Here is a 72,089-nt window from a genome sequence, read left to right on the forward strand (position 1 = left end):
CTCCACATTTAGTATAGTTTGTGACAATGCACCTAACTTGGATATGAAAGTATGATGTGACATCTCTCGTCAAAATCGATAAAAGACTTATATCATGCAATAAAGAACCAACAATCATGATCATGTGCCTTCTCAAAAATTAGTATCATTAGAGTTTTCTATTTACATTCCTGAATCAACATAATTCACAAACCTATTTGCACTTTGTTAGATTTTAAGAAGAATATCTTTCCCTACAATAAATCAATGATGCATAGGATGGTCTTTCTCTCTCTTTTTAGTTTGCACTATAAAGCGGATGAACACACAAAATATAACAAGCAATTCTTATTGAATACATGTGCAAAATAACGAGATTCTCCACACAATCCAAAGAGGAACAATTCAGTTCACCTATCATGAATTCTTAGAGAACAAGGACAAGTCATTGACCCTCCATTGATTTGATCTAATCAATGTCCTCTCTTGTTACAAAGCAATCAAAGTAGCCTATGACATAATAAATAGAAAAATGACTAGAGGTGGTGACTATTTACTTTAAACAAAACAATAATTTGAGATAATAATAAAAACGTTGAAAAAAGAAGATAATATATATGGCAAGATTGAAGAAGCATATGAGCATAGCACCTCTATAATATTTGACAAGTGCATTTGTAAGCACTTATGTCTTACTAGCTTGTCGAGAGTGGGTAAAGTGATAAATTCAAACTTTCCGATTTGATAATGAACAGAATCGTTTCAGTTGTCTAACAACATCTTCTTTATGAATATATTTAAAGAATCAATTATATGTATGACTAACTCGTTGGTGGCTATCAAAATTTGGAACAAACGAATTCAAGTTCAATATTTCGTTACAATTGTCCTAAGTTCACATGACAATTAGGACAAACATGGGATTCATTCTTGCGAAACCCTTTTTCTATGTGAATTCATTCTTTTATTTAGAAATACAAAACAAAACTATTGCTGCCCCTTACTCTCTTTTTCTCTCAAAAGTGATGGAGGAACCCCAATCCACGTAAAATTTTGATATGTCAACTAGAGCATCAAAAGAGGATATCTCTCTCTACATAAACTCATGTTAGCCAATGCAAACCTTCCATATCATGCTCCTCTCTTGTTGCCAAAACATCGGGACATCGGGACATCGAGGTTGACAATGAATAAAGAGTTCATGTTTTTTTCTCTAATACCACTACAATAGCATTTATGCCATAGTAAGGCTTATCCTAGACATGTTTACAATTCTTTGAAGAATCGTTGCAATTTTCACATATATGTTCTTGTAGGACAATTTTACTAAATCCAAGAACGTCTCATGCCCAATCATATTCGACCATGGTAAAAGATTAATCTGTTGTTACTGATAGTTTTGAGAACTGTATTAGAAAAGTTATTGTAAAGCCTATATTTCATGAGGAAAATGCTTTCGTTTTTTCTATTATTTATTAAAAATAACTAGGTGCTTCATAATAAACAAACAAAGTAAGCCTATTTTAATGCTTGTGCATCTTGGCAACCATGCAAAAATGATTTGCCTACAAAATCCTATCTTTTGTTCAATAGTTTACACATGAATTCATAATTCATTAGTACATAAACTCACGATGTACAACCTGCCACATCCATCACATCACTCTTAGTTGTAAACTACTCTTTCCTCCTTCAAAAGAAAGGTTAGGACACTAGTATACGTGGCCGCGACCACAACAAGAAGCTCAAGAGGAGAGGATTAGGACACAACTAGTGAGTGCGCGATGGAAAGTTCAACCTTCTACGACAATTACAAAGAGCGAGTGTTGAGTACAACTGGCACAAGCACGCACACACAGGTACACACACTATAGAGTGTGAGCTTTAGTGCATTGCAATACAACGACACAACATACATGCGAGCATGTTGGACCCACCCCCAACACACACACACACACACAAGCAACAACAATAGCTATTGTGAAGCACGACAAGACACAATCTTAGAGTGCAAGGGCCTAGGCAATACAATGTAAAAGAGAAAAAGACAAGAATGTGCACATAGGCACACACACACACACACAACATACGCAAGAACAATAGAAGTGAGCGAGTGTTCATGGCAACACGATGCAAAACACATGGGCAAGAACAAGAGAGAGAGAGAGAGAGTGTGTGTGTGTGTGTGTGTTAGTGCCAACACTCTGCAACACACAACATGAGCAATCACACACGCACACACACACGCACAATAACAACAATGGAGAGAGCGAGTGGTAGCGCTGACACGATGCAATGGAGAGTTCATGATAGAGACACCCAAGCAATGAGAGAGAGAGAGAGAGACCAATGGAGACTGGGAGGTCTTGGGTTCAACCCCTACTTTTCCAAAATGGCATTTATTGAAATTAAGAGTTATGTATGAAATAATTGAGAGTAATTGAGAGAGTGAGCCCAGTGGAGATTGAGAGGTCATTGGTTCAACCCCTGCATTTCCACAATGGCATCTATTGAATTTAAGAGATATTGTGGTGTGCATGTGTTCCTTTGTGCCCCTTTTAGCATACCCTTGTTAGGACGCATGTAGCTAAGTAAAGCCAACCCAAATGGGTACCTTTGTACGACTATAAATTGAATAGGAAGTAAGAAGCTAAGTAGACTGGTTTTGATCTCTTATGTGCATTTCACAATATGTATGAAATAATAGAGAGTAATTGAAAATTGGGTTTTGAATCTAAGATATAATGTTAGTGGTGTAACAACTTACCATTAGGGTAAGCTAATCACAATAAAAATAAAAGACCTAAGATTGTTTGATGGAGATCAGGAGGTCATGGGTTCAACCCCTACATTCCACAATGGCACCTGGTAGTAAATTAAGAGATATGTAATCCACGTTCCATTGGCTATTAATACATTGGTCACTACTGATTGGAGTGTGGGATCCTTAGCTCCCATAATTGTGTAGTGTGCCCAAATGTAACAGAGTCAAACCGACATGCTTCGTGGGACTGCTCAGAGATCCATCGAATACGGCAGGGGGTTGGTCGCCTATTGCAATTATGCCAAATGCATGACACAATCAAAGTGGGGGAAATCTATGTTGGTTATCATGGCAGGCCCTAGTTGACAAGTATGAACATCAGGTGGAGGGGATGACGATGTTAATAAAGGCACAAGGGATTTTGTTTTCCATCGTCGACATATATTCACTCAAATCCTATTAATGTGAAAGCAAGTTGTGCCGGAATTGGTCAGCCCAATAACTCTTTTGGATTCTCTGGAAACAACGATGTAGAAAGGTCTTTTCCAAATCAAACCGTGCATCGAGCAATGTTATTCGTGCAGGAGATACAGAGTGACATTTGTAGCCACTCTAAAGAGACAATACGATGGCCTCACGGGTGGATCCAATGGATTTGTATATAACATTCTCGTCTGTAAAATTTTAAAATTTTAAAACTAATCGAAGCGGAGTTTTTTTTTCTCGGAAAGAAAAACATGTGTAATAGACTAAAGACACCTGCCACCTCTCTCTCTCTCTCTCTCTCTCTCTCACTCATTCATCAATTCTCTCTCATTCATCAATTCTCTCATGGGCCAAATTTTGGCCTTAGAAGACGGTAATATATCTTTCTCTCTCTCTCTCTCTCATTCATCTAAAGTCTCCTGGAGGCCACCTGGTGAACCGGTCAACCTTGGCTTGGAGATGACCGCCTACAGTCGGTCATCCCCCCTGCCCCTGTTCCCAAAACAAACCATAGCCATGGATTATTAGCTTTAGAAGAAATCCCTGGAATTCCATACCCTCTTTTGCTTTGAATCAGAACTCTCTTCAATCAATCAATCAATCACACCAGCAGAGGCTTTAGATCTTCCATACACACACCACAGTCTTTTCTCTTTGTGTCCCCTCAATTCCCCTGCTTTGCCTTCCCTCTGTGTATTCCAATGTCTGATCCAAAGGATTAGGTTTGCATGATTTCACAGAGTTAGCTCTGGTTTTTAGGGTTTGAACGTAAGAACTAGGTTTTAAGGTTTACAGTTTCTGGATTGAGAGAATTAGGTTTCAAAATTTCATGCGGCATATATACCTTTGATTGAAGACTCGCCTGTGGATCTCTCTTGTACATACATACATACATACACACAGACACACATACACATACACATACACATGAACCCTTTGCAAGAGAGTTAAAAGAGAATGGGGAATTGCTGTGGAGCCTCTGTAAAACCGAAGAAAGTGAAGAAACCCAATCCTTACGCTTCAGATTCAAATGCTTATGTTTCAACACATAAGGTTACTGTTCTGAAAAATCTTCCAGGAGGTGTTTCAGTGAATGAAGGGCAGAACATCACAGAGAAATATGACATTGGTAAAGAGCTAGGAAGAGGAGAATTTGGCATAACCTACCTTTGCACTGACAAGGAAAGCAAGGAAAATTTAGCTTGCAAATCAATCTCAAAACGGAAGCTAAGAACTCCCATTGACATTGATGACGTGAGGAGAGAAGTGGTGATTATGCATCATTTGCCTCCTCATCCTAATGTTGTAGGACTCAAAAGTGTCTATGAAGATGAGTATGATGTGCATATAGTGATGGAGCTTTGTGAAGGAGGAGAGCTTTTCGACCGCATTGTTGCCCGGGGTCACTATAATGAACGAGCTGCTGCCAATGTTACCCGGACGATTGTTGAAGTTGTCCAGGTATGTGTGTGTATGTATGTATGTGTGTGTGTGTGTGTGTGTGTGTGTGTGCATGCATGTATGTATGTATGTATGTATGTATGTATTTCTGTATGTGTGTGTGTGTGTGTGTGTGAATTTACATTTTTGATCCAAATAGTTTCTTTGTTGCTGCTTGGTGGCTTGTCTTGTTCCCTTCTTGGAGCTAGCTCTCATGATTCATTCTCAGATGGAACAATCACTTGGACCCTGTCCAAAATACATCCAATGGGTTAGAATAAAAATCTTTTCTCCCAACAATTAGCACATAAATCAATAAAATCACCTGGTCATGATCCCCATGTGCATACTTGGGCATATTTGCAAGCCATTACAAGCAGTAGCTGTACCACTGCTAATGATTCAAGAAGATAACTCCAGAGAGGATAAGTCACAGAAGGTTAGCTAGCTCTTAATAGAACCATGACCGAATAGGTCTATGTTGGCCTAATAGGTTAGCTATCCAGACTGGTTTTAGACATGTGGCTGTCCGTGAATGGATGCAATAGTCATTGTCTTATTAGCTTCTTAAGGTTGTGTTATATAACCATGAAATCCTAGTTCTATGACAGGCATCCAAACCATAGCTTTCCAGACTATGTATGGTCTCTGTGCTATTCACTTTCTTAGGCTATGTGTATGCTCATAACACCATGTGGCTATGTGTCCTTAATACTTATAAGTACTGCATGACCTTCTTACGCAGGCATGCCACAAAAATGGAGTGATGCACAGGGATCTGAAACCCGAAAACTTTTTGTTTGCAAACAGCCGGGAAAATTCACCTTTGAAGGCCATCGATTTTGGCCTCTCTATCTTTTTCAAACCAGGTGCTTCACCATTTCAAAAAGAGGGTGCCACTAACCGTAATAACAAATTTGAAGAAAGTTCTTACTATTTCTGCAGGAGAGATGTTTTCGGAGATCGTAGGAAGTCCCTATTACATGGCTCCTGAGGTTCTCAAGCGAAATTATGGACCAGAGATAGATGTATGGAGTGCAGGTGTGATATTATATATCTTGCTATGTGGTGTTCCTCCATTTTGGGCAGGTGATGACTGCATATCCTTTATGATTCTCTACTTGAGCTTAATCGTTTCCATCTGGTTTGATAGTAAAATCCTAGCAGTTTCGTGAATGTGCACACTATACCATGATTTACAGAGTCAGAGCAAGGTGTTGCACAAGCTATTCTTCGTGGTGTTATTGATTTCAAGAGGGATCCATGGCCAAGAGTTTCTGATAAAGCGAAATCCCTTGTACGCCAAATGCTTGAACCGAACCCGAAACGTAGACTAACAGCCCAACAAGTTCTCGGTATGGTAAATTATTCATGAATGATTCAGTGCACTAGTGTTGTCAAATAATGAATTTGCTTGTGATATGACTCACTAAACATAACCTAAAGTTTAATAGAAGGGCTTGGGAGTCTTGTTTATCAGTTCAGACTCAGTAACTATAGGTTGGGAGTTCAATTCTTGCAAATAATAGTTTAATAGTAAAAATGGTAAGGTTAAAACAGAAGCTGAAGAAACTGAATTCTACTTTCCAAAATGATGTATAGATCATCCTTGGTTACAAAATGCAAAGCATGCTCCTGATGTTCCACTAGGTGATGCTGTCCGTGTAAGGTTGAAACAGTTTTCAGCGATGAACAAACTGAAGAAAAAGGCTTTGCATGTAATATTCTTTTTGGTCTTGTAAAATAAATACTATTGTCCTTCTTCCTTTATTGGATGTATTTTATTAAGAGGCTTGTTATTTATTTTTAGGTTATTGCAGAACTTCTTTCTGGTGAAGAAGTGGATGAGCTTAAGAACATGTTTAATATGATGGATACGAATGAGAATGGATTTATAAGCTTTGAAGAATTCAAGGTTGGTCTCCACAAGCTTGGATCTCAGCTGGGTGAAAATGAAATTCATCAATTGATGGATGCTGTAAGTGATTATTTTGTGCTCTTTTATATTCATCAATCTGAAACTTAACAAATATGTGTCATGATCGTATGTTCCCCTATTTATTTTCAATGAGCCTTTAATCAAATGCATACAATCATTTTCATTATACAACTTTCTAAGCTTGCAAATTTCCCTTATTCTCGATTCACACATTGATTGGTGTATACATGTTGATCTCTATTAGAAAAAATGGCCAAGAAAGAAAGAAATAAAGGTATAATGTCTCGTAAGTGATACAAAAGGGTTAATGAGGCTGAATAAGAGATTATTATCTCATCTTGGAGAACCACCACCAAAATAAAGATGGTAAATTAGTAAAGCTATTGAAGGTATCACATATTCTTCTTAGTGGACCCATTGCTGCCTTAGGAAGAACGTCCAACAAGGGGTGATCTAAGTCTCAATATCAAGAACAACTGGCAAAATAAATTACTAAAACTACCTTAGTAACCGAATAGTCTCATTAGTGGACAGAATATTGCTTTCAAAAGAACGTCGAACAAGGAACAAATATTGTAGACTATATATATATATCAAGGTACCAATATTCTCGTGAGTGAAGGGCACAATGCTGCCTCCAAAAGAACTTCCAATTAGACATGATCCAAGTCTCAAGCTCACCAAAGCTAAGAAAGCACCTTCATTGTCACGTGTTAATGGTCTTGTTTGTCAATGACAAGACTGGAAAGGTTGTGGCCCAATCTATTGTAATCCCCTTTGAATGGTACGATCGATATGGTTCTTGTGTAGCCATTGATTGACCTGACTTGTGTAGCCTTGGGGGGGAGGTGTGGTGATGCTTAAGATTATGAGGGTTCTTTGATGACATGGTTTCATTGGCACATTGTTGTCCTTCAACAGCTAGTCACTATCATAATATATATGTAAGATTCCCTCCTTGCAAAAAAGGGAAAAATGTGGGTGACGACCAGCCTATTGGTCACTTGCCAACAAAGGAAACCACTTTTGTAAGAGCAAGCCACTTTCTCAATGCAACCCTGAAATTCAGCCTAATGGTCACTATACAAGTGGACAAAGGTGAAGCAAAAACTGGAACCTGCTGTTTGAGATCTTGGTTAGAGCTCCTCCAAATCAAAGCTGGCATTCCAATGAGAACAATTCCAAGCATTGTTGGTCTTTGTATTTCACTACCTTATGGTGTGGGCCAAAGCATTGTGTAAATACGCTGTGTATGTCCTCATTTTCATAGAAAACAAGACAATGGGAAACAGTGTTCTCGATTCCAATACCCGTTAATAGCTACACATGTAGTATGTGTCTGTCTTGATCTCGAACTGATGTGAAGAGCTTCTGAGCTCTGCCCTATGACATTCTGGAGTGCATGAGAAAGAAAGAAAGAAAGATATATTAACGTCTTCTAAGGCCAAAATTGGCCCATGAGACAAATGGTTTACAACAAAAAATGGGATATTTGCCCATTCATCGAAAGTAAAAAATAAAAATAAAAATAGAGTTTTAAGCTAAATAGTTCTAGTAAAATAAAATAACAAACATGTTCTACAATGAAAATGATGTTATACTAGGCTTAATTTCATTTCCATCTAAGTCTCTCGAAGAGAAGCGGGAGGTCAAAGGGTTTCGATGTGGATGTGGCCCGTGGCCCCAATGTAAAAGGTACCCCAACCATAGCTTCTAGTCGATGTAGCTCACGTTCCCTTATCTTCTTAATCCTTTCTACTCCGTGTCGACTTGTTTTGAAGCCCAACATCCGAGGGCGTTTGGTTGTTCTTTGCATTTCGGCTTCCTCAAGAGAGAGGCCGAGCGGCGTAAGTGTATCCACATTCATCGTCTCCCCTTGTTCCTGAAAAATTACACTAGTTACAAGTTGATGAATAGTAAAAGGGTTATGGTTAACACTTTGTAATTTATTCTCCCTATGTTGTTTTAGCTCTAAGATATACCTACCTTGTCTCTTTACATCCAGGGTATCTAATAGTTTGGAGAGGGTGGGAGAAGGTCCTGATATGTCTTGGTATTCCACTCATATCTCGGCATAAGTTGGGCACTTGCATGTGAAGTGATACTCATCCTCTATCTCTATGTGGCACAACCTACATAGCCTTTCCTCCCTAGGGATTCTATTACCCCGACCATTCTCAATCTCAAGTTGGTGAGATGATATCCTAAGTTGTCCAATGGCAACCCTTAGTGCATTTGATAAGAATGTATCTAGATATATTGGTCGTGTAATAAAACCTAATTGAGAGAAGTGCAAGAAGTGCATTTTAGATGGGAATGGCTCTCGTGGGGTGATCCATTTATATCGACTGTAAATTTGCCATATTTCTTGGTGTATCACTTTATTACGGTCTTCATGAGATATTAGAGTTTGGTCAGTCCCATGGTTGTACTTAAGGGGGGGTAGGTTATTAATGTCTATGCCATTTGCAAGTAACCAACTCACCACAGTGCTATACCAAGAGCGAGTGTCTCTAGACGCATGTAGGGATCAAGATACCTCAAAGGCTCAACAGGATATCCTATCTTGTGGTTGGCTATGTATCCGATAAATAAAAACTACCACTTGAAACAGTGCTTTTACTAACATCGGGGGTAGACTGAACTCTGCTCTAATAATGTCATGTGGTACTGTCGATTTGCTTCGGAGTTGACGTGATAACATTGTCACCAAAGGTCTCTCTAATTGCGTCCACATGAAAGATGGTAGACCTGGAGCCCATACTACTGATGCATACATGAGGGAAGGGGTCACCAATGAGTCGAAGAGCCATCCCTTAGTCCGTGGCTCTTGAAAGTATGCTTGGTGGCATTGTCTCTCTAGGAGTGATAGGGATGCATACCCTCTCGTTAGTCTATCTTTGGATGTCTGGGTCATCGAGAATTTACCTGAGCGAGCACTAAAAGTGACTCCCAAGTATACATATGATCCAACTACCTCAACTAGTTTATGAGAGGGTTTAGGGTTTTTTTTTACCAAACAGCATTATGGGGTGATCCATGTTCTTTCATTATCCAATTTAATAACGAGTTAGGATCACTGGATCCTTTTTCTGCATTTATCATGTCCAAATGTGGACAACCCAAATTTAGAATGGATGAAGTACATTTAATGTCTATGCCATGTGATTGGGAACATTCACGCTTTTTAATCTCTGTATTCAGCCCTCTTTTTTCGACAACACAAGTGTCAATCTTGAGAGAACTGAAGCCCTATGAATGTTAACTCCCAAGTAGGATCATGTTGTGTCACCTTTTTTTTTCCATGATCTAGTGGTTTTAAACACCATCGCTTAGCATTATTGAGGTTGTACTACAAAATCTTTATCTTTACAAAATGTCTTTGTAGTTGTGTCTAGTGGTTTTAAACACCATCGCTTAGCCTTATTGAGGTTGTACCACAAAATCTTTATCTTTACAAAATGTCTTTGTAGTTGTGCCGAAGCTCCAGTGGTTTTAAACACCATCGCTTAGCCTTATTGAGGTTGTACCACAAAATCTTTATCTTTACAAAATGTCTTTGTAGTTGTGCCGAAGAGGAGCTGATTAGATAAATTTGTGTGCCCCTATGTATGTACGTTGAGCATGGAGAATGAAATGAATGGAGATTAAGTTCTGTTGATGACCATGTGACTGTGTATGTAAATTCTTGGTTGTTTATTTTCGCGTGTCTTCAGTTAATGCAAATTGAAGTGGCTGATTTCATGAATATATAATATTTCACTCAGGCTGGTGTTGGTAAAGATGGTACTCTTGACTACGGAAAATTTGCCTCCTTGACCATACACCTTCAGAGGATGGATAACGACGAACATTTACACAAGGCGTTTTCTCATTTTGATCTGGATGGGAATGGATTTATTGATTTTGATGAATTGAAAGAAGCCCTAAGGGATGAATTATCCATGGAGGACGCCGAACTCATAAATGACATCATGAATGAAGTGGATATCGATAAAGTAAGTACTTCAACGTCATTCATTTTTAAAGGGAAAACATCCCGGAGGAATACCCCTTTTAATTTGCTGGTACTTGACAGAATATTTGTACAGTTCCCAAAATAACCTTAGTACCCTTTAGGATATTTTATATTTTAAGGTACGTCTACTTTTCTATAGATTTATTGAAAGTGAAAACGTTTTTTGACCTTTTCAAGGATGGACAAATCAGTTATGAGGAGTTTGCAAGCATGATGCGTACAGGCACTGATTGGAGAAAAGCTTCTCGTCATTATTCGCGAGGAAGGTTCACTAGTTTGAGTATCAAGTTAATGAAGGATGGCTCTCTCCAAATGCAAGCTAATGATGATGAGAAGAAATGACATTGGTTTTATATTCTATACCAATGGGAAATATAGGTGAATGTCACGATGGTCAACTGTCTGCCATCAACGGAGCAAGTACGACACTACTTCATCCACCTTTCTTACAACTCTTCCAAAGGGGAGAATATTGGATTTCTTCTATTACATATTCATATTTAGAACCATTGAGAATCAAGATAAATATTTCCTGATAGACAATCCATGTACACATTGATAACTAAATCCCCCACACAAATCTTCATAAAAATCTAGCCAGTGTGGCCCTACATATTTGTCTTGAGAAATATTCAATGTCTTCCCCCATTAAAGTGGCGATTGGGCCAATCCAGCATTATTGTTGAGCAGTAACAAATACCATTATATTGGATCAAGTATTACCTTTTTCTAATTAATATATTCAAACGTAAATAAAGACTACACAGATCATTAACATCAAAATTCATGTAATTTTCCTGCATCAATAATAGGGAGATTGACTAGATAAAGAGTGAACGCCCAAGGTTCAAGTTTGCACCATGTCATTCTCATTCCTCATCCATGGTGAATTTATGATATGAATTACTATGCCTATACCTGATGGAACGATAACTACTTTTGCACTTTTTTCTAAGAGTAATTTTGTCTAAATATAGTGTTGTTTTTGGGTGCAAAGATCTTGATATTGTATGCCCTCTTCGGTAATGCTCAAATTCTATATACATTATCTCGAATGTATGTGAATATTGATTGCTTGACTAACATAGGAAGTTTTCAATATTGCAAGCGGTAGACGCTTGCTCTAATTTTATGTGGTTCTTTATTTGGAATATTGAACTAAAAGTAGTAAAACATCTCAACATAATTAGATTATTGCAATGAACTCCATATTCCTGAACTTTATATTTGTGGCCTTGGGCAAGTTCAATATATTTTTCCTAATTGTTGGACATCATGTTCACTATTGACCATCTGGTTTTGTAAGAATGTCATGATATATGATTATAATTTATATCATATATCATATAACAAGAGGGCTTTGACAATAAAAAGGAGATATTTTACTTCACATTAAAAAGTAGACTTAGACTAATAATATTATTATAATGGATGTAAAACTTTTAAAATTTTGTTTTATTTTTAATAAAATAACAAATAATAAATAATAAATAAAAGGTTCATTAATTCCCCACTTTTTACTCTCCCACAAAATTTGATATTTTATGTCTCATTAAAAATAGAACCTCGTCCCAATAATATATTTTTATAATAGATATACAACTTAAAAGGATTTGTTTTATTTTTCATAAAACTATAAATAAATAAAAATAAGTAAATAAATAAAAGGTTCATTGATTTCCCACTTTTTACACAAAATTTGATATTTTTATTTGACATTAAAAATGGGACCTCGCAGTAATAACATTTTTATAATTGATTTAAAACTTAAAAGTATTTGTTTTATTTTTAATAAAAAAATAAATAATAAATAAAAGGTTCATTAATTCCCCGACTGTTTACTCTCCTACAAAATTGATAAAAAATTTATCTGACATTAAAAAGGGAACCTCACACTAATAATACATATATATAAATATTTTTTTTTAAAATAATAAATAATAAATAAATAAACGAATGGTTCTGTAATATTCTTGGGGTCATTTTGTATTCTAGAGTATTACGAATATTAAGGAATGGAGAATAACACAAATATCATGCATTGGCCAATCTATGCTTTCATTTATATTTTAATTCATTTTGATCAATTGCTCAACAATTGCTTACATACTAATCAAGTCAGCATTTGCTTGACAATGACATCTTTCCCAAGTGATCACTGGCTTAACAATGATCATTCACTTGTAATAAACTAATCTTTCAAATTTTGATGAATTGCAGAAGACAACATTTCACAGTTTTAACAAAAAAATAGATTCACATGCTCCTCTCATCCTAAATCATGTTTTATTTTGGGGGGCATCCATGCTTAGTTCCATGCCAAAGATCAGAGATACCTGGTATGTCTACCTTAACTATGGATGATCACAATGTTAAATATTTTTAACCTACTCTTTGGGGCCCTTCATTCCAATCTTGGTTGATGAGGAGTCTTATTATTCGTCCAATACGTTCATGTATCCACTCAACAATGCATGAAGATCAATAATACCTTTCCACATGTTAGATGGGGTAGGATAAAACTTGAAATGCCTAAACATGTCTATTTCACTCTGCTATCAGTACGGTTGACTATGTTCCCGCCACTCTATAAAAAAACAGAAACCATGGTGGTAAACTTTTCTCAAGCAGCAAGAACGAAACCTTTAAATGTAGGGTGTCAAGCAAGCTTATGCTTAAGCTCCATTCTCAACATTGCTCAGGGTTAACCTCATTCCACGTCAAAGACAGACAAATATGTTTAATGGATGCTGAAATGAGCCTATTGACAGTCATTGTCCATAAGCAAAAGGTAATTTTATCACCAGTGTCCAAGAGAAAAATGTGGAAATAAATGTAGCGTTTTCATCACTCTATACTGGATTGTGAAGAATTCAGTATAGTATGAACAATCAATAAATAAAATCCCTCAAGAGCATATATGATGATATCATTACATGTGTGTGTGTGTGTGTGTTTCTGTTACAAACAAGACATCATATCATTTTACTACTTCCCAATGGTTTTCGGGTACCTAAATCCTCAAATAGTGCAGAAGCAGATGAAAAAGGAGCCGCAAAAAATTACACGTTTGGATGCATAAAAGAAGTGCTTTACCTGCTAGGAAGAAAATGCATTTTTCATACATACTACATAAAAACAGATTGATAGATATATATTTAAAAAGCCACCCTCCCAATGTATTTAGGTTGATTTTGTTTGTATTTGCCGATGAACGTAAACAAGATATTCCACATAAGACAAGCCCAAAGCATTCTTATCCTCCACAAGCAACGAAAGGAACAAGAACTCTGCAAAAAAAGGAACTTAGGTTCAGCACAAATATGGCTCAAAATATCAATCTAGGTTCAACACAAATATGGCTCTTCTGCATGTATACTTATTTCTTTTTCTATGTTATGATTTGAAAGAGAGAAAATTCTTTATATAGGTAATGCAGAAAGATGTGTATACCTAGCGGATCTCCTCTTCGGCACCACCAGAACCTGAACCAAAACACATGTTAAGCACAGAAACAAGAAATTTCCTAACATCTTTCTAAATTGCTTCAAAATCCAACTACCTTTTTTAAAATCTTTCTAAAAGCTTCAAAAACAGGTATGTTCCCCTTCTGAATGTTTCTATCAGAAAGTTTAGGGGGCTTACCTCAAGTAAGAACAGCGCTCTTTTCGTATCTCATTGACCAAAGCAATTAGCTTTCGGGAGGCATCATTGTCATATTCTTCCAATACAAACTGCAAAAGAAATAATATTCTTTACTACATGGAATACAATCAACACACGCTATTGTTAGCACAATGTTATTCTGATATATCACCAGCTACAAGTAAATATAAGAACAGAAAATGTTGCATCTGACATTACAGAATTCTCACTCACAACTTAATTTGTGTGCATATGAAGACAAGCGATACCATTTTTACAACCAAGTAGAAGTTGTATGCATATATGATAAAACTATTAAGTTAGTAGATTCAGTGCAGTCAATCGAGAAGATGTTTCTGGCATGTATTCATCTAACATCATGCACCATACAACTTCCAACAACTGACCTGTTTTCCTTGCATCTCATTGACTGAACGCACACCAAAGAGTTGGAAAAGTATGTCAGATGAAACTGCTCTTCCTGGAAAAATAAAGGCATCCTCGCCTGTTTCAAGAAGATAGATGCCCTCATGGCTCAGATTCTCACTTGACAGGTATAGAGCCTCAGGAATTGTTCCATCTCCAATAGTCTAACAATCAAACCAAAGGTATCAATGAGTCAGGATGATGATTTGAATAGTATATATCATTAGAAAAGAATGGGAAAGACCTTAGTTGAGAGATCATGTATGGAGAACATCCGTGGATATACTGTGGGTATAGAAAGTGACATTGAGATTGATAACACGTGTGATAACCAGTAGCATCGATCATCGGTTCTTGCATCAGGACGGAGCCCTATACTCTTTATTAATGCTACAAAAACAACATATATGAGTATTGACAACTACTTAGCAATTATTTTATGTGGCTTATATCATACCTAACGTGTAAAGTGGCAAAAGTTTGAGAGCTTCTGGAAGTATGAGTTGCCCAGATGATGAAGCTGTCGCACAAAACTTTCGATAAGTGTACAGTATATTTACGCATGAATTTGTCATCTTTTCCCTTAGCTGAACAAGGGGTGTCGTCGAAGCTTCTTGTGCAGCTACAAAGGTTATAAGCTGTTAAGGATTTATGCATGATTCACAATAAAATGTAGAACTTGTAGATATTTATCACCCAATAGAAAGGTTTTAAAATCGCTTCCAGAACATGCATTATTTATTACCCTGCTTCAAGAAATAAGTGAATTGTGCATCTAAATCAGCTCCACGAAAGACACTACTTAGCACAGTTGTGCATGGAACAGAGAGTGTTGTAACACGGATCCGTCTTTGACCATCAATAGTTGTGTAAAGCAACGCACACTGAGAGTGAAGTGCCAACAAATGAGATCAAAACCTTGGAAATAAGAAACTATAATCTGTTCATAGCTCTACACTTAACATCTTCTGTGGCTACTTTTAACCTTCTTATACCCTTAAATGTAAGAGCTTTGATGCTCCAAAATATGAAGCTTACATATAGAAATTCATTTTCTCCTAAAATACCTGGAAGCAGCACTCAGAGCCATCTTGAAATTTCTCATCATGCTTGAAAGTAACCATGATAGTTTTGTCACAATCGATCTGAAACAATGCTATGTGAAGACAGGTAACAGAAAATAGAGAAGCAAGTAAACAGCCAATAAAGGTAATCTAAAACATACTGCAGGTAGATCCAAATCAGTCGGGGTTCCTTTATGGAAATTTCCAAAATAGTCTTGGACTTGTAATCCCTGTGTATAAACAAATAATAGTAATAACAAAAATTTGATAACTTCTTTCAAGGTGACCTGAAAGCCATAACATTGGTATTTCGAACTTAGTACCTGGCTACACCGAACTCTCATCACTGCCTCCAGACCCTGTGGTCTTGTAAGGTTCCATCTTAAATCATTATATAGCTTTGCGGAATCAGATGTTGCAGAAAATGGATGGTAGTAGTAAATCTACACATACGCCCCAACCAAAGGTTGTCAAAACAAATTGGAAAGTAGAAAGGTACCACTTTAGAAACTTCAAAAATTAAGTACCTGTCCACCAGTCGTTGCAGGAACAACGGCGAGTGACGCAATGTCCACATATTCTTGTGTTGTTAGGAATAAATCACAACATACCTGATTTTTAAAAAGCAAATTTAATGAATGATAATCTCAATGAGGTTGCTGCCTAGAAAAAAAATAGTCTACCTGAAACTCTGCAAGCTCTATTGCCAATGTCTTCAATGTCTTGTCAACTGGTTGCCAAAGCTTATTTTGGTCCTGCACCACACAACAATTACAGAATTCATTGTAATAAAAACAAAAAATATATTATCAGCTTCCCTTAATGTTTTGAATCTTTTGTTACCTTACTGAAAAATGTAGTAAATAGCATTATCACCCAACATGTCTAATCATTTATTGATGATATTCGACTTTTTATAAACATTAATATCACAAATACCCACAGTAAAGAATTTTCACTCTTTCCATGCTAGCAGAGAGCCTTGATACACATAGAAGGATATATTGTGAACATGGATGTGGCTAATACTGTTTCTATGAACTACCTAAATATTCTCCATGCAACATTATTCTCAAAAACAGAAACCAATCTCTCTGCATACCTAACAATTGGCAACAGTTCGGTTTGAACCGAACCGAACCGTGAAACCGCGACTTAACAGCTTAACGGTTTCAACGGTTCGGTTCAGGTTTAGGTTTTTTAAAACGGTTTCAGTTCGGTTTCAACAGTCAGAAACCGCGGTTTAAACGGTTTAACGGTTTTTTATTTTTATTGTTTTTTTTTTATTTTTAAAAATTTGTTTTTAAACAATCTTTTCATTTTTAGACCTTACTCTCACATTTTAGGAACATCTTTAAAATTTAAAAAAATTTAAATAATGAAATATTATAATTTTAAACTTTTAAAAATTAAATTTTGACCTAAGTTGAAAACCGAAACCGCAGTTTTACAGTTTGAAAAATATTTAACAGTTCGGTTTAACGGTTTCGTAGTTCGGTTCGGTTCAGGTTTCAAAAAAATTAAACGGTTCGGTTTTGACCCTCTCAAACCAAACCGTTGCCGATTGTTATGCATACCTTCTCATTTGAAGCAGGGCCTTTTTTGCTATCAGATTCCCTTGCTGTAAGAGCTGCAAACCCAACGGACGGTAACCCTGAAAGAGAGGATTCACTATTGAAGTAAAGGCAGATGATGCTTTACATTAAATAACTTGATAGGCATATGAAGTACGATGTTGCATAGGGTAGCCAGCAGATCATGGTTGTTCAGAATTTCAAGAGCATAGGAATCAGCAAACCTGATTGAAAGACGAGCAATTTTCCCCCATTAGATTTGATTGCGAGAGATGCCCCCTGTTTCAGAGAATCATCATAAGAACCCAAATTTATCTCACTCATGCTAAATACTATTCAAAAACTCTAAAATACCCCCAAGTTTTTCTTTATTCCTGAAAGACCACAAAGTTTTGACATCTACACAGATACCTTGCTCAATTACCCTCTTAAGCAATTTTGAACGATTATAAAGCCGAGCCAATTCAAGCTCTTTTCACTCATCAATGAGTGGCATTGGAGAAACAACTAAGGGTTATGAGCATTTGGGAAAATAAAGGAAACCTTAGGGCATTCAGGTATTTCAGAATTTTTCCTGAACAATAATTATGATGGCATACAGAGTGTTGTAGAATTTTTGCCAGAATTTCAAATATATGCATGCCACTGAGCTTTGAAGATACTTACTTTGATAGCAGCACCTAAAGCTGCGTCTGCAATTGTTGTGCCTTGAAACATGTTTGGAATATTTTCAAGTAACAAGTCCAATTGGTCACGATACTGTTATGAAAGTGAGCAAGTGTATTTGAATGACAAAAAATAACCAACAGCAAAATTTTAAGCACAAACATGCCTTGTTTATTAGACTTGAACAATACAAACCTCAATTACTGGTACTATCAATCCTGACTGAAGTGGAGTGTAAACATCTTGCACATCAGGCACCACTAACATTGATGGCTGTCAATGAAACAAGCATAAATAAATCTTGAGTTCAAGTACTCAGAAAGAAAGACATCAACAAGCCAAGGATAAAAAAACAGGCCAACAACAGATCCTTTAAACAAGTCTGACACATATTGTATCATTCCAAACAATGTGGTACATGATTTCCTCCATGCTCGGAAACATAGGGGGTGCAGTGTCTGTAGTGGAAGTTCAAGATCTATGCATGGTTTTAACAAAATACAACGTGATTCATTGGTACTAAAAAATGTTGTGAGCACTCTGTGTGCGCAAACATCAGAAAAGAGATTATCGAATCACCTGCTGAGCTTGACTAAAGTTGTAAAAATGCAATGTGTTGTCAAATGTCGCAATGCCAACCTTCACATTTGGAACCTTCTGGAGAAACAAATAAGTGGGAATTTTAGTTGCAATAATAACCTGAGGAGAACTTTAATCGACATAAGAAAGCAAAAACAAAAGTCTTAACTGGAAGGTCTGCAAGTGCTCTCTGCACTGCACTACATGCAGCTCCAGCAGCCCCAGTTGCTACTGCATTCATTGATACATCTATGAGGAAAAAGAATACTGGAAACATTGGTGGCCGAACCTGTAAAACAATACAAATGTCAAAGGTAGTCCTGGTATATATACAAGTACTTGTATTTTGGCTACATCCACATGGTTTAACCAGTGAAAGATAACTCCGTTCAAACATTATGGGAATTTAACTTTATTAAGGGGCCGATGCAATTTCCCACTATTCAAATTCATCAAATGCCTATATTACCCAAAAAGCTTCATTTCACTAAGACTCAAGAGCAAAAGCAGTCTAAAATGTTACTATTCAAGTTTCCAGCTCTGGGAATAGAAATTAGAGATATAATAGAGTAATAACATTTCCAAAGATATCAGGTATCTGAGCTACTAGAACTGTATTATAGGAAAAGCAACTTACAGAATATACTTTGGAAATCAACAAGTTAATACGCCCTCACCAAAAATTCTTTTGTTGCCACAAACTCCACTGTTCCTCTACAGAGCTCTGGTCTGCTGTCTGCATCACGCCGCCTATTATCAGGTCCCAAATTGCAGTGATATTCACGTGGTGTATCATTTGTCTGACCTGAAAGTGTGAAGGAATGATAATTTAGAAAACCGGAATATTCACCAAAGATTATTTCTTTCCAACTTTTTTGTTTTGTTGGAAAGGAGACGTTTTGTTAAGTTTTCTATATTTATTGTTTTGCACAAACGTGTGCATACAAACCCCTTATATTTCAGACAAATTAGAACATGAGAGACAGTTCAAATTTGAAATCAACTGGTTTGATTATCAGCATTATGAGACAGCCACACAAGAAATTGCACTCAGGTGGCAACAGTGCACATGCAGTTATTGCAACCAGGAGAGAACAATATCTGAATAATTTGCCTACCTATAACCATCAAACATCTCTGACACAAAATTCAAGGAATTACCACAAAAGTTGCACTTGAAATGATGCCCTTGGTCAATAAACCTCATGAAAGGATTAATGTAGGCTTTGCATTTTGTACACCGGACAGGTCCACTGTCACCGAAATCAACAATCTGCAAGTCAAAAGTTAGAAAAATAATATTGAAAAGAGTCTTGATACATGATATCTGTTTAAATGAAGTAGTTGCAAATTTATAATGAGGGCTTTGGGATTACCTGAACAGGCTCCTCTAAGGGGTGGGGTAAGGCTAGGGGCTGTACCATGAGAGCCAATGGCATATTGGAGTTTGCCAATAAATCTCCTGAACAAGGAACCTAGTGCACAACAAATGGTTTAATGCATGAAAATTATAGGGAATCAAAGCATAGAAAATGTATTCAAATTATACCTGATTAAGCGTGCATCTCATATACCGCGGACTACAATTCCCCGTATCTCTCACAATAAAATTACTGGTTGCAGACTTCACAAAGTAAAGGATATCATTCTCAATAAACAAACAAGATTATTCTCCTTCAAATTCAAAGGTTGGAAAAGGAATACAGCATACCGGAGGTAAAGCAGCGTGACCATCTACTCTAGTTTCAAAATTGATAACAATTGAGCTTGTTTGAGGTCGAGGGATTTGAGTAGGATCAATACGGGATGAGTTTTCACCTGAATTTGCAGGTGAGCCCGGCTGAGAAATGCCTGGGGCAAGATATTGACCCATACTTGGAGGTTGCAATGGTGCTTGTGTCTGTGTTGCCATACCAGGTACAGTTTGGGATCTTGGTGCCTGCATTATGGCCTATGTTCAGATATGAGATAGCAATGCTTACAAACATCTAATAACTTAGAAAAATTAGGTGCATGCTGCATTAAAGCTTCCCAACACCTGCTCATCAGAAGTGTACATGTAGTGAAGAGTGAATTTCAATATAAACAAAAGAAATGACCTCTTAATTGCTGTAAATCCTTAACATCCTTCCAATCTAAATGCTTCTCGAATGGACAATATTATTTTCGACAAATATTTTTAGTTTGATGGCCATTATTTTGCATTACAAAAAATGAAAAGCAAATGCTATAAGCTCTGCCCTCAGCCCACCAAAAACTTATAATGAGCAGAAGCTTCAGAAATTTGGCTGCAGTGTCTTCCATTGCTTCTCTTTATATGTTTTGGGAAAAGATAAGCAATAGAGATTTCCATCATTTTCATTGCTCTTAATTGACACAATCAGTGTTGATGGCAGATAAATTCAATATTCACATTTCAACAACAACAAAATAGTTGGTTAATGTGACAGTGGTAGCTATCATCCACCAGCTCAGCAACTTCGTATAATGGTCTCCAATGTTACAATTTCCATCATGTGTCTAAAACTCTAAATAATCCAGAATCAAGCGTTCAACAAACAGAAATGATGATTGGTAAAGAGGACTTTGTTGTATACATGAGACAGCTCCTCGTGCATATGAGAATTCCCTTAGATGCAAAAAGGTGTGAAGGGCCTATAATCTCAAGATTCAGAATAAGAAGCTAGAGTTGGCCAAAGTAAAAGCAGCTAGCTAGGGCATCATCGAAGAGCTCCATAAGCTAATTGATCGGTAATCACTTAATATATTAATTTCTAATGCTACAATTTCCAGATGTGCGAGTATCCATAACTCCCAATAGTCCACATTGCACACTTTTGTAGGAGTCTATTTTCCATATCTAATTTACAAGACGTCTTTGAGCTCACTTCAGTACATTAATTAATTATTTAATCCATTTCTCCATTGACAAGCACTGACAATTTTACATTGTACTCGCAAAGGAGGCAGAAGTTCCGGTCTACCTAAACTGACAACATTAAGCACTTGCTAATGGGAATATTCAGGTACCTTACACAGTTTTACTAATGCCGTTAATACTTATTTTGGTTTGTTCTTCTCCAAGATGAGATAACATTTCAAGATGTACACTCTTGTTCAGTCTTATAGGCCTCTTAAAAGACATTAAATCTTTCATTAATTGTGTATTAATCCACCTCTTTTTTTCTTTCATTCATTGTATATTAATCCGCCGATGCATGCATCTATCCATCTATCTGGCACGTCCTTGAGCCACAAGTGATTCATTGAAAAAATCTCTCTCCATACATTAATCAACATATTAATATTTTTATCTAACCAGCACTAGCTTCTCACACAAACAAGGGGTTCATGGAAAAAATTTCTTGAACATTAACCAATCTATTTATTTATATATCTAGCAAGTACTTGTATGCTCACACAAATCAATGCCGGTTTATGCAGCCATGTACCTAAGAAGAAATGCAACAAAAGTAGCTAAATACATCACTCACCTGAGGTATTGCTCCAGAGAAATTTGGAGGGGCTCCAGCCCAAGATCGCGATGCTGATGGGGGAGCCCCAATCCCAGTTGGTGGAGCTAAGGCGGAACCACTATAACCACCTGGAGGACCTTGTGGTCTTTGTGGATATGTTCCAGAGCTGGTCATCACAGGGGGTTGACCGGGAGGTCTAACAGATGATTGAAGGGGTTGTGATGATGTCGCAGATCCAGGATAAATTGCACCATTACCTTGGGCATTGCTTTGGGAATTCAGTTGAGTACCTGCAGTTGATGACGACAACGGGATTTGGCCAGGATAAATTGGGCCATTCGCTTGAGGATTGATTTGACGTATTTGGGTACTTGATGCTAGAGGCTGATTTGGGCTGGGATAGATTGGACCAATATTACCTCCTTCAGCACCAACCCTTTGAATTGGCTGGGTAATTGAATTCAATGCTAAAGGTGGCCCTCGGGGCAGATTTGCTCCAACAAATGGGGCACTGGAGAGGGGATTCACAATGGGTGGTTGAAGATGGGCAGGTCCATTTGAAGCTGGTACTCCTCCCTGGGTGGGGAAATTACCTTGTGGAGGAGCAGAATTCAGCATCGGCGATACCAGAGATGGGCGTGCCAATGGCGATGGGGAACCCGACACCTGTCCAGGTATATATGGAGGTTGTGGAGCTGTTGCACGGGAAATTTGACCAGGTACATGCGGACCCAATGGGCGGGCAGCCAATGGCGAAGGACCCAAAATTTGTCCGGTTGGTGGGGGCGGACCACCTGGAAATGGGCGAGCGCCCATTGTCATGCCCCCAGGTACACTCGCAGGCCGTGGACCTCCCAGGTGTGAATATGACCCTGATGCCATCACTGATGGGCTGTTACCAATATTGAGATTTTGCATACCTGAAGGGAGATTTCCTAAGGTAGATCCCGGCCCCTGGCCGTATTGTTGGCCATATGGTGGGCGTTGTTGTTGGGGTTGGGGCTGGGGTTGGGGTTGGGGTTGGGTATTCTGGGAAGCCATGGATAGACACAGCAAAATCCGGGAGGAGAAGACGAAGAAGAAGAAGAATCTATCTGATCTCAAACTGGATTAAAGACGTTTCCAGAAAGCATCGATCAGATTGGACCCGAATTAGATCTACACAAAAAGGATTCTGCTACAGATCGGATGGGGTGGGTGGGAGGGAGGGTGGGTTCGTAACGATTCCGTGTAGATCTGTGTCGGAGCAGAGGAAAACAGGCTTTTCTTCTTCTTCTTCTTCTTCTTCTTCTTGCAGGGAAGCTGCTACTGATGATGGTGTTGCTGCTGCTTCTTCTTTCTGCCAAACTCGCATTGAAGTGTGTATGTTATGTTATGTCAATGTACAAGAAAGACTGCGTGGCCTTTCGGATTGTTGATTCATTGCATTTTGTGAGAAGAGTCTGAAATCGCCCACTTCTTCTTCCCTGGACACCACACCCAGACACAGACATAGACAGACAGGCACACAGGCAACATAGCACAGACAGACAGGCAAGGCAGGCATAGGCACATAGCATAGATAGGCAACACAGCACAAACAAACAGGCAGGCAGGCATATGCATATAGCATAGACGGACAGAGACGGACACACGCACACGCACACGGGAACTCGGACTCCGACTTGGGCATCGCAAGAATCATTACGCACACAGGAACTCAAGACTCGAGCATCCCGAGCATTGTTAAGTTTTAACCGTGTGACTCGCCTCCCTTTCTTCTTTCCTTGGGCATCAGCACCCAGACTTCAACGGATCGCACCATGCTCCGTGATCAACATCAAGGGCGCAAAGAAAGTGTGCGTTGGAAATACATCATTGTGGGCAGCTCTGTGGCAAATTCGGTTGGAAGGTGGTCATGATTGACATCTACATTGGCTCCATATTTGCAATGAATCGTTGGTGTGGGAAGTATTGATGTGCTTGCAGTTTGTTTGTGCCATCATGAAGGCTGATATTGCAATGGAATGGAGGTCAATATGGAAAGTGTTTAGTATTGTCGCTTATAGGTGGATGAAGTTGTTGGAGTAAGCTTAATTCCTATGTTGGTAGCATTTTTTATCTTATGTGTATGAGAGAGAGAGAGTGTGTGTGTGTGTGTGTGTGCGTGTGTGTGTGTGTGTGTTTGTGTGTGAGTTAACATCCCTAGAAATAGATTGTGATTTACGAGATGGTGCCAAGCCCATGGAGAGAGAAAGCAAGATATATTAACATCTAGCAAAGGACAAAATCAACCGATGAGGGCAATTCATGATACAAATATGGGTGAATTCATGTTATACTTACCGAAACAAAAATAAATGCTCTAAGTTTCTTAAGTTTCATGATCAGGATCTAAATGCATGCGCTAAATGATTTTGGAGAAGTTTCACAAGCATGAATAGCATAACTAATGGTTGTGGGTTGAGTAGGGTGATTGGACAAAGCTACGAGGAAATTTAGCAAATGCAGATGGGTGTCCTCATATGGATTGAACATGGTGAGCAATTATCTCCATCATTTGACGATGTTATGGCTCATGTGCCTTACGTCCATGTACTTGCCCTCTCCATTGTCATCAACTACATTCTTCTACTCACGAATGGTAACTCCATGACATGTTAGTCAATGTTTGAAGCTATGGGATAAATTAGTGATGCACTATTTTCATTGCATATTGCATGCTAATACAAGGGTGGATTCCCTACACTTTCAAAACCCCAAGCATGACGTGGCCAAAGTGTCATGGGTCAGTCTTTTCCATCATTTGTGAAATGACAATGGATTCCACATAGAGGGCAACATACTTCTCTCTTATATGCTTATAAGTAAGGCCACATGCACACAAAATTTTCCCTACTTCCTATCTCTCTTTCACATATTTTGAAAAATGTTTCTTCTTTGGTATCAGGGAATGTTCATCTTACTTCCATATCTAGTTGGTGAGAAGAAATTGTATGTTGTCTTATTGCTCTATCAACATGTAGGCATCCACGTGCCTCAGTCTTATATGAATCTTTAGGGAAAGAGATTGCCTAAGGTTGATTCAAGTCTTTTGTGTGTAGGGATGCGATAGATCTTGTCCCGATACCTTGTTTCATTCGTCATTTTCGTGAGGTTGTACCATATCAAAAGGGTGGTAAGTTCTCACATTAAGGATATTGTTGTTAAACTACCATCACCTTTAAGTACCATGATTCTCCAAGATTTTCTATTGTCACCATTTGCTTCGATGTTTCAAACATCTTGGGTGTAAATCTTTGAGTTGGCATGGTTTGAATTTGGTGAACGAGGTTCATTATATCAAATAGTTTTTCTACCATAAATTGGGTGTTGCAAATTCAAAATTATTGGATTACTCAAATGGCTCAACAAGAGAGACAGAGAGAGAGAGAGAGAGAGAGAGAGAGAAATAGATAGATTATATTATCATCTTCAGAGGTCAAATATGACCTATGAGACCAAAAATATTACATTTCACGTGATACGTGTGAAGGTGAGTAGCGACTCTCGATGTTCAAGAACTTTACCAATGAATGCTGCAATCGAGAGTGCACATCGTGGTTGTGAGAGAAATTCGTGCAAGGATTGGGCTCGATCGGAGAGATGTGGAAAGCATGGTCGAATATGATCAAAGGCAGAGCATTGTATCAAAGTGTGATACTCGGACTCTCGAACTTGTTTAGGGCAAAGTGTGCATAGTCGGCCACTCTCATCACTTGTGCCCCAATGGCCCGTCTCAGATCTCAATGCGTGCGAGCTAAGTCGCATGGAAGCAATGGTTCGAATGGCATATATCGGGATGGGCTCTAACATGTATCGATGTGTACGGCTTCCCCGTTCCGCGAAGAATATGGTTTTGTATTTAGGTGCAACATTTGTAGTATAATGTGTGAAGCCACCACATTTGTCCCATGTCATGATACATTGGCGTTGCAAAAAGGCCTCATTTACAGAGGAATCTAGTGACGCATCATGAAGCAAGTGTCTTGCATCCCATCTACCAAACCATTTTTCTAAATCTTGCATCCAACCGGAACACAAAATTTTGCTTTTATGCGTCTTTTGGATCTTTTTGCTTGCTTCCCATGCAATTCTAGGAAGTTGATGTGAGGGGCTTTTATGAACCTTAAGCATGTATTCAACAACCCTTTCCATGGCCATGATCTCAATGGGAAGCGATCCTGTCTCAAGTAGGAGGAGGGTGTAGGGTATTTGTTTCTTAACTTGTAGAAACTTTGTAAGAAAATGTTTTTGGACATTTTCAAACTCTTTCCGCGTAGATTTAGGGATGCTACTGCCCCATATTTCCACCCCAATAGAGAAGAACCGGGGTCACCAAAGTGTCAAAAAGATATTTCTTGAGGTCCCAACACTTAATATCTCCAAGATTGCATGTGTTCTCAAATGCATAATATGCTCACTTACCCGCCTCAAAGCAACGTGTAGCACATTCATTCCATCTATGATTTGAAGGAACTTCAAGGCCAAGATATTTGAAGCTTTCCACACATTCAAGTGGCTCATTGTTGTACATAATGCATGGTTTATCTCTTTTTTGACTCTTCACAAGCATAATCTTTGTTTTAGAGCTATTGACACTTAATCTAGTATGCATGCAAAAATTTTCCAATGCCTTCATAAGCTTTTGTGCATCTCCTAAAGTATTTGCAAAAAACACTACATCATCAACATATAACAAAAGCATAATCACAACATTCCCAATGACAACTTCTTCAACACATTCTTCCTTTACAAACTTGGTAACAATTTCTTCTAATTCATCAATGCATAGACCAAATAATGTTGGTGAGAGTGGGCATCCTTGCTTAACACCAATAGTGCTATTAAAAAAATCTGAAAGTCTATCTCTCATACGCACACAACATATAACCTTCTCATATATTCGGGAAATTGCAAGCACATATTCACTTGGTACCTCAAGTTCTTCCATTTGCCTCCAAAGATTCTCACAAGGTACCATATCAAAAGCTTTCTTGAAGTCTACAAAGCAACAATATAAACCTTTACCTCTAAGGCGACTTTCCTCCATTAATACTCGAAGAGTGACAAGATGATCAATGGTGCTATGGTGTTTTCGAAAACCATCTTGTCCATAACCTCTCTAACCATTTTTTTCTGCCCATACACGTATCTTTGATTCCATTATACATCCAAATAGTTTTGCCATTAATGAGCCAACCATGATGGTTCGATAGTTGTTTACATTATTTACATCTCCGCCTTTATGTAAAGGTTTGATCCAATTTGTAGTCCAATCATATGGCATACCATGTTGCAATGCATCATTAAACATATCGCATATCCATATATGTGCTTCCTTTCCCGTCCATTTGAGCATTTCAGCTTTTATACATTGAAGATCGCTTGCCTTTCGAGAGGCCAATTTCTTAAGTCATATGCATATATCTTCAATTGTAAAGAAGGGAGACATATGTGAAAGAGAACCATAACACATCATCTTTCCGACAAGAGATAACTCATATAAATTCTTACAATGCATAGACAAGTCATGAAGAGTTAAGTCACCATAACTCTCAACACGTTTCCCCTTTAGATTTCCCCAAAATTTAGCACATGCATGTGCTTTCTCTTGCGTTTGGAGAAGTTGTTGAGTAACTTCCCATATTCATCTCTTTCTTTGAATAATCCTTTTATAGTCAAGCAAATGCTTTTGGTAATTTTCTTTATCCTTAACTACATCCAAAACCATAAGGTACTTTCGAGCTTCATGACATTCTTTATAAAACCATTTTTTCTTACATTTCTTGGTGCATTTCCATGATGTGCGGTTGATCGAAAAACATTTGTTTGTACAAGAGAGAATGACATTCTTAAAAGCTTCCCATTTGCATTCTAGTGTGGCACCATGTTGTGTCTTTGTCATTTGTAACTTATCCTCAACCATCTTGGAATACATGGGCGCTCACTTAAGATTCATGCTCAAGTGCGTTTGTTTACTATCTTCAATGACCTTCTCGCAATCAAACCTATGCATACATTTGAGATCAACACATAAATTCCTATGATCGGATTCCGGTGTCCATTCCCCCAGAGAGAGAGAGAGAGAGAGAGACCTAAGAGGCACCTCCAGTGTATGCCTTAGATACGGATCAGGTAAACCCGTGCTTGAAGGGATTACAGATTCTGATATGTTGGCTGATGCTGATTCCTGTCGATCTACATCAAGGTATGTAATGACCTAGGCAAGGGGAGCCATCTCATGGCAATCGAGGATGAAGGTTATGGCTCTGTCAACCACAGAAGTTGAGTACATGGTTGTTGTAGAAGATGGCAAGCAAATAATCTAGACGAGGGATTTCATTGGTGAGCTAGGAATGAAGCAAGATTATTTCTTATTGCATTGTAATAATCAAAGTGTCATCCACCTTGCGAAGAATGTTGCCTATCACTCTACGACAAAACATATCTAGATGAGATATCATTGGTTATGAGAGAGAGTGGAAGAAAAGTAATTTGCTCTTGTAAAGGTCCATACGAATGATAATTGATCGGACATGCTGACAAAGGCATTGCCTATGGACAAGCTGAAAGCTTGCTGACTGAAGGTAGGCATTGTTGACCCTCCCATACAAGAGTGAAGGGGGAGTTAGTTGTCAAACGTTGTCCCTCCTTATGGGAGCAGAGGCCGATGTGAACCAAAGCCAACTAGGGAACCAACTATGTACAAAGGGTCAGCTATGAGCCAATTGTGATCGGTTGGGAGCTGATTCGGCCAAGAGTCGTTATATTAAGGTAGGGACAAACATGTAAATACATATGTAAGTATAAACCCTAGATTATATCATTTATGATGATGGTCAAAGTTATATACTCACAGGGAGGGAGAGAAGTGAGTGCAAGGATTGTGTGCATCAATGAACGAGTTTGCTAGTGTGTTGAGGCTCGAGTTCGATCACAATAGATCAACGGTTGCAATGTAAGCATGCCTAGTGTTTTGTGACTTCTTTGTTGCTTCATTGTAACGGTTGTCTACTAAGATAGACAAAGATCAACACAAGGTTGTGGCCTTATGTTCTTGTACACACTCTTCTATAGTGATTTTGCTCGGTGTTTGTGGGCTCCATGTAGTTTTTCCCATTGAGGGTTTTCCATGTTAAATCTTTGTGTCCCTATCCTTGTTTTTCTTGTTCCTTTGTTGCTTTCATCTCTGTTTGTTTGCTGGCTGTGGCCGGCCCCATATTGACATCACTCACACTTTCCTTTTTAAATGGCAACCTCACTTGTTTCCCAAATTCACATATATGTTGCATGTTCTTATCCTTAAATCTTGGCAAACCAATAACTAGACCATGTGACTGCATATTTTTCAATTTATGTATGTTAACAAGACCAATTCATTTATGCCTATTTCTGCAATTTTTTTGTTATCATATGTAGAACAAAACTTATGAGGATTTGAACTATCAACATCCATTGTAAACATTCTACCTTCTTTTTTCCCTTTAGCAATCAATTTGAATCCTTTACTAGGATCTTCTACAAAGCATCCTCTTTGTTTGAATCTTACTTGCAACCCTCTTTCTACCATTTGTCCTACAAATATTAGAATTTTTGTAATTGTAGGAACGTGTAACACATCTAACAAGCAATTTCTTGTACCATAAGCACTTTGTAAAGGTATATTACCAACGTGTTGTATATGATGCTCATTGCTTAGTATCATCACCGGTTTGAACATAACCATGAGCATGTAATGTATGCAAATTTTCAAACAAATTTTCATCACATGACTTATGATTGCTACATCCTCTATCAATACACCAATTTCTATCTTGATCGACATTATTACTTGCTATGTGATTCTTGACAAGTAAATTTTCATCATCTTGTGTATCAGATGTTACGATACAATTACTAATCGTTTTATTGTTTCTATGAAAACATTGATTTGCATAATGACCAGGCTTACCACAAATGTAGCATAGACATGTATTTCAATCTTGATCGAACCTTCCTCTTTGAGCTTTACACCTCTGAAATTTTGAGTTTGGTTTTCATGTTGATCATATTGTTGATGTTGTGATGATTGTGAAGATTTATTCTTTCCTCTTCCTCTACTTTGAAAATTTCTACCTTTACCTCTTGATCTTGCATAAAACACTTGTAATTGATCTGAACGAGAGGATGAGCCTTGCAAGTTCAATTCCTCCATAATCATAAGTGAAATCAATTGCTCAAAGTTTGGTAATGAATCTCTAACATAAATAGAAGTAATGAGAGACTTCCATTTATTGTCTTCTCTTAATCCATTCAATGTAAAACCAACTGAGTCATCATTATCAACGGGACTTCCAATAGATGATAAAGCATCTAACACATTTTATTTTCGAAACAAAATCATTAACCAACATCGATGGTGATTTCTTCAAATTATTCAACTCATTTTTTAGCTGAATTTTGCTAACTTTCGTCGTAGAAGTATATAATCTTTCAAGACTATCCCATACATCCTTTGATGACTCTAGATCTTGAATATGCCCAATCAAAGAGTTCGATATATTTTGTGATAACACAAACATGACCATGTTATCCTTCTCATTCCAATGATTAAAGTTTCTTATTTGTTCTTCAGTCAGATTCATTGCATGCATGAAAGGCTTAACCTTTGTTCCTGTAATGAAACCCCATAAATTCTTACCAATCAAGTAATTCCTCATTCGAAACTTCCATGGTTGATAGTTGTGCTTGTCCAACTTCTCTATTTGAGAAGACAACTCTGTCTACCATACTTTGTATCCTTTACTTGAAAATCGTCAATGATAAAGTTTACTCTGATACCGATGTAAAGAACTATAGCTCTCAATGCGTACATGAAAGCGTAGAGGGTTCTAAGACTGATTAAGAAAATAAATAAATATGTATAATAATAATATAACTAATAAGGTTGGGGAGACACTAAGAAAATGGAGGAAAGGTTTTTTTTTTTGTACAAATAAAAAAGATAGACCAATTGATAAAGCCTTTAACCTTGTAGCTAAGGTCACAAGATCAAATCTCATGTGACGCGTCCAAGATACTTTATCTATCTTCACCTTTACTACCAAATGGCAATAATTAAGCTTGAACTTTTAGCAAGCCGACTCAATATCGAAAAATAATTGGGAGTCTCATCTACCTAACTATCACTTGACCCGACCTTAGCTATCCATTCGGCCTCCTTAGCCAATTTATGCAAACACCATGCAACACGCAATGTTTGCATTGTGCTAAGTGAGTCTTGCGATATATTAGTGGGACCATGGATTGGGAAATCTTCTACAAGGAAGGAGCGATTATTCGGTTGACAGGATACACTGATGTTGATTGGGGAGACAATGTATCCGATTGACGATCAACATTTGACTTCGTCTTCTCCCTTGGAACCGGATGTCATGAAGACATACATTTTGGCCTTACAAGGATTCGAGCCCAAGACGACTTGGTCTATATGTTAGACTATAATAACATATATGATGTATAGTTATAATAAATGTATTATTAGTTATTACAAGATATTTAGAGTATTCTAGAACATTCTAGAGTATTCTAGAACAATGATTATATTAAATATCATAAATATCTAAAATATTCTAGAATGTTTTAGAATACTCTAAATATCTTGTAATAACTAATAATACATTTATTATAACTATACATCATATATGTTATTATAGTCTAACGTATAGACCAAGACATCTTGGGCTCAAATCCTTGTGCGGCCAAAATGTATGTCTTCATGACACCGGAGAGATCTCATGGAGTAGCAAAAATATACTTATTATGATTATACATTGTATATGTTACAATAATGGTTTAAGGTTTGACACACATCAAGAGGATGTCAGTTCAAATCCTTGTAAGCCAAAATGCATATAATCATGACACCCTCAAAACACTACGAAACTTGAGATGCTCGATGGAGGGAAGAAACTTGCACAACTTGATGTGCAATGAAAAGGGGAAAGAGAAGGGTTTAGCAAACGAAGGACTTGAAGAAGGTGATGTAGGAACAGATCGTCAATAGTTGAAATCTACTAGAGGTCCTCGACATAGCAAAGAGAGAGTTCCATGATGCCATCATCAAATGATGAAGAGGAAGTGAGACCCATGAACGTGAACATAGTGTCAACCGAAGTGCTTAAGGTTGATGAAGAATATAGATACAACATTATATGAGGCCATATTGGCTTAGGGAAACAATGTAAACCCTGGATGAGGGATATGAAAGAGCCAATGGTGGTATTAATAAAGCATGGATCCGAAATCGACCTAATTTCCATGGACTTCTACAAACCGGGGGAAATGGTCAATCAACACGAAGCATGACTCAAAGATTAGAGCAGCAATCCGAGCAACCGAAGAGCTACACAAGGCTTGCCCAAATGTATGGGAGAAAGTAGGGGATGTGGAGGTAGACCAACACTTATTCGTTCAATAGACATCCTCTCACTTGGTCATCTTTGGTGAGCCATACATCATGACGACTTGTATGGAGAAGAAGGTGTTTGACAATGGGTCTACCTACACGAGAGTCAAGAGCCAAGAAAGAAGGAATTCAATCTGATTCCCTACAATTAGACCCAACCACTACTACAATAGAGATTCTCTCAAAGGCAAAAGTTGGGAGAATTTTTTATGCATGCTATTTAAGTGTGGGAAATTTAAGTCCTCAAAACCTTTGTAAAAATAGGAACCAATTTTGGTTCTTGGAAAAGGGAGCATGTAGATTCTCTATCATTGATAGTAGAGATATGCCTAGAATGAAAAGGTATGGAAGATATATTAAACAATATAATGTATTAGATGAGAATGATACCATAAGTGGCGCCATGGAGACGGTTTCGTTCGATGAAACTCTCGGGGAGATGGAGAGAATAGTCGTTTTGGGCTTTAACGAAAACGAGGTCATTCTACTCAACTCAGTAGACATGCACAATGGCATCAAAGAGCTTGGGCAGTTTATTGATGTCGAAAGGTGTTGGAACCGGCCGTCAAGATGTTGAACAAAATCAACACTCTTTAAGATGAAGATCTTCAGAGAATACAAAGAAACCGATTGATAACTCAAAACAACTGAATCACAAGACAAGATCAACAAGAAAACTAAGGGAAGAGAGACAACAAGGTAGGCACAAAGAGTATGTAACTATATTATTCTCTCTGAGTTACAATGGCACAATATACAAATGAACAACCTTAAAACTAGGTTACAAGAGTTAGTTTAAATACTAACTAACTTAGTGCACCTGCCCTTCCCACTATTTATAGAAATGACCTAGACCTAGTGTGTCCAATGGGACAGTGTGAATGTGACCATTATATTGACAGGAACACACGCTCCCGATGAACAACGCTCGGCCACAACCGAGCCTAGGATAAAACACAGAAAACGGATAATGAACGCACGACATAGTGAAGAGAAGAGTACACAGGATGTTAACGTGGAAAACCCAAACTAGGGAAAAACCACAGCAGCCCACAGATTGCAAACTATCACTATATCAAAATGTACAAGAGTAGAGCCGAGGCAACGACCTCGAGCTTGCTATCTTCGCCACAGGCGGCGGTTACAACAGAGGCAACGACCTCTTCTTCTCTCTCTCTCTCTCTCTCTCTCTCTCTCTCTCTCTGTACACTGTTACACGCTCTAATCTTGCGCCAACAAGAATGACAACAACATCATATTCTAAGTTTGCCCTAAGTCATATTTATACTAATATGACTTTTCGGCTATTTACAAATATATCCCCGATAAACTCTCAGAAAACATATTTACGAATATGTCCCTTCATCCGGTGAGCACTTCTCACCGGGTCTTCGCCATCCGGCTCTTGCCGGGTACTCGTCATCCGGTTCTCACCGGGTCTTCCGTTGTCGGGTACCCCACATCCAGTTCTCATCGGGTCTTCCGTTGCCGGGTACTCCACATCCGGTTCTCACCGGGTCTTCCGTTTCCGGGTACTCCTCATCCGGTTCTCACCGGGTCTTCCGTTGCCGGGTACTCCTCATCCGGTTCTCATCGGGTCTTCCGTTGCCGGGTACTCCTTATCCGGTTCTCACCGGGTCATCCCATCTGGAGGGACCTGTTTCCTAACATATATACCGGTATTTGACACTCCCCCATAATGGGTGTATACAACAAAAATCTACACTAAAAGGGGTAAACAAAAGAATACACATTTATACAAAGGTTGTTAGACAGATCAACCTTGTTCGAATTGGAAATATCCGGGACGGAAGGGTTGAAGTTGAATCAACCAATTCGAGAGTACATCTAAGTCAGAGTGTTCGAAGTCAGGTCGTGTATGCTGATTGTCGAATTTCTAAAACATGTCTTCAGTGACCGACTCAACCAGACTTTTCGTTACGCCCATCTGGTGCTAAAGGGATCGAAATTGATTCATTGGAAGACACTTGGTCATCCCATTTGCGACATTATCAATTGTAGATATCTTCTCGAGGCCGTTTTCCCTGAAATGACGCAGTCCTGAACAAAGTGATATCTCATATCTATATGCTTTGAGGCGTTGTGCTGAACTGGATTTTTCGACAAAGTGACAACACCCTGACTTTCGCTATTGACAATTGGAGTTGAGTCAGAGATGATTTGTCGAAACGTGTGCGCCGGCTGACCGAGCCATAAGGCCTCTTTCACCCCCCTTTCGCCATTTGCGAATTATCAGTTGTAGATATCTTCTCGAGGCCGATTTTCCCTGAAATGACGCAGTCCTGAACAAAGTGATATCTCATATCTATATGCTTTGAGGCGTTGTGCTGAACCGGATTTTTCGACAAAGTGACAACACCCTGACTTTCGCTATTGACAATTGGAGTTGAGTCGGAGATGATTTGTCGAAACATGTGCGCCGGCTGACCGAGCCATAAGGCCTCTTTCTCCCCCCTTTCGCCGCGTCAAATGCGGCTACATATTTAACCTCAGTCGTTGACGTAACAGTGTAGTCCTAATGTTTCAACTTCGATGAGATTGCTCCATTGCCAAATTTGAAACATATCTGGTTGTTGACTTTCGACTGTCTATACAATTGTCGGTATAAACTGTTAGATATAATCAATGATCAGCCCCAAATTGTAAATCTATCCCCATATGTGCTCTTAGAGTGCACATTTTGTGATAGCGCCCCAAATGAGGAGCGGCTAGTGTGCAACTCGACCATATGGGTCAATAAGGTGTTAATCTAGGAAACCGTAGATGTGTAGGACACAATGTATTTAGGAAAGAGAGAAATAGGTAATATGATTGGCTAATCAAGCCAACTAGAATATTTTGTGGGCAAGTTACGATGTACTTAGTCTTGAAGTATGCGTCATTGACTTCAAGATAAGTACTATCTAGCACTAGCCTGTACCTAGGGAGTTGATCATATTAAATGACAAGTCAGTTGACTGAAAAGGAATATCTCCACTACTATCAACTAACTTGCACATTTAATGTTATACTTAGACCAAACATAGAAAGCAATCCACTTTCTTTTCACAGTGGTTGGCTTGATTATCGGTCCCCACTAATTTTGTAGTGAGCTTGTTCATATCCTATCTAAGCTCTAAGGTGTGAGTGCATAGGAAAACTAACATTGTGAGCTACTCTCATATGTAATAGAAGTTTTGTTTTCATATATCCCATCTCTGTAGTTGTAACTCTATATACCTATCTAATCAATTCTCAATATTTCTAACATGGTATTAGAGCTGAGAGGTTGATCTAGATTAGGTATATACGGGCAGTTGTTGTCTGGCAGCACACACAGAGAGAGAGAGAGAGAGAGAGAGAGAGAGAGAGGGAGAGAGAGAGAGTATCAATGGCCTTGTCCACAAATGTTGCAACTGCTCCACTGCGCATTCGCCCACCTCCATTGCCTGATGGAAAGCTAGATGGAACCAACTACACTCTATGCAAGTTCAAAACGTCTGCCATTTTGGACTCCTATGAGTTGTTGGAGACAATCATGGGACCCACAGGAGGAGACCCTGAGCCCATGACGACATTTGACCCTGCACACCCTACCACATCAATCCCTCCAAATGCTGATCTACTTCGAGCCTGGAAGAGAAGGAATGATGATGCGTTGTGTACCATAGTCATTGGTGTATGTGACTCTGTACTAACATTAGTGCAACATACAACCAAGGCACATGAAGCTTGGAGCATATTGGCCAGCTAGTATGAGACCAGAAACTATACAAGGATACAAAACCTTGAAAATCAGCTTGTTGTAGAGAAGCTTGCCGATGGAGAGAAAGTAGAATCCTTTGTAAAAAGGATTAAGGATCTTCAAGATCGGTTGGCGGCTGTTGGAGTAGTCGTCTCTCAAGAGGATATGGCTCGTTGGTGCATTCAAGTACTTCCTTTCAAGTATGATGGCATTGTGACAGCATTGAACACTCAGGTTTGACCCACTCCTTTAAAAATTCATGAACTAAGTGCGATGCTGCTTGAAGAGGAGCTTCGGCTGAAGACAAGAGAAGGAAGGTAAGATTCGGCATTTGTCTCTAGGACTAAGGGTAAAGGGGCATCCAATTCAAACAATGCGAATAGGATACCAAAGAAGAAGTTCAATGGATCATGTTTCTATTGTGACAAGAAGGGTCACACAATCAAGGATTGTCGGAAGAAGATGGTGGACGAGAAGAATGGTTCTAGTAAGACCTCTTGGAGAGAGCCCGAGTCCACCAACAACGTCGTAGATGAGCTTGAGTTATGGGTCGCAACTGAAGAAGTGTGTTCTTCAGTTGACACCCAAGTTGTCGACGACTCTTGGATTCTCGATAGTGGAGCGTCCCAACATATGACCAGTAATCGTGACTGGTATAGCTCTTGGACACCTCTACAAGAGCCCATCAATGTTGTGGTCGGGAACAATGCTCGATGTCCAGCCAAAGAAACCGGAACCGTCTCCCTCAAAGCAACGACCGGCGGGACAAAGCATCTCTCTCAAGTGTTGTACGTGCTAGATCTCAAGAAGAATCTATTGTCCATTTCTGCATTCACCGACAAGGGTCTTGATGTTCGATTCAAGAAGTCAAGTGCAGAAATAATAGATTCTGCTAGCAAGGTTGTAGGAATAGGGGTAAGGCGCAACAATCTCTATGAGCTGAGTGCACTTAACATTTCTACTGACCACATCACAAGTACTAACACAAAGCAATGGCATGAGATATTTGGGCATCTCAATGTTGTTGTGTTGAAGGAGATGAAGAAGTCGAATATGGTAGTTGGGTTGCCAACCCTATCTGACTTAAATCATGTTTGTGATGCTTGTATGATGGGCAAGCATCAAAGATCAATTATTCCAAAAGAAAGTCAAAATCGGACAAAGACTCTTCTACAACTAATACACATCGACCTCTCTGGAAAAATGGTGACTCCTGCAATGGGTGGATCTCTCTACTATATGCTGCTAATTGACGACTTCAGTAGAAAGATGTGGGTTTACTTCCTTCGGGAGAAGGCGAAAACTTTTAAAATCTTCAAAAGATGGCATAAGTTTGTTGAGCGAGAGTCCGGAAAGTTAGTGAAGGAGTTACGCTCTGATCGAGGTGGAGAATTCTTATCAATAGAATTCTGTGAGTATTGCAAAGAGCATGGAATTAAGTGCCAACTTACAACTGCCTACACCCCACAACAAAATGGTGTTGTCGAACGTCGAAACCGAACAGTTGTTGAGATGGCTAGGTGTATGTTGAAGACACAAGCGTTGCCTGACCCATTCTGGGCTGAAGCAGTGAATACAATAGTTTACATCCTCAATCGGAGCTACACAAAGGCACTTCAAGGGAAAACATCCCATGAAGCTTATTCAGGCAAGAAACCTTTAGTGCTGCACTTCAAAACCTTTAGGTGTACGTGCTATGCACATGTTCCAGATGTGAGCAGAAAGAAGTTGGATGTTAAAAGCAAGAAGTGTATCTTTCTCGGATATAGTGAAGAGTCAAAGGCCTCTCGACTCTACGATCTAGAGGCAAGAAAGATATTGACAAGCCGCGATGTGGTGTTTGATGAAGAACAACCACAACTAGTTGAGAACAACGATTCTCAAGTTATCTCATCAATTGAAGAGGTATTTTACCCAATCCCGACCCATTGTCCAGAAAAGGAAGCTGAATCCTCTGATGGTAATGGCTCACTAGTTCAGCCTATGCCAGTCCCACATGTAAAGAAAATACCTAAGTGGGCTCAACAACTCTTCAATGATCGTACTCCTAAAGTTGAGTTTCCTGAAACTTCAACCGATGGATTACGAAGATCAAGAAGAATACAGGAGCAAGGGAGAACCTCTGACCACATTGTCAACATGGCTCTGATGGTGGACATCATCGGCTCAGTGAGTGAGCCGACCTCGGTGGAGGAAGCCATGGCCAACCTGAAGTGGAAAGAGGCGATGATATCATAATATGATAGCATCATGAAAAATGACACATGGGAGTTGGTAGAGAGGCCAACAAAGAAGAAGGTGATAGGCACGAAGTGGGTGTGGAAATTAAAATATAAAGCTGATGGTTCTTTGGAGAAATTCAAGGCCAGGCTAGTAGCCCAAGGATACTCCCAAATTGAAGGGTTTGATGTACAAGAAACATTTGCCCCGACAACTCGTATGACAACAATTCGAATGGTCATAGCGTTGGCCGCTTCAAGAGGATGGCCGCTTCACCAAATGGATGTCAAATCAGCATTTCTAAATGGGCATTTCAAGGAGGAGGTATATGTTGGGAGACAGGTCCCTCCGGATGGGAAGGGAGAAGAACAGTGCTGATGAGCAAACTTGGCCAAGGCCGAAACCGGATGAGGAGTACCCGGCCTCGGAGAGCCGGATGGTGCAGACCCGGTGAGAACCGGATGAGGAGTACCCGGCTTCGGAGAGCCGGATGGTGCAGACCCGGTGAGAACCGGATGAGGAGTACCCGGCTACGGAGAGCCGGATGGTGCAGACCCGGTGAGAACCGGATGAGGAGTACCTGGCTACAGAGAGCCGGATGGTGCAGACCCGGTGAGGAGTGCTCACCAGATGAAGAGACATATTCGTAAATATGCATCTGAGAGCCCATCGTGGCTATATTTGTAAATAGCCGAAAAGTCATATTAGTATAAATATGACTTAGGGAAATTTTTTTAGTGTGAGTCGTTGTCATTCTTGTTGGTGCAAGGAGAGAGAGGCGCGTAACAGTGTACAGAGAGAGAGAGAGAGAGAGAGAGAGAGAGAAAGAGGTCGTTGCCTCTGTTGTAACCGCCGCCTGTGGCGAAGATCGTGAGCACGAGGTCGTTGCCTCCGTGAACTCACTGTTGTACATTCTAACATAGTGATAGTTTGCAGCCTGTGGGCTGCCGTGGTTTTTCCCTTAGTTTGGGTTTTCCACGTAAACATCCTGTGTACTCTTCTCTTCTTCGTGTCGTGCATTCTTTCACCGTTTTTCTGTGTATGATTCTAAGCTCGGTTGTGGCTGAGCATTGCGCATAGGGGACGTAGAGTTCCTGTCAAGTCGTATCAGAGTGAAACGACACAGAAAATGGACGACTCGTTGGGAGGCATGTTCAAGCTCACCGGCTCCAACTATTCGGTGTGGAAGTCGAAGATGAGGGACATGCTCGTGGTTAAAGATCTTTGGTTGCCGGTTCAGTTTGGGGACAAGAGACTGGACAAAATCGACGCCACGATATGGGAGGTGATGCACATGAAGACAACGACGTACATACGGTGCTTCATCGACATGAGCCTATACAACAACTTCAATGAAGAGAGCAAGGCTCATGAGCTCTGGGAGAAGATCGGCATTATGTTTCAAAACAAAAATGTTGTTAACCAGGTTTCGGTATTCCGGAAGCTAGTAAGACTCCGGTACCAAGATGGCTCCAGCATGGCAGAGCACATGAATGCCTTCCAGGGGCTAATCCACCAGGCAACATCATTGGAAGTACCTCTCGCCGATGAGGTACTAGGCTCTAGCGCTACTCCTGCGCGGTTCCCTCCCGGATAGCTGGGAGATGTTGGTTGTCACTTTGGGCAACGCCGGGCCGGAAGGGAAACGGTTATCCCTAGCAAGAGTGAAGTTGAGCTTGCTAGATGAGGAGGCGCATCGGAAAGATAAGGATACGAGCTCCGACTCCAAAGCACTCCTTACCGAATCGGAACGCGGAAGACAAAGGAACCGTAGCCCCCAAAACCGGGAAAAGTCGGGGACGCGGTCAAAGTCAAGGGGGAGGCCTACTTGCTTCTATTGCGCCAAGCCGGGACACTTCCAAAAGAACTGTCGGCATTTCTGTAAAGACAAGGAAACCGACGGCACCGATTCGAAGCGGACACCGGACCGGAACGGTAAAGACCGTAGGGGACCGAACCGGAAGGGAATGACGGCAATCGCGGCAAGTGAAGAAGAGTTGATGCTAATCACCGAGGAGAGTGAGATAAACCTTGCCGGTGACGAGATGACCTGGGTGGTCGACTCCGGAGCATCGTTCCACCTTACCCCGGACCGAAAATGTTTCTCATCCTACTCAACCGGTGATCACGGCTGTGTCCGGATGGGGAATGAAGGTACATGCTGAATTGTCGGCATAGGAGACGTGTGGCTGACAACACCAACCGGATGCAAGATGCTGCTAAAGGATGCCCGACATGTTCCGGAGGTTCGTCTGAACCTGATATCAACCGGTCGGCTAGATGATGAAGGCTACACGGGTAGCATCCGAAACGGTGTTATGAAGTTCAACAAGGGGAGCCTGATCGTGGCTCGGGCCCGGAAGGTCAACACACTCTACCTGATGAATGCCCGGTTATGTCCGGAGGAAGTGAACGTGGCATCCGACACTGCCGGTGAGCTGTGGCACAAGAGGCTATGTAACATGAGCGAGAAGGGGATGAAGAGGCTTGCAGAAGACAACCTCATTCCAGTGAAGAACGTGCACTTGGAGAAGTGCACTGATTGTCTGGCCGGTAAGCAAAACTGGACCTCCTTCCGACCAAGGCCACCGGTGAGACGTAATGCACCACTGGAGTTGGTGCATATTGATGTGTGTCAAGTAGACACGAAGTCACATGCAGGATCACAGTACTTCGTGACGTTCATAGATGACCACGGCCGGAAGTTGTGGGCCACACCGTTTAAGATGAAGGATCAGGTGTTATCCGTCTTCAAAGACCTCCACGCGAGAGTGGAAAGAGAAACCGGCCGGAAGCTGAAGGCGGTTCGAGCAGATAACGGAGGTGAATACCGGGGGCAGTTCGAGGAGTACTGTCGCTCGAAGGGAATCCGGCTCGAATTTACCGTGCCGAAGACGTCGGAACTAAACGGGCTAGCCGAGAGGATGAACCGGACCATAATGGAGAGGGTCCGGAGTATGCTAGCGCATGCAAAACTACCCAAGAAGTTTTGGGTTGAGGCACTGTCGATGGCGACATATGTGATAAACAGATCACCCTCAGCACTCTTGGACAGAGACACGCCACAGAGAGTATGGACCGGTAAGGAAGTGTCCTACCGGCATCTGAAGGTATTCGGGTGTCTCGCGTACGTGCATGTAGCTAAGGACCGGAGAGGAAAGTTAGATCCAAAGACCCGGCCATGCATATTCCTCGGTTACGGCGATGATGAGTTCGGCTACCGAGTGTGGGACTTGGTCGACAAGAAGGTATTCCGGAGTCGAGATATTATCTTCATTGAGGACAAGACGCTCGCCGACTGGGAGTCGGAGAAGAAGATAATGAACTCCGAGTCGACCGGTAAGGATCGATTCTACGATGAACAGACCCAACCGGCAAGAGATCGGTTAGCACTCGAGGAACCAGCCGGTTACGGTGAGGATACAGAACCGGCAGAAGAAGAAGTAGAGGAAGCCGAAACCGGGACCGGACAAGACCCCGAATGGGATTCGGATGAAGAGAAAATGGAGGAGCCGGTTACTGAAGCCCAAAGACGGAGATATCCTCTCAGAGAGAGAAGGGCCCCCCGGAGATTTCCGGATGCAGAGCATGTGCTGTTAACCGATGAGGGGGAGCCAGAAAGCTTCGAAGAAGCGAAGGATGACACCCACAGCCGAAAATGGTTAAGTGCCATGCAGGACGAGATGGATTCCCTGCATGAGAACCATACGTACGAATTGGTGGAGTTGCCGAAAGGAAAGCGAGCACTCCGAAATAAGTGGGTCTACAAGTTGAAACCGGGAGATGTTGGCAACCCCCCGAGATACAAAGCCAGGATCGTGGTGAAGGGGTTCCAACAGAAGAAGGGTGTGGACTTCGACGAGATATTTGCCCCGGTAGTAAAGATGACCTCCATCCGAACGGAGCTGAGTATAGCGGCAAGCATGGACCTCGAGGTAGAGTAGCTGGACGTGAAGACGGCATTCCTTCATGGCGACCTCGAAGAGGAGATCTACATGCAGCAACCGGAAGGATTCATGGAGAAAGGGAAGGAGCACCTGGTATGCCGGTTGAAGAAGAGCTTGTACGGACTGAAGCAGGCTCCCCGGCAATGGTACCGGAAGATTGACTCCTTCATGACCGATCAAGGGCACCACAAGACGCAGGCCGATCACTGCGTATTTGTGAAGAAGTTCGAAGGAGGCGACTTCCTGATACTCCTTCTGTACGTGGACGACATGTTGATTGTCGGACGGGACCAAGCCAAAATACGGATGCTGAAGAAGGCTCTCAACCGGACCTTCTCAATGAAAGACTTGGGTCCGGCAAGACAGATGTTGGGGATGCATATTATCCGGAACCGGTCAACGAAACAATTGTGGCTGTCACAGGAGAAGTACGTGACAAAGGTGCTTCACTGGTTCAACATGTCAGATGCGAAACCGGTCGGATCGACACTCCCGGCAAACTGCAAGTTATCCGGTAAGCAAAGTCTGAAGACGAAAGCAGAGAAGGCTGATATGACGAAGGTTCCATATGCCTCTGCCGTCGGGAGCTTAATGTACGCAATGGTGTGTACCCGACCGGACATAGGATACGCAGTCGGAGTGGTGAGCCGGTTCATGAGCAATCCCGGCAAGGAGCACTGGAATGCGGTCAAATGGATACTCCTGTACTTGAAGGGCACTTCGAATATGTGTCTCCGATTCGGCTCCGGAAAACCTCAACTTGACGGTTTTACCGATTCGAACATGTCGGCTGATGTGGATACTAGCTGGTCTACATCCGGGTATGTAATGACATATGCAGGGGGAGCTGTTTCGTGGCAGTTGAGGCTGCAGAAGATGGTTGCGTTGTCAACCACGAAGGCGGAGTACATGGCGGCTGTGGAAGCCGGCAAAGAAATATTATGGATGAAGGACTTCATCGGAGAGCTCGGTATCCGGCAAGATGCATATCGGCTCTATTGCGACAGTCAAAGTGCCATCCACCTTGCTAAGAATCCAGCCTACCATTCCCGGACGAAGCATATCCAGCGAAGGTATCATTGGATCCGGGAAAGAGTAGATGACCAGGAGTTTGCGCTGACGAAGATCCACACGGCCGAGAACGGGTCAGATATGCTGACCAAAGTGTTGATACCTATCAAGCTGGATGCATGCTGGAAGCGGATCGGACTAGTAAGACACCCCATGCCGGAGTGAAGGGGGAGTTTGTTGGGAGACAGGTCCCTCCGGATGGGAAGGGAGAAGAACAATGCTGATGAGCAAACTTGGCTGAGGTCGATAGGCGGAGGCCGAAACCGGATGAGGAGTACCCGGCTTCGGAGAGCCGGATGGTGCAGACCCGGTGAGAACCGGATGAGGAGTACCTGGCTACGGAGAGCCGGATGGTGCAGACCCGGTGAGGAGTGCTCACCGGATGAAGAGACATATTCGTAAATATGCATCTGAGAGCCCATCGTGGCTATATTTGTAAATAGCCGAAAAGTCATATTAGTATAAATATGACTTAGGGCAAATTTTTTAGTGTGAGTTGTTGTCATTCTTGTTGGTGCAAGGAGAGAGAGGCACGTTGTCGTGAAGAAAACCGTCCACAAGCGGAATCGGTGCACCGGAGCGTAGGAACCGGCTCTTCATGCACGTACACCTTATGTAGTACATAAGAGAGAATTAGGTACATATAAGATCCTAGGTAGGTAGATTCGGTAGGTAGGAAGTTAATGGGGAACGGCTCCTTTCTTGCCTATAAAAGGAGGGAGACGAGGAGGACGTGAAAAAGGGGGGGGATCGCGGTTAGAGAGGACGAAGTGTTGTCGGGTTGTCGGCCGAAGGCTTCTCTCTCTTCCATACTCCGTAGCTTCTTCCTGTGCAGGTTTTCGGGAGGCTCGCGCTGCTCTGAGGATTGCCCGAGTGCTTTCAGCAGCACCTCCAACCTACTCCTTTCTTTCTGAGCGTTTACGAACAGGCATCGACATCTGTTCGCCGGCCTGTTCGGTTGTAACCGACTTCGTGCTTCTTGTTGTTTGTCCTTGTTAATATATATATACATACATTCGTGTCTCTCTGCGTCGGTGTCCCACTCACGTCATTGTGTCGAAGGGCCGTGTCCCTGTGAATCTACGCCCACACATAGTGGGTCCCTTCCCTTCTCCTTTGTCTCTTGCTCTTCGGTACAAGACCCCCGAGGCCCCGCCTCATTCCACGCATCCGCGAGGAATACCTCGACATCTTGGTGAACCCGACGTGAAGGAGGCGGCAGAAGAGCAGAAGATGAAGGGGTCGGATCTTGCGGAGGCCATGGCTTCGGCCGTGGATCGGATATTGAGCGCACGCGAGGGCCCCGGCGCCCTCGACAGAGCCATTGAGGTGGTCGTCGGTACGATCGGCCGGTTCAGCGGAAAGGATGCCACGAAGTATTTGGCGTCCTACGGGGCAGAAATGCTAATGCGGGACATTCCGGAAGAGAGGCGTCTTGCCGGGTTCCCTCGAGTGGCGATGCCGAGCATCCATGCGGAGGTGCTCGAGGTACGGGCGGAGAGCCGTACCTGGGAGGAGTTGGAAGGCCGACACGTAGAAAAATACGGGTTGGACGACGCGCTCCGACTTTCGAAACGGGACTTCATGGAATGGGTGGAGTCCCCCGGCAAGGGAAGAAACGCGTCGGCACTCCTCCGGGAGTTTGAGGAACGCTTTGCGCGCCTTTCGGCGCTTGACCGAACCGTTCTGGATACGAGCCGGGTCCTACTGTTCGTCAAGTCGGTGGACGAGCGGGACCGGGATCAAGTCGGCTCCTTGCTGGAAACCGAAGACGGGCTGACGACCGACTGGGCTGCGGTTAAGAGAGTCTGTGGCTGTTTCGACAAACGGCGAGAATGGGCTGATAATGGGGCGGCCGGTGCAGGCTCTGTCACAGCAAGGAGGCTTGAACCGGCACCGCAAGGGCGAAGGGAAGAGACCCGGGAGTGGCTCGAAACTGGTTCGGCTTCGACCGGCATGGTCAATGGCTCGTTCGGAGGAGCAGCGCTAGAGGAGTTGACGCGGGCGATAAAGGATCTCCAGATCGCCCAGGCTCGAAGGGAAGGCGGCGAACCGGCTCGTGACCGACGGCCGGCAGCAGGGAACAGGTGCATGTGGTGCGACGAGGTCGGCCACATCCGGAAGGACTGCGGCGATTTCGCAGAGGCGTTGAGGAATCGGGTGGTGTACCTGTGGGAAGGCCGGGTGCACGCCAGCGACACCAGAAGGGCCCTAAACCGAAATGACGGGCGAGGAGGTATGAAGAGACTGATGGAAGAGGCAGCGGCCTGACACGTGGAGGCCATCCACTACTCGGCGTCGGCCGGCATTCGGGTCAGGGGTAGCGAGGCCCGAAAGGAGAGCAAAGACGGATTCTGGTCGGCAATGCTGGAAGGCCTCGCCGGCGCACGACTGAGGAAAGATGAAGCGGACCGCGCTGAGAGATGGGTCCGGGAAATAACCGGGTGGAGCAACCCGGGCGAGGAGAAGACGGGCTTCGTAGAAGCCGCCTGCCGGAACTACGAGGCTCTGGTAGAAGACAAGCGAGTGGGGAAAGCCGGAGCGGCCAGGCCCTCGCAACGATACGACACCCGATTCGGGCAACGACGGAACGAAGCCGGTGGGTCCAGCGCGCAAGATAACCCCAGGAAGGGCGGATACCGACTGGGGACGGAAATAGAAAGGACCACAGACCTACGAAAGGTCCTAGAAGAACGGATCCTCGACATCAAAGTGGAGCTGTCATTGCGGGAGGTGCTAGGGATCGCCAAGAAGGAGTTCCACGACTCCATTGTGGACTTGGTAAAGCGGAAGAGGCTGTCGACGGAGACAGAACCGGAAGGACCGGTGGAGGTGCGGACGACGCACATCGACGACATGGCACTGGAAGATGAGTGGGCGGAGAGCCACTATTCGAGGCCACACTAGGCCCGAGCGACCACGGAGACCCCGGTGAAGATCAGAGATGTTCAGGAGCCAGTGGTGGCACTGGTGGACCACGGTTCGGAAATAAACCTGATGTCCATGGACTTCTATAAGAAGGGAAAGTGGCCGATCAACACCAACCACGGGTGGAAGATACGGGCGGCGACGCGCGCCACTGAGGAACTGCACGGGGCCTGCCCGAACGTGCGAGTCAAGATCGGCGACGTTGAGATTGACCAGCACTTCTTCGTGCAGGAGACGTCCTCGCACCCGGTCATATTAGGGGAACCATACATCACGGCGGCGCGGATGGAGACCAAGGTGCTAGACAACGGTTCGGCCTACGCGAGGGTCAAAAGCCAGGACGGGCGCCATTCGGTCCAATTTCTGACGGTGCGACCGAACCACGAGCGAAACCGCGAATCCCTCGGTGGCGAGAACCGGGAGGATTTTTAGAGAGGGCTGCCAAGGCGTGGGGCCGAGACAGTCCGGAAACTTGGGAAAGACCCCACAGTTGTACGATAGAACCGAAACCGAAGAAACCTTGTACGATAGGTAGAATTTTTTTTTTCTCCAACGACGGTGGGTGTATGATAGTCGGTGTTGGGATTTACGGTCCCTCCGGATGGGATGTCCGGAGCCGGATGATGAAGACCCCGGTTACGGAGCCGGATGATGAAGACCCCGGTTACGGAGCCGGATGATGAAGACCCCGGTTACGGAGCCGGATGAGGAAGACCCCGGTTACGGAGCCGGATGAGGAAGACCCCGGTTACGGAGCCGGATGATGAAGACCCCGGTTACGGAGCCGGATGAGGAAGACCCCGGTTACGGAGCCGGATGAGGAAGACCCCGGTTACGGAGCCGGATGACGAAGACCCCGGTTACGGAGCCGGATGACGAATGTACCCGGAGAGAGATCCGGATGCGGAGACATATTTGTGAATATGTTTGCCAAGAGCCCTTGAGGCTATATTTGTAAATAGCCCGAAAGTCATATGTGTATAAATATGACTTAGGGCAAACAGTTTTAATGTTGCTTATCATTTTTCTGTTTTTCCACTCTAGAGGAGTGAAGAGAGAGCAGCCGTGAGAGAGAGAGAGAGAGAGGGATAGAGCGTGAGAGAGGAAGAGGTCGAAGCCTCTGTGTATTTCCGCCTCCTGTGGCGAGGACAGCGAGCTCAAGGTCGTCGCCTTGCAGCTCACCATTGTATACTTCTCTGTATAGTGTTGGTTTGGAGTCTTGTACTCCCGTGGTTTTTCCCGTCTAGGGTTTTCCACGTTAATCCCTGTGTGTTCGCGTTTTGTTTCTCTTTGTGGTTCCTATTTTCTGCTGCATCGATTCGCGCTTACTCGGTTGTGGCCGAGGGAAGAAGGTTAATCGTGTGGTTGATTCCTAACAAACTGGTATCAGAGCGAACTGCTGTAGAAAATGGAAGGCGGCGGCAGCGGGCAGCCGGGGATGATGGTGCTGAATGCGCATAATTACGCCGACTGGAAGATCAAGATGGAGGATCTTCTGATTGTTCGGGACCTGTATGAACCGATTGACAGGTCGGAAATACCGAAGGGGGTACTTGAGTCGGAGTGGAAGCTCCTGAACCGGAAAGCCGTAGCGACGATCCGACAATATGTCGATGTAAGCGTCCTACAACATGTGGCGAACGACACCAACGCATATGAGATGTGGAAGAAGCTGTCGGCCCTCTACGAGAGGAAGAATGCGTTGAACCGGACCTCCCTGATGAGGAAGATAGTGAATCTCAAGTACCGGGACGGCGAGAGTATGGTGGAACACGTAAGCACGTTCATGGGATTCGTGAATCAGCTTGCGGCGATCAAGTTCCCGTTGGAGGATGCAATGCAAGCCATCATCCTGATGTGTACATTGCCGGAAAGCTGGGAGAACTTGGTGGTGACTCTCAGCACCTCCTGCACAGAAGATAACTTGTCTCTACAAACGGTAAAGACAAGTATTTTGAACGAAGAAGCGCGTCGGAGAGATAAAGAACCGGCCTCCGACCCGAAGGCGCTGCTTACCGAATCGGATCGGGGAAGACAATGGAACCGGAGTCCGCAAAGACGGGAGAAGTCGGGGACCCGGTCGCAGTCAAGAGGAAGACCCACATGCTTCCACTGTGGGAAGCCGGGGCACTTCCGAAAGAATTGTCGGCATTACCGAAAAGACAACGGAGCCGACGACACCGATTCGAAGAAGTCACCGGAGAGAAACGGTGCATACCGGGGAGCCACGGACCGGAGAGGTTCGGATCGGCGAGGGCAGGACCGGAAAGGAACAACGGCACTCGCGGCAAGTGAGGAAGAAATCATGCTCATCACCGAAGAAGGTGAACTAAACATTGCCGGCGATGAGACGACCTGGGTGGTCGATTCCGGAGCATCGTTCCACCTGACCCCGGAGAGAAGATACTTCTCATCCTACACAGCCGGTGAGCATGGCTGTGTTCGGATGGGGAATGAAGGTACGTGCCGGATTGCCGGCATAGGAGACGTGTGGTTGACAACCCCGACCGGATGCAAAATGCTGCTGAAGGATGTCCGACACGTTCCGGAGGTTCGATTGAACCTGATTTCGGCCGGGAGGCTAGACGATGAAGGCTACACAGGTAGCATCCGGAACGGCGTAATGAAGTTCAGCAAGGGGAGCCTGATAGTGGCTCGGGCCCGGAAAGACAACACACTGTACCTGATGAATGCCCGGTTATGTCCGGAAGAGCTGAATGTGGCAGCCGACACTGTCGGTGAGCTGTGGCACAAAAGACTGTGCCACATGAGTGAGAAGGGGATGAAGAGGCTTGCAGAAGACAACCTTATTCCAGTGAAGCAAGTGCACCTGGAGAAGTGCACCGATTGCCTGGCTGGTAAACAGAACCGAACCTCCTTCCATTCAAGGCCACCGACGAGACGTAGCGCACCATTGGAGTTGGTGCACACTGATGTGTGTCAGGTAGAAACGAAGTCACATGGCGGAGCCCAGTACTTCGTAACATTCGTTGATGATCACAGTCGGAAGCTGTGGACGGCACCGTTGAAGACAAAGGACCAAGTGTTGTGCGTCTTCAAAGAACTCCACGCGAGAGTGGAAAGGGAATCCGGCAAGAAGCTGAAAGCGATACGAGCGGATAACGGAGGGGAATACCGGGGGCAGTTCCAGGAGTACTGTCGCTCGAAGGGAATCCGGCTCGAGTTTACTGTGCCGAAGACGCCGGAACTGAACGGGCTGGCCGAGAGGATGAACCGGACCATAATGGAGAGGGTCCGGAGTATGCTGGCACATGCGAAATTACCCAAGGGGTTTTGGGCTGAGGCAATGTCGACGGCGACATATGTGATAAATAGATCACCCTCAGTACCTTTGGACGGAGACACGCCGCAGAAAGTGTGGACCGGTAAGGAAGTGTCCTACCGGCACCTGAAGGTGTTCGGGTGTCTCGCATACGTGCATGTGGCAAAGGACCGGAGAGGAAAGCTAGATCCAAAGACCCGGCCATGCATATTCCTCGGTTACGGCGACGATGAGTTCGGCTACCGAGTATGGGACCCGGTCGACAAGAAGATATTCAGGAGTCGAGATATCATCTTCATGGAGGACAAGACACTCGCCGACTGGGAGTCGGAGAAGAAGATGAAGAGCTCCAAGTCGACCGGTGAGGATCAACTCTACAAGGAGCAGTCCCGACCGGCAAGAGACCGGTTAGCACTCGAGGATCCGGCCGAAGACAGTGAAGAAACAGAACCGGCCGAAGAAGATGAAAATGATACCGGAACCGGCCCCGATCCCGAAATGGATTCGGATGAAGAAGAATCGGAAGAACCGGTTACCGAAGCTCCGGAACGGAGATACCCTCTAAGAGAGAGAAGGGCCCCCCGGAGATTCCCGGAACCAGAGCACGTGTTGCTAACCGACGAGGGGGAGCCGGAGAGCTTTGAAGAAGCAAAGCATGACACCCAGAGCCGCAGGTGGTTGAGTGCCATGCAGGACGAGATGGATTCCCTGCATGAGAACCACACATATGAACTTGTGGAGTTGCCGAAAGGAAAGAGGGCACTTCGAAACAAGTGGGTGTTCAAGCTGAAACCGGGAGATGCCGGAAACCCCCCGAGATACAAAGCCAGGATCGTGGTGAAGGGGTTCCAGCAGAAGAAGGGTGTGGACTTCGACGAGATATTTGCCCCGGTAGTGAAGATGACCTCCATCCGGACGGTGCTGAGCATAGCGGCAAGCATGGACCTCGAGGTAGAACAGATGGACGTGAAGACGGCTTTCCTTCACGGTGACCTCGAAGAAGAGATCTACATGCAGCAACCGGAAGGATTCGAGAAGAAAGGGAAGGAGCACCTGGTATGCCGGTTGAAGAAGAGCCTTTACGGACTGAAGCAGGCTCCCCGGCAATGGTACCGGAAGTTCGACTCCTTCATGACCGACGAAGGGTACCTCAAAACGCAGTCCGACCACTGCGTGTTTGTGAAGAAGTTCGAAGGAGGAGACTCTCTAATACTCCTCCTATACGTGGACGACATGTTGATCGTCGGACGGGACCAGGTCAAGATACGGATGCTGAAGAAGGCTCTTCACCGAACCTTCTCAATGAAGGACTTGGGTCCGGCGAGGCAAATACTAGGGATGCACATCATCCGGGACCGGAGCAAGCAGCAGTTGTGGCTGTCACAGGAGAAGTACGTGACGAAGGTGCTTCACCGGTTCAACATGTCGGAAGCAAGACCGGTCGGATCGACCCTCCCGGCAAACTGCAAGCTGTCCAGCAAGCAAAGTCCCAAGACAAAGGCTGAAAAGGAGGATATGATGAAAGTACCGTATGCCTCAGCCGTCGGAAGCCTGATGTACGCCATGGTGTGTACGAGACCGGACATCGGATATGCAGTCGGAGTGGTGAGCCGGTACATGAGCAATCCCGGCAAAGAGCATTGGAATGCGGCCAAGTGGATACTCCGATACCTGAAGGGCACGGCAAACGTGTGCCTCCGATTCGGCTCCGGTAAGCCCGAACTCGACGGCTTCACCGATTCGGATATGTCGGCTGATGCAGATACCAGCCGGTCCACATAAGGGTATGTGATGACGTATGCAGGGGGAGCCGTTTCGTGGCAGTCGAGGCTGCAGAAGACGGTTGCGTTGTCAACCACGGAGGCGGAGTACATGGCGGCTGTTGAAGCCGGCAAGGAAATAATATGGATGAAGGACTTCATTAGAGAGCTCGGTATCCAGCAGGAGGAGTACCGACTCTACTGTGACAGTCAGAGTGCCATCCACCTTGCGAAGAACGCGGCTTATCACTCCCGGACGAAGCACATCCAGCGAAGATATCACTGGATCCGGGAAAGGATAGAAGACAAAGAGTTCGTGCTGACGAAGATCCACACGGACGAGAACGGGTCGGATATGCTGACTAAGGTACTTACACCCGACAAGCTGGAAGCATGCCGGAAGAGGATCGGATTGGAGAGACATCCCATGCCGAAGTGAAGGGGGAGTTTGTTGGGATTTACGGTCCCTCCGGATGGGATGTCCGGAGCCGGATGATGAAGACCCCGGTTACGGAGCCGGATGATGAAGAGCCCGGTTACGGAGCCGGATGAGGAAGACCCCGGTTACGGAGCCGGATGAGGAAGTCCCCGGTTACGGAGCCGGATGATGAAGACCCCGGTTACGGAGCCGGATGAGGAAGACCCCGGTTACGGAGCCGGATGACGAAGACCCCGGTTACGGAGCCGGATGACGAATGTACCCGGAGAGAGATCCGGATGCGGAGACATATTTGTGAATATGTTTGCCAAGAGCCCTTGAGGCTATATTTGTAAATAGCCCGAAAGTCATATGTGTATAAATATGACTTAGGGCAAACAGTTTTAATGTTGCTTATCATTTTTCTGTTTTTCCACTCTAGAGGAGTGAAGAGAGAGCAGCCGTGAGAGAGAGAGAGAGAGAGGGATAGAGCGTGAGAGAGGAAGAGGTCGAAGCCTCTGTGTATTTCCGCCTCCTGTGGCGAGGACAGCGAGCTCAAGGTCGTCGCCTTGCTGCTCACCATTGTATACTTCTCTGTATAGTGTTGGTTTGGAGTCTTGTACTCCCGTGGTTTTTCCCGTCTAGGGTTTTCCACGTTAATCCCTGGGTGTTCGCGTTTTGTTTCTCTTTGTGGTTCCTATTTTCTGCTGCATCGATTCGCGCTTACTCGGTTGTGGCCGAGGGAAGAAGGTTAATCGTGTGGTTGATTCCTAACAGTCGGCATCGTTGGTCGAGAAAAGGCAAGGGCGGAGGAGCGACTTCGAGCGTGCGGAGTTCTCGGCCCGGACGAGGAAATCAGCGGAGCCGTGGAGGCGGTCTCCTTCGACGACACCTTGGGGATGCTGAGGGAGGTAGCCGGAGAAGACCTTAACGAAGACCGGACGATACCGGTATGCTCCGAAGAGATGTACGAAGTCATCGCGAACTTCAGTCAGGGGCTCGGGTCGGATCGGACGGCCCGGGTTAGCACGAAGTACAAGACTGTGGACCGAAAGGTAAGGCCAGTCGCGGCACCCTTACCGGAGGGCAGCGAGTCCCGGATCAGAGGGGTTGCATCGGACCCCAGTTTGCGAGATCCGGTCTGCATAGGACACACCTTCACCGACGGGATGCTCCGGGAGCTCAAAATCGGTGGGGGCGGGTTCCTACTGCCGGCGGAGGAAGACCGGTTTCGGAGAATGCTCAGAAGGCACGGGAAAGCCTTCGCATTCTCACCAGAAGAGATCGGGTGTGTAGACCCGACAATCGTGGAGCCGATGGTGATATTCACGGTACCGCATGTGCCGTGGAATCTCAAGCCGATTCCAGTACCGAGAGCTCACATCCCGAAGTTGATGGAGCTATTGAGGCAGAAAGTCGATATGGGCATTCTCGAACCGTCGAGTGCCCCATACTCGAACCGGTGGTTTACCGTACCAAAGAAAAACGGAACATTGCGCTTCATTCAAGACCTGCAGCCGGTCAACAGAGTGACCATTCGGAACGCAGGAATCGGACCGACCATAGACGAGTTCGCGGAGGCCTTCGCCGGAAGGTCGATTTACTTGGTCGGTGACCTGTACTCGGGGTACGACCAGTTCCAGCTAGCTGTGGAGAGCAGAGACATTACGACGATGCGAACTCCCCTCGGCCTAGTGCGAATGTGTACCCTGCCACAAGGAGGGACCAACTCGGTGGCCCACATGGTGAATGCAATGAACAAGGTACTGAGGGATTGCATCCCGGACATCACCATGCCATTTCTAGACGACATCCCGATCAAGGGGTGCCCAGTGGAAGAGAAGGACGAGACACTCGGGCCGGATGGATGCCGACGATTCGTGGCAACACACATCGACGACTGCGAGAAGGTGCTACGAAGGCTAGAGGTTGCGAGGCTCACCTTCTCCGGGGAGAAATCGGCCTTTGGGCAATCAGAAATCCTGGTGGTCGGACACCTATGTGGACCATATGGCCGGAAGCCGTCCCCGGCAAAAGTAGAAGCCATCTCCGCGATGAAGACCGATTGTAGCTCGGTTACGGAAGTTCGGAGGTTCCTGGGGGCGTGCGCATTCTACCACATATGGATCCCGCATTACGCCCACGTTGCGGAGCCGCTATACGGGTTGCTGAAGAAGGGGCGAAAATTCGAGTGGCGAGACGAGCACACGGAGTCGGTCCGGAAGCTAAAGGAAGCTCTTGCGGCAGCACCGGCGCTCCGGAAGGCTGTCTACGAGAAGGGTACCCCGGTATACATAACGGTGGATACGAGTCCGACCGGGATCGGATGGGTCGTCAACCAAGAAGACGAGGACGGCATTCGGTTCCCGATCCGATTCGGCGCAAAGGTCCTCAGTGAGCGACAGCGAGGGTACGACCAGGTTAAACGCGAACTCTGGGGTATCGTTTCGGCAGTAAAGGCCGACAAAGACTACCTGATCGGGACAGAAGTGATTATCGAGACGGATTGCCTGCCAATTCTCAGCATGGTTTCCGGATGCGCGACACCGGACCTGGCGATGCTCAGGTGGATAGCGTACATGAAGTCCCTGGACCCGGAAATACGACACATTTCCGGAAAGGACAATGCCATGGCCGACATGCTTTCGAGGGTGATGTTTGATGACGAGGGCGGCATGGTTTCGGAGGACGAAGAAGTCGGCGTGGACTTCTTCGAGGCGGCGTACGTGACGACCGATGGGGCGAGCACTCCGGCACTTAACGGCTTCGACAAGAGCAAGTACGACGGCGAGTGGCTACAGATCGGTGGTTTTTTGAGGACAATGACGCCGGATGCGTCATGGACGAGGGACGAGGCCAACCGGATCCGGAAGAAAGCATACCGATTCTTTCTCCGGGACGGATACTTATGGAAGCACCCGAAGAAGAGGAACGGCGTCCCGCTCCGGGTGGTGGCGATGAAGGAAGAACAGGAGGAGCTGCTGACGGCCTACCACGACAGCCCTTGGGCTGGACACCGTGGAACGTGGGCCACGTTCGAAAAGATAAAGGGGAAGTACTGGTGGCCGGGACTGTACCGGGACGTGCATCGGTTCGTGACAACTTGCGAGAGCCGTCAGATGCACTCCATAGTCCGACATCGGGACGAGCTTCACCCTACGTACCCTCCGACCATCCACTTCAAATGGATGGTAGATCTGGTGACGATGCCGATGGGAGTAGGACAGATGTGGTATCTGGTCCTGGCTCGGGAAGATCTGACGAACCAGGTGGAAGGCCGAGCCCTTCAGAACAAAACGACCGCGGCCGTATGTCGGTTCCTGATCGAGGAGTGATATGCCGGTACGGGTGCGTCGGGAAGATCGTGGCTAATCGCGGGGAGTTGGACGCCGAAGAGGCCGAGGAGTTGTTCGACCGGCTAGGAGTCAAGCTCTCGCTTACCACTACGTACAATCCGGAGGCGAATGGAAAGGTGGAGCGCGGACACGGACCGATCGTCAAGGCGTTAGTTCGGGCATGCGGAGGTCAAGTCGGGAATTGGCCGCGGCTGCTGCCTTACGCGTTGTGGGCGGACCGAACTACGCACAGTTCGGTAACCATATTCATGCCGGCAGAGCTCATGTTTGGGCAAAAGCCGATCATGCCAATGGAACGTACGATCTCCTCATGGGCAGTCGTGGACTGGAGAGACGAGATGAGCCGGGAGGAACTGTTGGCGGCGCGCATACGACAGCTCGAGCGAAGACCGGAGGACGTGGAGCAGGCTGCGGGAAAGCTTCGGGTGGCAAGGACGAGGAACAAAGCCCGGTTCGACCGGACGCACCGGCCCCGACCAAGGAAGATCAAGGAAGGCGACTGGGTGCTAGTCTACGACAGCAGCCTCGACAACCAACACCGAGCGACACGGAAGTTCGCAAGAAGGTGGTTCGGGCCTTACGTGGTACAAAGCGCCAACGACAACGGGACGTACCATCTGGCGGAACTCGACGACACGAGAATGGCGATACCGGTAGCTGGGAAGCGGATCAAAGCGTTCAAGAAGCGTCACGACGACGAGCCGGATCCGGTTAACCTGGACCGCGACGACGAACGATCCGAAACCGAGGAAGAACCGACGGGCGGGGAATGAAGGCTGGACCGGTTTTCTCCGTCCCAACTCAATTTGGCGCATGCCGGTGGATGCGCGGTTAGGTGGGGGCGGATGTCGTGAAGAAAACCGTCCACAAGCGGAATCGGTGCACCGGAGCGTAGGAACCGGCTCTTCATGCACGTACGCCTTATGTAGTACATAAGAGAGAATTAGGTACATAGAAGATCCTAGGTAGGTAGATTCGGTAGGTAGGAAGTTAATGGGGAACGGCTCCTTTCTTGCCTATAAAAGGAGGGAGACGGGGAGGACATGAAAAAGGGGGGGGATCGCGGTTAGAGAGGACGAAGTGCTGTCGGGTTGTCGGCCGAAGGCTTCTCTCTCTTCCATACTCTGTAGCTTCTTCCTGTGCAGGTTTTCGGGAGGTTCGCGCTGCTCTGAGGAATGCCCGAGTGCTTCCGGCAGCACCTCCAACCTACTCCTTTCTTTCTGAGCGTTTACGAACAGGCATCGGCATCTGTTCGCCGGCCTGTTCGGTTGTAACCGACTTCGTGCTTCTTGTTGTTTGTCCTTGTTAATATATTTATACATACATTCGTGTCTCTCTGCGTCGGTGTCCCACTCGCGTCTTTGTGTCGAAGGGTCGTGTCCCTGTGAATCTACGCCCACACGTAGTGGGTCCCTTCCCTTCTCCTTTGTCTCTTGCTCTTCGGTACAAGACCCTCGAGGCCCCGCCTCATTCCACGCATCCGCGAGGAATACCTCGACAACGTAACAGTGTACAGAGAGAGAGAGAGAGAGAGAGAGAGAGAGAGGCCGTTGCCTCTGTTGTAACCGCCGCCTGTGGCGAAGATCGTGAGCACGAGGTCGTTGCCTCCGTGAACTCACTGTTGTACATTCTAACATAGTGATAGTTTGCAGCCTGTGGGCTGCCGTGGTTTTTCCCTTAGTTTGGGTTTTCCACGTAAACATCCTGTGTACTCTTCTCTTCTTCATGTCGTGCATTCTTTCACCGTTTTTCTGTGTATGATTCTAAGCTCGGTTGTGGCCAAGCATTGCGCATAGGGGACGTAGAGTTCCTATCAGTATACGTGATGCAACCACCGGGGTTTGAGATGCCGAATTCAGAAAACAAAGTATGCAAGCTAAAGAAGGCGTTGTATGTCTAAAGCAAGCACCAAGAGCTTGGAACAAGAGGATAGACAACTTCTTACGATCAATCGACTTTAAGCAATGTGCTTCGGATGCAAGTATGTATGTCAAAATGAAGGACGGGAAACAAGTCAATCATCATCATTTACGTGGATGACCTAGTTCTTACTGGTTACCATGATGAGTGCATTGGCCAAACACAAGAGTGTTTGAAAACTGACTTTGAAATGACAGACTTGGGGATTCTACAGTACTTCCTTGGAATTGAGGTTTGGCAAACTTTAGTTGGCATCTTCATGTCACAAAGAAAGTATGCAACAGAGATCTTGAAGACCTTTGGGATGATGGACAGCAAGTCGAAGTCAACTTCAATGGAGTCAAACTACAAACTATCCCAAGAAGACCCATCACCAATGGTTGACATAAGGAAGTATAGACAACTAGTAGGAAGTCTAATTTTCCTATGCAACACTAGGCCGGATATTTGTTTTGCAGTCAATGTGGTGAGTCGATTCAACAACAAGCTGAAGGAGACTCATTGGAAAGCTGCTCTTCGTGTATTAATGTACATTGTGGGTACTTTAAATTACAAAATCTTCTACAAGCCAACAATTGACGAACTTAGTGGGTATTGCGACTCCGACTGGGCTAGAGATAGTGATTCCAGAAAATCAGTTTCTGGATATTGTTTTCAATCGGTTTTGGAGCTGTTTCATGGAGTAGTAAAAAACAACCAACAGTGGCACTATCTTCAACGGAGGCAGAATACAAAGCAGCATGCATAGCGGCATGCGAGGTAGTTTGGCTAAGAAGAATCCTTACGGATGTGGCATTTCCAATAAGGACGTCAACGGTATTGAGGTGTGACAATCAGTGTTGCATGGCCATTGCCAAGAACCCCGTATTCCATGCACGTACTAAACACATAGAGATTCAATATCACTATGTGTAAGAGCTAATAAATGATGAGACTGTGGAGCTTGAGTATTGTCTGACATCAGAAAATGTTGTGGATATCTTCACAAAGGCACTTGGAGCAGAACAGTTACAACAACACCTTCGACGACTAGGAGTTGGCCCAATTCCAAGTGAACTCAATGGGTTGATCATTGAGGGGGCGTTGTCGTGAAGATTTTCGGCAATAGTGTGAAAATCCCATAAAACGTACAAAATCGAGTATGAATCACGTAATACAATAATTGTGAAGATAACATTTTTAATATCTAAGTACAAAATGATGGAGGTTTCGAATGCACTTTATTACACGAGAAATAGACAACTAAATGTCAAGATATGAGGGTATAAAGTTTGTGAAAAGAAAAGAGAAAATTGTGAGATATCCCACATAGGCACGACAAATACGGCTCTCATCATATATAAGGTGGAGCAAAAGATATTATCTTTGTGTCTATGTGTGGAGCATAGAGAGTTCAAGGTAACTTGAACTTAGAGTGGAGGTCGCTAGCTACTCAAAAAGGGTTTTGGCCGACCAAAACCGGACCGGCGATGGAGCCGGTGATCCGACGGCATCCGACGGCAATCCGGCGGCGGCATGCGGCACCGATATCTGGCGGCGGCATCCGGCGTCGGCATCCGACGGCGGCACCGGTATCCGGCGACGGCATCCGGCGAACCGGCGACTTGATAAAATAAATATATAAAAATATATACATATTTACATATACAAAGAGGGCATGGATTCGAACCTTGCACCTCCAAGTTAGGAGTCAAATGGCTTACCATTAAGCCATGGTATTTAGTTGAAATTATATTTCTATCATTGTACTTTTACATGTAAATTCTCATCCATGAGAGCTAAAATGAGTGACATGGTTAGCATGCACCACATGTAATACTTAAGCGCCAAATGGCAAACATGCAATTTATGCATGTCTTGTACCCTCACATGCATCATATGCATGAGAGCATCTATAAAAGAGGGAAGGGGGAGGAGAAAAATACGGTTTTTTTTATGAAAATTAAGAGGAAGAAATTCGTTATCAAATTGATCGTGTAATCTCAACTTCTCTCTTTTCCAATCTATCTTAAGTACTTTCTCGCCAAAGCTTGTATCGACTCTAAATCCTTCTGGTCCAGAACCCCGGCGGTTTCGCCTCACGATCCGCGCGTAGTGACGGATCTTCACGACATAATTAAGTGGTGAACCCGACGTGAAAGAGGCGGTAGGAAGGATCAAGTCGAGATTAATACTTGGAGATGGCGTCCTCAAGCAACCAAGCGGGAGAGCTCGAAAGGATGATGCTAATCGTCGAGCAAATGATGAGATCTCGGGACAACGACGCGAGCGTGGAGAAGGCTGTCGATCGTGTCGTAGAGCTCGAGGGCCAATTCGATGGAAGGAACGTTATGAAGTTCCTTGATGCATATAAGAGGGAGATGAATCAAAGGGACGTGTCCGAGGCACGTCAAATCGCAAGCTTCAAGAGAGTTGTCACCAACAACATCCAAAGACGCATCATCGAGCTTCAAGAAGGAAAGACAACATGGTCCGAGTTCGAGAAAACGATACTAGCGGAGTTCGTGACTGAAGACTCAACGAGGAGGACTCGACATGCCCTGATGAAGTGGATAGAGAAGAAGAATAAGAAGATGAGCGTCTCGAGGGTGTACGACGAATTCGACCAGATGTTTAGTCATCTCCCCAATACGGACCAAGTATTGCTTGAAGAGGACAAGACTTTGTACTTCTTGAAGGCCATGGACATAAAGGATAGACGGGAGTTGGGGACTCTTCTCGAAGATGATACCCAAGCAAATGGGCTCGTAGCGGACTGGATCGCGGTGAAGCGGGCATGCAATAGGCTCGACAAGCGTCGCCAATGGGTTGATGACACCGACTTGATGGGACCGACTACCACGGAGAAAGCAAGACCGCCGAAAGTAGCTGAGCCGCCAAGACAAAGTAACGTGGAAGAAAAGAAGATTGATGACGACATCATTGAAGAGCTAGCGAAGAAGTTCGAGAAGGTCACTCTAGCCAACATGAATCGTCGGGGCCCTAAAGGAAAAGAACCCTTTAGATGCGTGTGGTGCGATAGCATGGACCACATGAGAAGGGATTGTGCGAGCCTTCGAGAGGCGATTCGACAAAATATCGTATACATAGAGGACAACATGATCTGCTCACGCGAGACTAGAAGACCCCTACGGGTGAATTTCGGAAGAGGAGGAATGAAGAAATCTATGGAGGATGCCGATGCGACTCATGTGGATGCGATGCACTATGTTGCGTCGGCCGGAATAAGAGTCGGGAAAGACAAGACTGAAGCTGCTAGAGCGGGAGCAAAGTTTTGGACTTCCGTTCTCGAATATGAGAAGAGGGGAAAAGTCACATCGAACGAGGTAGAGCTTGCGGACCGAAGCGTTCAAAGCATAACCGGGTGGTCGGATCCGGTGGATGACAACACCATACTCGCAGAGGTGATGTGCGACAACCACGAGGTGTTCGTCGAAGAAAAGAGAAAGAGAATAGAAGAGCAAGGCCCATCTAAAAGACATGAAACAAGGAACGCGAAAAAGAAGGACGATGCGGAGACGAGTCAACCTTTACAAACGGAGGAACGAGAATCAAGCCGAAAAAGGGAGCCGAGCATACGAGTTGAAGAAACTGTTCGGCCCGTGAAGGTTGGTGTTGAAGACCCCACTCGGAGGACAAGGACCATACCTACCTATAAGCTAAGGTCGGACATAGAGCAGACGACGGACCTAAAGAAGATTCTCGAAGAACGAGTTCTTGATAGCCACGTAACTTTGTCCTTGAGGGAATTGCTTGGCATTACGAAGAAGGAGTTCCATGACACGATCGTGGACCTTGTTAAGAGAAAGAGACAACAATCGGACGAGGAAGAAGAGAAGCCGCAGAAAGCAAAAACGAATGCCATAACGATGGCAAGAGACGAAATCGATGAAGATATGGTGGACAGCCACTACACTCGACCTCATTGGGCACGAGCGACAACGGAGACGCCGGTGAAGATCGGGGAGAAGAAAGAGATCGTCGTAGCCTTGATCGACCACGGCTCGGAGATCAACCTCATGTCAACCGACTTCTACAAAAAGGGAAGATGGCCAATCAATACAAACCACGGATGGAAGATTCGTGCGGCAACAAAGTCTACGGAGGACTTGTACGGAGCTTGTCCCAATATCAAAGTCACGATCGGGGATGTGGAGATGGAACAACACTTCTTCGTACAAGAATCGGCGTCGCATCCTGTCATCCTAGGGCAACCTTATATCACATCATCTCGGATGGAGACCAAAGTGTTCGATAATGGAGCAGCCTTCGCACGAATAAAGAGTCTTGACAACCAAAGATCGGTCCAATTCCTAACGGTGCGAGCCAATCATGAAAGGAATCGAGATAGTCTCGGAGGTGAATCCTCGGATTTTTAGAGCGGACTATTGAAGCATGGGGCACAAATAGTCCGAACAATCACAAGACCCCACAAGAAAGAAGAGTGCGTGGATTGCAAGGAGAAGCGACATGTGTCACACCTAGTGGCGCATGTAAACTAGTACTACCCGACAAGAAGCACAAGCACTGGATACAAGAATTCGAGAAGATGCTGAAAGAAGAGAACATAATAGAAGAAGAGGAGTTCGTGACTCATATTATGGAAGAAGCCTCATTTAACGACACCATCGGCGAAATCGAGGACGTCGTGGACTTGAGCTATCTTCACAACCAATGCGTGATTTCGGTTAACTCCGTCAACATGTACGCTATCATCGATGGATACCGTCGTGGCATCTCGATGAAGGAAGCTGACATCAACACGAAATATAAAACGGTTGATAAGAAGATCAAGCCAGTTGCGGTTCCGCTACCGGAAGATAGCTGGCAAAAGATGAAGGAAGTCGCTAACGATCCAAGCTTAAGAGATCCGAAGAAGATAGGTCATGACTTCACCAAAGAGACAAAGGGGAAGCTACGAGTTGGAAAGGAGGATTTCCTTCTCCCTGAAGAGGAGCGAATGTTTCGCGATATGCTTGAGAGACATGGGAAGGCTTTCGCATTCTTCCCACGAGAAATCGGATGCGCCGACCCAAAGGTTATAGAGCCAATGGTGATCTTCACGGTGCCTCACGTGCCTTGGAATTTGAAACCGATACCGGTTCCGAGAGCACACCTTCCGAAGTTGATCGAGCTCTTAAAGGAGAAGGTGAGTATGGGAATTCTAGAACCGTCGAATGCTCCTTATTCCAATAGGTGGTTCACGGTGCCGAAGAAGAATGGATCATTGCGATTCATCCAAGATCTTCAACCCGTCAACAAGGTGACAATTCGAAATGCCGGAATCGGTCCGAGCGTGGACGAATTTGCCGAAGCGTTTGCGGGCCGGTCCATCTACTCCATTGGCGATCTCTACTCCGGATATGACCAATTCCAATTGGCGATCGACAGTCGGGACATTACAACCATGAGGACTCCGATCGGGCTTGTGCGGATGTGTACCTTACCCCAAGACGCAATGAACTCGGTGGCTCATATGGTGAATGCCATGAATAAAGTCTTGAAGGATTGCATTCCGGACATCACGATGCCATTCTTGGATGATATTCCGATAAAAGGATGTTCAGATGAATCGAAAGATAAGGAAGGTTGTAGAAAGTTCGTTGCGGATCATATGAAAGATTGCGAGAAGGTGCTTCAAAGGCTAGAAGATGCGAATTTGACATTTTCGGGAGAAAAATCCGCATTCGGGCAACCAGAGATCTTGGTGGTAGGTCACTTGTGTGGAGCATACGGCCGAAAGCCCTCGCCATCCAAAGTGAACGCAATCCAAGACATGAAAGAAGAATGCGAAAACCAAACGGAGGTTCGAAGGTTCCTTGGAGCGTGCGCGTTTTATCATATATGTATTCCTCACTACGCTCATGTCGCCGAACCGTTATATGGACTACTAAAGAAAAGAATAAAGTTCGAATGGCGAGACGAGCACACAGAGGCGATGCGAAGATTAAAGAAACTGCTTCTTGAAGCTCCGGCACTAAGGAAGGCCGACTATGCTGAAGGGAAACCAATTTACGTGACCGTAGATACGAGCCCAACCGGAATCGGGTGGGTCATCAATCAAGAAGGTGAAGATAATGCGCGATATGCCGTCCGGTTCGGAGCAAAGGTTCTCAGTGAACGGCAACAAAGATATGCCCAAGTCAAGCGGGAACTTTGGGGTATTGTGTCGGCAGTGAAGACGGACAAAGATTACCTGATCGGGTCAGAAGTGATAATAGAGACAGATTGTCTCCCAATTCTCGGAATGGTCTCGGGATGTGCGACCCCAGATCTTGCTATGCTAAGGTGGATCGCCTACATCAAGTCTTTAAACCCAGAGATCCGTCACATCGCAGGGAAGAAGAACGTCATGGCTGACATGCTCTCGAGGGCAAGATTTTCAAATGGAAGTAACATGGTTTCGGAAGATGAAGATGTCGCCCTCGACTTCTTCAAGATTGCTCGATTGTCGGCGGAAGACCAGGACACGCAAACCCTCCACGCCTTCAACGAGAACGAGTACGAAGGAGAGTGGTTACTCATCGGTAGATTCCTAAGAACATTGACGACAGATGCTTCGTTGACAAAGGAGGAGGCCCTACGAATCCGAAAGAAAGCTTATCGATACTTCTTGAAGGGAGGATTCCTTTGGCGACATCCAAAAAGAAGGACAGGAATACCACGTCGAGTGGTGGTAAAGAAAGAAGAGCAAGAGATGCTGATGACCGAATTCCACGAGAGTGCTTGGGCAGGTCATAGAGGAACATGGGCGACGTTCGAAAAATTGAAGGAGAAGTATTGGTGGCCAAGCATGTACAAAGATGTACTCCATTTCGTGTCCACATGTGAAACTTGCCAAATATATTCAAATATACGTCATCGTGATGAGTTAAAGCCAACATACCCACTCACCATTCACTTCAAATGGATGGTGGATCTGGTCTCGATGCCAATGGGAGTGGGACAAATGAAGTACTTAGCGCTCGCAAGGGAAGACTTGAAAAATCAAGTGGAAGGACGAGCCTTGACAAATAAGACGACTTCAGCCGTTTGTAAATTTTTACTTGAAGATGTTGTTTGCCGATATGGATGTGTAGGGAAGATAGTGGCCGACCGAGGGGAGTTGGACGCGCACGAAGCGACGGAGCTCTTCGAAAGACTAGGCGTGAAGCTCTCCCTCACGACTGCCTACAATCCGGAAGCAAATGGGAAGATTGAGCGAGGGCATGGACCTATCGTTAAAGCCATCGTATGGGCATGCAACGGTCGAGTCGGGAATTGGCCACGACTATTACCCTATGCCTTGTGGGCCGATAGAACGACACATAGCTCGGTGACAGGGTATATGCCGACAGAGCTTATGTATGGACAAAAGCCGATTATGCCCATCGAAAGGACGATTGCCTCATGGGTAGCGATACCATGGGAGAACGAGATGAGCCGAGAAGAGTTATTAGCGGCGCGGATAAGGAAACTTGAAAGAAGACCTGAAGATTTAGAAAAAGCGCAAAAGATGATGAAGGCAGCCCGAGTAAAGAACAAAGTTCGGTTCGACAACACGCATCGACTTCGTCCCAAGAAGATTGAAGAAGGGGATTGGGTTTTGGTTTACGACAGCACCCTTGACAATCAACATAGTACAACAAGGAAGTTCGCAAGAAGATGGTTCGGGCCGTATGTGGTGACAAGTGCCAACGATAATGCCACATACCACCTTGCGGAACTAGACGGATCAAGGTTGGCCGTACCCATTGTGGGGAAAAGAGTAAAGCTTTTCAAGAAAAGACAAGACAAGGATCCTGACCTCGATTACCTCGACGATGAACATAATAGGCCGGATGAAAATGAAGACATGGAGGAATCTAATTGATCATCGTAGCCGAAATCTCACTTCTTCTCTTCTTGGCACGTACCGGAGGACGTGCGGTTTGGTGGGGGTGGATGTCGTGAAGATTTTCGGCAATAGTGTGAAAATCCCATAAAACGTACAAAATCGAGTATGAATCACGTAATACAATAATTGTGAAGATAACATTTTTAATATCTAAGTACAAAATGATGGAGGTTTCGAATGCACTTTATTACACGAGAAATAGACAACTAAATGTCAAGATATGAGGGTATAAAGTTTGTGAAAAGAAAAGAGAAAATTGTGAGATATCCCACATAGGCACGACAAATACGGCTCTCATCATATATAAGGTGGAGCAAAAGATATTATCTTTGTGTCTATGTGTGGAGCATAGAGAGTTCAAGGTAACTTGAACTTAGAGTGGAGGTGGCTAGCTACTCGAAAAGGGTTTTGGCCAACCAAAACCGGACCGGCGATGGAGCCGGTGATCCGACGGCATCCGACCGCAATTCGACGGCGGCGGCGGCATCCGGCAATGGTATCCGGCGAACCGGCGACTTGATAAAATAAATATATAAAAATATATACATATTTACATATACAAAGAGGGCAAGTATGGATTCGAACCTTGCACCTCCAAGTTAGGAGTCAAATGGCTTACCATTAAGCCATGGTATTTAGTTAAAATTATATTTCTATCATTGTACTTTTACATGTAAATTCTCATCCATGAGAGCTAAAATGAGTGACATGGTTAGCATGCACCACATGTAATACTTAAGCGCCAAATGGCAAACATGCAATTTATGCATGTCTTGTACCCTCACATGCATCATATGCATGAGAGCATCTATAAAAGAGGGAAGGGGGAGGAGAAAAATACGGTTTTTTTTATGAAAATTAAGAGGAAGAAATTCGTTATCAAATTGATCGTGTAATCTCAACTTCTCTCTTTTCCAATCTATCTTAAGTACTTTCTCGCCAAAGCTTGTATCGACTCTAAATCCTTCTGGTCCAGAACCCCGGCGGTTCCGCCTCACGATCCGCGCGTAGTGACGGATCTTCACGACAGCGTGTTAGATATAATCAATTATCAGCCCCAAGTTGTAAATCTATCCCCATATGTGCTCTTAGAGTGCACATTTTGTGATAGCACCCCAAATGAGGAGCGGCTAGTGTGCAACTCGACCATATGGGTCGATAAGGTGTTAATCTAGGAAATTGTAGATGCGTAGGACACAATGTATTTAGGAAAGAGAGAAATAGGTAATATGATTGGCTAATCAAGTCAACTAGAATATTTTGTGGGCAAGTTACGATGTACTTAGTCTTGACGTATGCATCATTGACTTCAAGATAAGTACTATCTAGCACTAGCCTGTACCTAGGTAGTTGGTGATATTAAATGACAAGTCAGTTGACTAAAAAGGAATATCTCCACTACTATCAACTGACTTGCACATTTAATGTTATAATTAGACCAAACATAGAAAGCAATCCACTTTCTTTTCACAGTGGTTGGCTTGATTATCGGTCCCCACTAATTTTGTAGTGAGCTGGTCCATATCCTATCTAAGCTCTTAGGTGTGAGTGCATGGGAAAACTACCATTGTGAGCTACTCTCATATGTAATAGAAGTTTTGTTTTCATATATCCCATCTCTGTAGTTGTAACTCTATATACCTATCTAATCGATTCTCAATATTTCTAACATAACCAACTATGCCTAAAGTATTGTTCGGGCCAAATAGGATGTCATAGTCTTTTGTGCCCACCAGATATCTAAACACATGCTTTATTGCGTTCCAATGCGATCAGTCGAGATTGTGCATAAATGTGTTGATGACTCCTACGACGTGGGCAAAGTCAGGCCATGACATGACCATCGCGTACATCAAGGAGCCAACTACCGGTGCATATGGTACCGACTTCATATCTTCCCCCTCCGAACCGGATGTTGAGCAGTCTCATTGAGACAATCGAAGACTAATTGGGAGCGGGGTTGAAGCAGATTTGGTTGATTGAATGTTGAAGCATTCTAAGACACGTCCAATAGTCGTCTTGAGACAGAAACAACAGTCGTCGATTTCGAATTTGACTTATCTTCATCCCCAGAATGTGGCTTGTTGGATCGAGGTCCTTCATGGCAAACTTCAACCGCAGTTGCCAAACGAGTTCGGCTAGCTCTTCGGCATGTCAGCCGGAGAGTAGCATGTCATCCACGTAAATGATGAGGAAGATGGGTGACCCATGTTGAGTTGTTTTGGTGAAGAGGTAGTGGTCCTCATTGCTCTTGAAGAAGCCAACCAATTGGATGAAGTCGTCGAACTTTCTTATATCACTACTGTCATGCCTGCTTCAGACCGTATAGACTCTTCCTGAGTCGGCAAACTAGATGTTCTTGGCTAGATACCACAAAGCCTTTCGGCTACTCAAAATCAATTTGAAGGTCATTTAAACTCCAAGTTCTCGGTTGCCACGACGTCAAGCATAAAGCAAAGGGTTGTCATTTTCACCACTGGTGAAAAGATTTCGTCCAAATCGACGCCATATTCCTGTCGAAACCCTTTCACTACTAATCTGGCCTTGAATTTAGGGGTGGTTGAATCATACGTCTCTTTTAGTCTATAGACCCACTTGCATGGAAGAACACATGGATTCTTCGGTAATTCGACCATGTCCCAAGTCTGATTTTGTTGAATGCAGATCATTTCCGACTCCATTGCTAGATGCCAAGTAGTTGAATTGGTTGATGTCGGCATTCGTAAAGAAGACTCCGGAGAGTATCTCTCGGGAGGTTGCGATAGTCTCTTGGACCTTCTCAATATGATTGGACTAGTCGCATTGAGTGTCTGGCTCAGATGGTCTAAAGCCGAAACATTCGACTATGCCAAATCAGTCATAGTTGATTCAGTGCTAGAGGATTCAGCTACCCGTGAAGCCGACTCGTGTTATAAGTTGGGCCGTCATGAAGAGCCAACACTTCGGAAAAAGTTACCCTTCGGACTTCAATAGGACATTCGGCCATCTTATGTATAGTTGACTCATTGAACACTGTGTCCGAACTTCTGACAATTTGTTTGTGCTCGGGGTCCGAAAGTCGGTATCCGATCTTGTCATATGGTCCATAGCCAAGAAAAATGCATTTCATGGACCTCGATTCAAGTTTGCGGTGGTCGTCTTTCGGAATGAGAGTGTATGCCTCACATCCGAAAATCCTCAGCTTGTCGTAATTCAACCTACTACGTCCATATTTCCTGAGGTATTCGAAGTCCTAAAAGCCTACTCGAAGACATATTGATTATGTGTACTTCCATGTTGGACAACAAGGGAAGCTTATGAACGTGCTTCATGTCCCGACAATCACGAAGAACCTGGTGTTGGTCGTCGGGCATCTACCTAGAAACCATTTGACAATCTGGAGTGTTGGAGCATGGACACTACGTGTTCCTGAATTGTCTGATTCATCCGTTTGGCAATTCCATTCTACATCAGACTATGAGGTGCCGCGTATTCACGTTTGATGCCGCATTGCCGGCAAATCTAATGAATTCTTCAGACTTAAACTCTCCCCTGTTGTCGATTCGAAGACATTTTAGCGTTCGACCGGACTGGTTCTCTAGCATCGTGAGCCATTCCTAGAAGGTCAAGAAACTTGATCATTGGTTCTGGCCGGGTATGCCCACACCTTGCGAGTCGAATCATCGATGAAGCTAACGAAGTACAAGGCACCACCAAGAGATTGATGTGGCATCGAGCCATAGACATCCGAATGGACCAAATCAAGCAAACTTGAGACTCTTGGTGTTGCACCCGGGTGTGAAGTCACAGCTTGCTTGCCATACTTGCAATGCTTGCATAATTGGTGGTTCAAGAAGGAGAGTTTGGGGATATATCCGGCTCTAGATAAGTGTGTGATGTCGACCTTCCTGAGGTGTTCGAGTCGACCATGCCATAATGATGACACGGGAATGTTAACCAGAAACAAGTCACCCTCTCTAAGTGTGACGTATAGCGAGTACACTGAATGTACTTTCAGATCTCGCGCAAGCAGGAGGTTCCCCTTGTGGAGTGTCCACCCTCTTGATGAGAAGTCGGCGTATGTCGTTTTCGTCAAGTTGTCCGACTGAGATCAATGTTCGTGCTAGCTCAGGTACGTGTCAAACATTATGTAGTACTAATGTAGAGCACCCGGAAAGTTAAGCTCTATTGTACTGATTCTAATTATAGCACAATGTTGCGAATTTCCGACTCGGACTGAGTCGGAATGTCGGGCCGAGTATTGCTGAAATTGGGATCGATGAGGGGTCACGTAGTAAGATGCACCCGAATCCAAGAGCCATGTGCTTGATCCTTAGTCATAAGCAGAACTTCTTATTCGCCTGAGTTTTCTATAAAAAGGATGTTTGGGTTGTCTGTCAATACTTCGATTGAAGTGCCAGTGTAGTTGACCTCCCCTCCTACCAGCCACCCTTGTGATCAACTCTTTGAGCTTCGTCATTCTTTGCTTTGAGGGCGCGGCCATTGGCCTTGATGTGTCCGAGTTTCTTGCAGTAGTTGCAGATCCAATTGTCTCGAGACTTGCTCCGGCTTCGCTGATTTGTGGGCGGTCAAGAAGAACTTCTCCCACAATTGTTCGGTCGGTTAGCCGAACCTTGTACTACGTAAGCGTCATTGACCGAATCGTTTTGCAAACGATTTCCTCCGAGCAACTTCCATCAGGATTGAGCTCATGACTTTGGAGTACTTCATGGCGGCAGCCGGCACATTACACATGGTTGTGACAAAAGTTTCCCACAAAGAGGGGAGACTACTCATGAGCAACATTGCTTTTAATTCATCTTCGATTGTTGTCCCCTGAGCCGAAATTTGGGAGCTTAGACTTTCATACTCATTGAGGTGTGTCTGGACCAAGTCAGATTCTTTCATCCGAAGGTTGTAGAGGCGTCAAATCAAATATATCTTTGTGGTGGCAACCTTCTTTTCACTAGAGTTTGAGAGTGTTTTCCAGAGTTGGAAGGTAGTCGAGCACGATTGCACTGTGAAGTACACTAACTCTGACAAGTGCATCCGAATGGTGGCTTGGACAATTCGATCTAGTTTTGTTCACTCATTCGACTTGTATCCTTCTTGTGGGTTCTCAAACTCGATTGGATCTATCTGACTTTTAACAATCATGTAGTCTTGCATTTGTTCCTTCCAGAAGTTGAAGTTCGACCCGTCGAACTTCCTCAGAATCATCTCTGATGAGTCAGATGTTGATGCCATCTGTGTCGGCTTGCTAGACTCTGTCCAGGGTTTATTACGAACAGTGGTGGGATGCATCCGACTGGCTCACCCGATATCATTCTAGTCGGATTTGGACATGAATCGAATCGACTTCGACTATTAGCGGGTTCTATCTAAAGTGGCTACAGTCGATCGACTTAGGCAAATTGGACACGAATTGGTTAGCCGATTGGAACTTCAGATGGCAATTGGTTACTAAACTTGCGTGGGGTGGCTATGACGATTGGAGGGACAGAGCCAACTGGTCTTCCCCAATGTCGCCTAGCCAAGTTGAGCATAATTACCTGCCAATCTGATTCCGATTGTGGATATCAAGAGAGCAATCATAGATTTAAGTGTTGGGGTTATGTGTTGTTTTTCCAGGCCGATCTTGCTTTGGATGACTACAACAATGAGAGGGACACATCCAACTGGTCTTCCCGAATGATGTCTAGATGAATGAAGCACAGATGGAGGTTGTTCCTGGGGTGGACTTTGCTCCAAGTGGTTACGGTGAACAAGTGAACAACATCGGATGACCTATTTGATTGTCGCTTAACCAGATGAAGCACAAGTATAGCTGGTCCGACGAAGAAGTCTCACTCCAAGTAGCTACATTATCACAAAAACAAAGTACAACCGTCTAGCTTACTTTAATAGTGATTTAAAACAGTGGAGTGCAGACTTTTCATGTGTTTCTCTTCATTGAAAATGATCTTGTAAGGAGTTGCCAAACGAGGGATTTCACCCAGACTGAAATCTTGGAATCAAATGTTATACCAAAAACGATCTTCAAAAGGGACAAAAGAAGAGTTGTTGATGGAGAAAAAGGATGACTAGTTGCAAAATCGAAACACCAAGCTTTGATACCAGATGTTGGGGCCAACCATCTAGATGCAGAACAAACTTAGCACTCTTTAAGATGAAGATCTTTAGAGAATACAAAAAACTAATTGATAACTCAATACAATATCAACAAGAAAATAGAGGGAAGAGAGACAAAAAGGTAGGCACAAGAGTATGTAACTATATTATTCTCTCTAAGTTACAATGGCACAATGTACAAAATGAACAACCTTAAAACTAGGTTACAAGAGTTAGTTTAAATACTAACTAACTTAGGGCACCTTCCCTTTCCAATATTTATAGAAATGGCATAGTATAAATGTGACCATTATATACCCGTATTTGACAAAAGGTGAAGCTCATGACTGCTCCCTTGCAGAACACATTTGGGAATGGATAAAGGGAGTAATGGTTTATCCCAATTGATGAGAATGGGCCCGGTGCAGGACATTGGTTCACTGATGAGACATGACAGAAGCTCCGGATTAGTGGGTGTGACTTCCTACTATTGAAAGAGGAGTTGAAATTTAGTAGACCCTACAATCGTCAAACCAATGGTGATATTCGCATATACCATGGAATATCAAGCCTATTCCCATGTAGAGAGGTGCCATCCTAAAAGCTGATTGACCTACTCAAGGAGAAAATTGTTGGCTTATGCCTTGTGGGCAAACAGAACCACCCATAGTTTGGTGACAAGGTTCATGCCAACTAAGGTCATGTACAAACAAAAACTAGTGATGCCCAATCGAAGAGACAATCGTGTTGTGGGTAACTATGCTATGGGAGAATGAGACGAGTCAAGAAGCGCTTTTGGTAATGAGTCATGAGGTGTTGTGCCCGAAGGTGGAACACATGAAAAGGGGCAAAATTAGGGAGGCCACAAAGTGTTTATATGTAAATAGGAAAAACATAAATATAATAACAAAAATTAGGTGGTATAGTGGTAGAGGCCATAGGCTGCATTTC

At 44.1% G+C, this 72,089-nt stretch overlaps 2 protein-coding genes across 2 annotated transcripts; one reads left to right on the forward strand and one right to left on the reverse strand.

Moving 5' to 3' along the window:
- Positions 1–3,963: 3,963 nt before the first annotated feature.
- LOC147867171 (calcium-dependent protein kinase 13-like) lies at positions 3,964–11,392 on the forward strand. Its single transcript, XM_087314956.1, has 8 exons — positions 3,964–4,690; positions 5,415–5,538; positions 5,615–5,758; positions 5,872–6,024; positions 6,272–6,387; positions 6,480–6,647; positions 10,376–10,606; positions 10,804–11,392. Exons 1-8 carry the CDS (start codon positions 4,187–4,189, stop codon positions 10,966–10,968), a joined length of 1,605 nt encoding a protein of 534 aa, XP_087171082.1. The 5' UTR covers positions 3,964–4,186; the 3' UTR covers positions 10,969–11,392.
- Positions 11,393–13,450: 2,058 nt separating this feature from the next.
- On the reverse strand, positions 13,451–23,244 carry LOC147867172 (protein transport protein SEC24 C-like). The gene is made up of 24 exons (XM_087314955.1): positions 22,075–23,244; positions 20,292–20,519; positions 20,130–20,204; positions 19,957–20,055; positions 19,742–19,853; positions 19,258–19,385; positions 18,750–18,869; positions 18,581–18,658; positions 18,197–18,274; positions 18,002–18,094; positions 17,560–17,614; positions 17,339–17,415; positions 16,445–16,516; positions 16,289–16,372; positions 16,085–16,204; positions 15,923–15,991; positions 15,765–15,842; positions 15,443–15,581; positions 15,155–15,319; positions 14,942–15,087; positions 14,679–14,861; positions 14,272–14,360; positions 14,080–14,111; positions 13,451–13,916 (listed from the first exon to the last, which is right to left on the reverse strand). Exons 1-24 carry the CDS (start codon positions 23,095–23,097, stop codon positions 13,810–13,812), a joined length of 3,450 nt encoding a protein of 1,149 aa, XP_087171081.1. The 5' UTR covers positions 23,098–23,244; the 3' UTR covers positions 13,451–13,809.
- Between the last annotated feature and the right edge of the window lie 48,845 nt (positions 23,245–72,089).

Source organism: Azolla caroliniana, unplaced genomic scaffold (assembly GCF_043228905.1).
Source record: "Azolla caroliniana isolate FFs.n. ecotype wild unplaced genomic scaffold, voAzoCaro1.0.p SCAF_2, whole genome shotgun sequence".
NCBI classification, from domain to species: Eukaryota; Viridiplantae; Streptophyta; class Polypodiopsida; order Salviniales; family Salviniaceae; genus Azolla; species Azolla caroliniana.

Excerpts from the sequence above, each read along its gene's own strand:
- LOC147867171 (XM_087314956.1), top strand. The coding sequence starts at position 4,187 with ATGGGGAATTGCTGTGGAGCCTCTGTAAAACCGAAGAAAGTGAAGAAA. Across the intron at positions 4,691-5,414 it reads CGATTGTTGAAGTTGTCCAG|GCATGCCACAAAAATGGAGT; the intron begins GTATGTGTGTGT and ends CTTCTTACGCAG. Across the intron at positions 5,539-5,614 it reads CTCTATCTTTTTCAAACCAG|GAGAGATGTTTTCGGAGATC; the intron begins GTGCTTCACCAT and ends CTATTTCTGCAG.
- LOC147867172 (XM_087314955.1), bottom strand. The coding sequence starts at position 23,097 with ATGGCTTCCCAGAATACCCAACCCCAACCCCAACCCCAGCCCCAACCC. Across the intron at positions 18,870-19,257 it reads TGGCAACAAAAGAATTTTTG|GTTCGGCCACCAATGTTTCC; the intron begins GTGAGGGCGTAT and ends ATTGTTTTACAG. Across the intron at positions 14,862-14,941 it reads TACATGATCTCTCAACTAAG|ACTATTGGAGATGGAACAAT; the intron begins GTCTTTCCCATT and ends TTTGATTGTTAG.